We start from the raw sequence: 72,089 nt of genomic DNA, 5'->3' as shown, positions 1-72,089 counted from the left end.
CTAGTTACTAATCCTTTAGGACAATAGGTTAGGGTAAATAAATAGTGTGAAGATTGTCCTTTGGTGATCCAAGGACATACATTCCTATCAGACTTAATTGAAATGCCCTTTTGATATTATGATATTATCTTGGGCATGGATTGGTTAGCCAGGCATCACGCCATTATTGACTATAGATTGAAAACAATCACTTTTGGTTTTCCCGAATATACAGACGTAGTGATACACAGGGAGAGGCAGTTATTGCCATCCAACATCATTTCAGCTGCACTTGCTAAAAAGATGATTATAAAGGGATGTGAAGCTTATCTAGCTCATGTGATAGACACCTAGATGGGGAGTCCAGATCTTAAAGATATTCCTATGGTATGGGATTTTATAGATGTCTTTTCGGAAGAATTGTCGGGATTGCCTGGTATGGCGCCAATCTCCATCACTCTTTATAGGATGGCACCTGCTGAGTTGAAAGAGTTGAAGGTGCAATTGCAGGATTTGTTAGATAAGGGTTTCATTCGCCCTAGTGTGTCACCTTGGAGAGCACCAGTATTATTTGTGAAGAAGAAGGATGGTACTCTCCACCTATGCATAGACTACAGATAGTTGAATAAGGTGACTATAAAGAATAGATATCCTCTGCCATGGATCGATGATTTGTTTGATCAATTGAAGGATGCAACTATATTCTCCAAGATTGACTTGAGATTGGGCTACTACCAGTTGATGGTGCAGGAGCAAAGTATTCCTAAAACTGCCTTTAGGACTCAGTATGGCCACTATAAGTTCTTAGTAATGCCATTCGGGTTGACTAATGCTCCAGCTGCTTTTATGGGCCTGATGAACACTATCTTCAGGCCATATTTGGACCAGTTTGTTGTGGTGTTCACTGATGATATTTTGGTGTACTCAAAGAATGCAGAGAAATATGACAAGCACTTGAGGATAGTATTGCAGATTTTGAGGGAGAAGCAATTGTATGCCAAACTGTCGAAATGTGAGTTTTGGCTAAAGGAGATTACATTTTTGGGGCATATTGTATCTGCAGAGGGTATCAAGGTGGATCCTAGCAAAGTAAAAGCCATTCTTAATTGGAAGCCATCTAGAAATGTCACAGAAGTTTGGAGTTTCCTTGGTTTAGCTTGGTATTATCAAAGGTTTGTGAAGGGATTCTCCATTCTAGCATCTCCACTAACCAAGCTACTTAGGAAGGATGTAAATTTCAATGGACTGATTGATGCCAGGAAAGTTTTGATGAGTTAAAGAGGCGCCTTTTGGTGGAATGGCCTGGAGAGTTGGAAGAACTCTAGGGTTAAGCGTGCTCGCTTGAGAGAAATTCTAGGATGGGTGACCTCCTAGGAAGTTCTCCATTCCACCTATGGGACAAAACTGTGAGGCTTATGGCCAAAGCGGATAATTCCTCTAGTGGTTGGAGCCCGATCGTTACAATAGTTATGGCCATGCAAATTTTACTGTTCATATGGTCAAATTCTGCAAGTTCCAGATTTTTGTCTCCAAGTTTAAGGCTCATTTCGGAAAGCTTAAGGTCATTTTCGGGGCAGGGTATCTTCACAAAAATTCTAGCCCTATGTCTTAAGTTTCCTTTCCAATTGGTTTCACACCAATTGGAGTTATGTAGCTCAAGTTATAGGCTTCCAAACACATTGAATTTAGTGTGCAAAATTCTGCCCTAAGTTAAAATTTTCATTTCTTCAATTACTTCCACTAACCAACCTCAATTCACATTTAATTCACCCAAAATAACTATAATTTATCATTGACACATCAATGGCACATCAAAGGAGTTAAAGGTGCAGTTGCAAGAGTTACTAGAAAAGGGCTTCATCCACCCTAGTGTGTCACCTTGGGGAGCGCCAGTGTTGTTTGTTAAGAAGAAAGATGGCACCCTCTGTTTGTGTATTGACTACCGGCAGTTGAATAAGGTGACAATAAAGAATAGATACCCACTCCCGCATAGATGACTTGTTTGACCAATTGAAGTGTGCAGCTGCGTTCTCTAAAATTGTCTTATGATTGGGGTATTATCAACTGTAGGTGCAAGAGCAGAGTATTTCAAAAACTACTTTTAAAACTCGATATGGCCATTATGAGTTTCTGGTGATGCCATCCGGGTTAATAAATGCTCCAGCTGCTTTTATGGATTTGATGAACACTATCTTCAACCATACCTCGACTAATTTACGGTTGTGTTTATTGATAATATTTTGACATATTTGAGGAATGCAAAGGAGCATGATAGATACTTAAAGATTGTACTGAAAACTTTAAGAGAGAAACAGCTATGCGCTAAATTGTCGAAATATGAATTTTTGCTAAAGGAAATCTCTTTTTCTGGACATATTGTGTCAGCTAATGGGATTAAGGTAGATCTTAGCAAGGTAAAAGCTATCCTTAATTGGAAACCACTAAGAAATGTCACAGAAATTTGCAGTTTTCTGGGTTTAGATGGATACTACAGCCGATTTGTGAAAGGGTTCTCTATGTTGGCTTCTCCACTGACCAAGCTACTTCGGAAAGATGTGAAATTTCAGTGGATGGATAAATGCTAGTAGAGTTTTGATGAATTGAAAAGATGTTTGATTGAAGCTCCAGTCCTGACTTAACCTACCCTGAGTAAAGAATACACAGTTTATAGTGATACTTCTCCCAATGGGTTAGGCTGTGTACTGATGCAAGATCAAAATGCCATTACATATGCATCACGTCAACAGAAACCACATGAGAAGAACTACCCGACACATGACTTAGAGCTTGCAGCTATTGTATTTGCTCTTAAGATATGGAGATATTATTTGTACGGGGAGAAGTATTATATTTACATAGATCATAAGAGTTTAAAGTATCTGGGCACTCAAAAAGAGTTGAATTTGAGATAAAGGATGGTTAGAACTGATAAAAGACTATGATTATCTGATAGACTATCAGCCAGGAAAAGCAAATGTTGTGGCTGATGCTTTAAGTCGAAAGACTATGGCAAGTCTAAGAATTTCTCCTTTATTCATCATGTGACACCCCTTACCCGTCTACAGTATAGCCGAGTAAGAAATGTCACACAGTGTACCAGAACACCATATTTTATCTCAATTATTTTTCTCCTTCCTTAATTCATTTCTTCATAATTATGAAGTGCAATTTGTGAAATTTAACTCATTTAAGTCATTTATAAAAATTATAAATTCATTTGAGGTTCCGAAAATTTTATAAGAAATCCGACAGAGTACCGGCTAAAAATGGAGAAAACAGTTCTTCGGAACCTGTGAAAAACACTTTCAATAATTATTTTCAATCATTCCCAAACTCCAATAACCATCAACATGGTCTCATCAATTCTCAACATTAATAATCATCTCAAATTCTCAACTTGAATCCATAATTTCATTCAAATTCAAAATCAACTAAAATTTCATGAAGATATTCCCAAATTATATTAATTAACAAAATTTTACAAAATATGTACATCAACATATGATTACATAAATTTACTATTTATATGAGTCCATAATTTACAAATCACAAACTACTACCTATTACAAAATGCAAAAACATAATTTCAAAAGGGACCTCAAGGTCCTACCACTGATGCACTGTAGATGAGAGGTGACTCTGACTTTAGGCAGATCTGTGACCTCACCCAGTCTGTGCTCTGCTTGGCTCTCTATCTGTCTCTCCAGAACCTACGCGTGGCAAAAAGTGATGCGCTAAGAAATAATGCTTAGTGGTGTCAATAATAAAATAAAAAGAACTAAAAGGAAATATATATGCAGTGAGTGTATTAATGTCTAATGTAAATAAATTTTTTGGTAATTATTTGTAGTCTTATTTATTTGATACTTGTCATATTCATTATTTCATTGAATTTATCAACTTTTATTTTTTTGGTTGCCCAAGTAATCTATACTAGATGACTGGACTAGATAAACGGGTAAAATGGCACTGGGTATCATGTGCCTCGGGCCATCACACCATCGGTCACATATGTATCTCCCAGTATGCAATAGAACAGCTGATAAGCTGTAATAAACATTAACCACAAGGCCAAGTATCATCACAAGATTAGAATGGCTAAAAGCCATAAAATCATAAAATGGCATAATGCCATGTGCAGTACTGCTAACTGAACTCTATTGGCACTCCAACCTATCCAAACCAATCACATTAGGCCTACTAGGGTATGTTACACTTTTAAATTTTACAATTCTTTGAAATTGAAGTTTAATTGTTACTATTTGTTTCATTAGTCAACTAAAATATTGACTCTTTCATAGAAAATAGGCATATTGGTTCTAATATCCCCAACATACCACATTTTGCATTCTAAAGTTGTTGGTATTAGTTGCCAATACCATTTCAAAGCTTAGTGTTGGTTATTTACAATTTTCAGATTTCGAGCACTAAGTTTATTGTTCCATTGGTCATTTGTACAGTAGGAATTTAATAAAATTGTCTCCATGAAAGTTGTTTCTTTATGTGTCTTCTTTAATTCCCTTTTTGAATCACTCCATTTGGAGTTTTCTAACTCAAGATATGCCCTAAACACCATAACTGGCCGGATTGAAAATTTTCCAGAATTTCTAGGCATAACCAATTTTGTAGTTTTTGTACACTGATTGCAGGTCAGTTTTTGGACATGTTATGGCCAAAATTTGGGTTTTATTTTCTACATGAAAGTTGTAGGGCTATGTCTCAGTTTTATACTGGTAAAATTTCATATCAAATGAACTTTTCTGCATTGAATTATGACCATTTGAACAAACACTATTTATTTGGTCATTTTCTAGGGACAGCATGTTGGTCACTCGGATTAGGGTAATTTTTAGGTCAACTTGGTTTGGTTTTCTAGGCAGGGTTTCTTCACCAAAGTTGTGTCATTATGTGTCTAGTTTCATGTCCAATTAGCCTTGGATAAATTATACCTATACAACTCTAGTTATAGCTGCCCAAACCTGCTGGACTCACACCCAGTTTTAGAGGTCACCAAGGGCAGCATGCCTAAGCTCAACTCCATTATCCTTACTCACTTCAATTCCTCCTCACACACATTCAAATGGTCACTAATTGACCATTACAATGTTAATATACCATTACATGAGCAAACTCTATTGTTGTTCAAGTGTCCAAGTTTTCAAGTTCCATTCATGCATTACACTTGCATTTCACTTACACTTACATGTTCAATCACTCATCTCATGCCAAGGGCAGCTCCTAAACCACTTTGCTTCAAGTAAATTCATCAACCCTAACCATCCCTAAGCTGCTGAAATTATAGGGATGAACACATATAAATTTTATTTTGCTTTTCTTACAATTTCCACTTATCTCATGGCATTAAGCATGAATCAAGTAAAAGAGGTAGGAGATTGGACACTAACCTCAATTGATAACTCTTCCAAGTTTCCAAAACATTCTTTTTCCTTCTTCTCTTTGCTGGCTAGAGGTTGTTTAAGATGCAAGATCAATTTTTATTGAAGCAAGTTAGCGGTTTTAGGGTGTTTTAGTGGGTTATCACAAGCTTGCTCAAGCTTCCATGGAGGTTGGGTTAGGGAGAGGGTTTCGGCTGGTTTGAGGGAGGAAGAAGCAGATTGCATTTTGATTTTTTTTTTCTCAATTATCCTATTTTATTAGTTAATTAAGTGGCTATTAAATGTGATTGGTGGAACTTTTTTAAATGACATCACAATGATATCATAATTAGCATTTTATTTCAATTTCTTTTCTTTTCTTCTCTACTCATTATCAATTTAATTTTTAGCAATATTTATTCACATTTTGTATCATAATAATTATTTACTTAACTGGACAAGTCGGCCAAAAATCATATCTGAAGAAGAAATGACCAAAATGCCCTCTGTTTGGCTTAACAAACTAAATTTGTCTATACCGATTGAAAAATTTTTCTAAGCATTTTCTTTGCATTCTAATGCCATAGAAACCTTAATGACTCTTCTCTAGAGTTCCAAAAATTATTTTATGAATTTTCTCCTGGGTTTAGGGCTCCTAGTTGCGAGGGCCGCAACTTCCCACTGGGCTACCCATCGCTAGGGCACCGGTTCATTTAACTTGGTTGTATTTTATTTGTAAAATTTTTCCTAAATTTTACTTACTAATATTTGAGTTAATTATGGCTCCTCACTTTAGTTTAAATGTTTTTCTAAATGTTCTAGCTGTCCGGACCAACACCGGTCACCGGAACAGTAGAATGTACGAATTTGCTACAGTGAGGATGTTACATATCGTACATGAGTTGAAAGTACTACATGCTAGTTTGGAGATTAATGATGAGGGACAGACAGTAGTTGCATGGCATCTATAACCAGTGTTGATTGATCAGATTAAAATGGCTGCACAAAATGACGAAAATATCAGAAATTGATGAAGGAAGCTCAGGATGGTAAGAAACCTGAATTCTCTGTGAGAGATGATGGCTTACTGCTACATCAAGGCAGAATGTGTGTTCCTAATGATGTTAACTCGAGACAAATCATTATGAAGGAAGCACATGAGTCTACTTTTGCTATGCACCCTGGTGGCACTAAGACGTATAGAGGATTAAAAGAGCATTACTGGTGGATGGGTATGAAAAGGGATGTAGTTGATTTTGTCTCCAAATGCCTAACTTGTTAACAAGTGAAGGTAGAACATCAAGTCCCAGCTGGTTTACTAAATCCATTGCTAGTGCTTGAATGGAAATGGGAAAGGATAACTATGGATTTTGTAATGAGACTTCCGAGAACACAGAAGAGTCATGATGCAGTATGGATCATAGTGGACAGATTGACTAAGTCTGCTCATTTTCTGCCAGTTCGGATGGACTATAGCTTAGAGAGATTGGCCAAATTGTACATAGATGAGATTGTGAGACTACATGGAGTGCCAGTATCGATTGTATCTGACAGAGATCCTAAGTTATCTTCTAGATTTTGGGGTAGTCTTCAGAGAGCCCTAGGAACTAGATTGAACTTCAACATGGCATTCCACCCACAAACAGATGGCCAGTCTGAGAGGGTAATTCAATTATTGAAGGATATGTTACGGCCTTGTGTAATTGAGTTTGAGGGTAGTTGAGATACGCACTTGCCTTTGATTGAGCTTGCTTATAACAACAGCTACAAATCAAGCATTGGGATGCCTCCATATGAAGCTTTGTATGGCAGAAAGTGTATAACTCCCCTATGTTGGGATAGAGTGGGCGAAAGAAAGATGATTGGGCCAAAAATTGTTCAGCAAATAGAGGAGAAAATCAAACTGATCAGAGATCGCCTCAAGGCTACGTCAGACCGTCAAAAGTCCTACATTGATTTGAAAAGGCGAGATATTGAGTACACAGTGGGTGATAAGGTATTCCTCAAGATTTCCCCTTGGAAGAAAATTGTGAGAGGCTATATGAGGTTCTGGAAAGAGTGGGTCCTTTGGCATACCGATTGGCACTATCTCCAGAGTTGCAGAAGATACATAGTGTTTTCCATGTGTCCATGTTAAGGAGGTATAAATCCGACCCATCTCATGTTCTATTTGTTAAAGAGATTGAGGTAAATCTAGACCTCTCATATCAGGAAGAACCCGTAGAGATTCTGGCATATGAGGTGAAACAGCTGAGAAACAAGCAGATACCACTGGTGAAAGTGCTGTGGAACCATCATTCAGGCTAAGAAGCTACTTGGAAACGAGAGGAGGATATGAGGAAGCAGCACGCACAGCTGTTCAGAGATTGATGCCAGGTAAAATTTTGAGTCAAAATTTTTTTTAGGGGGAAGGGGGGGGGGGGGGAATTATAACACCACTACATTAAGTAGTGTATTCTACTGTTCCAGTGATCGATGTCTGTCCGGACAGTTAGGATGTCGAGAATTATACTTAAACGTTAGTGAAGAGACATAAAATGATGAAATACATGATAAGAAAATACAAGAAAAATAGAGAAAAAATAATAGCAATGTAATGTAATTAGGTTACACGAGCCAGAAATCATAGCGATGGGTAACCACACCAGGAAGTTACAGAGAAGACCGTTGACTAGTCCTCGACAGCGAGAACCTTGAGAAATATTTTGGGACCTAATTAAACATATATTGAGGTATAAATGACATTAGAAATGTCAAAGAAAAATTAATAAATTAGTACAAAGAAAAATGAAAAATTAAGAAACTGATAAAAATCGGTGTTACTGAAAAAACAGGAATACAACCCGAGGAGGGTCATTTTGGTCAATTGACACCTACAATTGACTTTTGACTTAAATTTCCATGAAAAATTAGTAGTGTTAAATTTTAATAATGCCATAAAAATTTGAAGTCATATGTGTGGAGTAATTAAGAGGAATTAAGGGTAAAATGTGGAATAATTAAAAAATTAGATTATTTAAATGTTAATTATATTAGTGGAGCACTATGGGCATATAAAATCATTAAGTGGACATGTGTAAAACCCACTTTCATCTTCTTCCTTATCAAATCTTCATCTTGGCCAAATTCTAAGTTTCTCCCAAACCACCATTGACATCCCATGTTTAAGCTTCATCCATCTCTTACCAAGCTAATTTCTTCTGAAGTTCCTTCACAAATTCTTGTCTACACCTTAGGCAGCATATTGGGATCAAAAAGAAGGAAGTTTGGTGAAGATTTAACAAGTTCCAAAAAGAGGTAAGTGTCCAAACTTCTTCCTTTCTTAATTAAAGTTGGTATTAAGCTTGAGATGAGTATTTTGATGCAGAAATTTTAAAGTTTTGATGAGTTATTGAAGTGCACCATTTTAGGCAGCCATGGAAGTGAAAGGTAAGAGGATTGTTCTTGTATGAATTTAATGGTAATTAAGATTGATTAGAGTAATTTGATGTAATTAGTTTATGTGTTTGAACAATTGAATTTGGGGGTTTGAAAGGAATTGTGAAGACTTTTACAATTGAGAAATTCAGTAGCCTTTTTGGTTCTATGAAGAGTGTTTAATTTCATGGATTTGTTGGATGAATCATAGTAATAAGGATTGATGAATGTGTATGTAAATTAATGTTGAAAATTATATATAATAATTAGGAGTGTTTATGTGTATATATTATTGGATTTGGATTTTGTGAATTAGGATTACATTTGGTGTATTGAGGATATTTGTATTCTACCCAAATTGACTATATTGTGAAGTGATGAATGAATTTGGTATGGTAACAAATCAGAATTAGGTATGAGAAGTTTAAATTTAGCAAGTTGAATGTGTATGTGATTGGTGTTTGAGGAAAGTGTAAAGGGCAGCATGCATTTAAGCCTATAACCCAATTGGTATGAGGCCAATTGGAGGTGAAACTAGGCATCAAATGTGCCAACTTTCATGTTGGAAGCTAACCAAAATTCTGTTTGGAAAGTGACATTAATGTTGACCTAATCCGGAATTGCAAGTTTATAAACCTAAAATCTGACCATATGAACAGTAATTACGTAATTGGCCATAACTCCCTATACAGATGTCCAAATGACCTGAAATTTATATCGTTGGAAAGCTAAGACATAGTGCTACAACTTTGGTTAAGACCACCATGCACAGAAATGTCATTAAGCAAGTCAATTTGCTTGCACAAGTTCCGTTACAAAGCCTGCCAGAATTGGAAATGACCTAAAAATGCAATATAAGTGCAATCTGTCCAGCATTAGTAAAATGACCATAACTTGGTCTAGTAAACCCCAAATGACATGAAATTAGTGCCAAAATTTGTATAAGACATAAACCTATAATACTGCTCTTTTGAACATGACCCAGAAATAAAGGAAAATAGGTCAATTAGCTAGGTCAAGACAGCATAGCAAATCTGAAAAATGACAATAAAATGCAAAGTCTAAAAAAAGCTATTTGAAGCCTATGTAAGGATACAATTAAATAAATATTCAATAAATTGTTGGAATTATTATGAGATGTGTTACTGAAATACTGTAAACTGTGTGTTTCAGTTGAAAAGGACATTGAGAAGCATAAGCAACATTGACTCAATGCCTAGAGGCGACTTAAATCGGGTCTGTGCATAGTAACTCTAAATTATTATTTTTACCTAGAAAACTTGATTTATTCCGTATTGTAAATGTATTGTGTTAATTATGAATTCCAAGAACTATTGTGTTGCCACATTGTGCCTGTAAATTGGACTTTGGAAATTGATTGGATTTTTTATGCAATATTTGAAAAAATTGTTTTAAACACTTAGCATGACAGTACCACATTATTCCTCCTCCATGTATAGCGTTGAGATCGATTATTTTCCCCCCTCTCTGGCTTACAAGTTGAGGTCGAGATCGAATGAGTACTCATTAGATAGCTAGCCACCTCCCTCATTGATTTCGATTAGTGAGGTTGTAGATCACTTTGTCATGGTGTACAATACAACATTGATTGAAAATTTTGTGTCATGACCTAAGATGTGTATGGATTGGTAACACTGTGTTTATTACATTATTTGACAAAATTGTATTATAAATGTGATTTGAAAATTGTGAAATATGAGTGTGAAATGTTTAAATTATGATTTATTAATGAATATTTTATATTTAGCATTTTAAATTTTATTGTACACTATTGAGTAAATTATACTCAGCGATAGCTTATTTTGCTGTCGCAGATAAATAAAAGGAAAAAGCAGCAAAGTGAGCTGTTATTGAGTTAGATGACTCTGCTAAATTTTGTATGGATATTATTCTATACCCAATGTATTTATTTTGATGTAAATATTGTAGTGTCATATGTATTAAAGTAAAATTGAGCAGTTATACAATAAATTTGTAATAGTATTATTTAATTATTTGTCTTAAAAAAAATGTTGTGATGAGAATTTTGAATTGAAATTGTGATTGATTGGGTTGATTTGAGTTGTATTGGAGGTTGGGAGTTGTGAAAATCATTTGGAAATGCTTTTTACAGGGTTTTGAAGAATTGTTTTCTCAAAATATAGACGGCACTTTGCCGAAATTTTTACAAAATTTATGGAAAAATAAAAGTTGTCAAAAATTCTATCTAATATTTAAACTTCAAATAAAAGTTTTTGATTCCTACTAAAAGTGCTTACCACCTTTAAAAAGAAATAAAATTGTTTTAAAATCCCTTGTGGTGTATTTAATGGATTATCGGTAGGTGAAGTTTGGTAATTCATTAGGTATACTATGAGATCATTTTATGCCTTGCAGAGCGGTAAGGTGTGACATTTAGGGAAATTAACCATAGGATAAATATGATAATAAGAGACAAAATTTCATTAATCAAAGTCTCCTTCTTCCTTTTGTCTTCCACCCTTGGTCGAACCACCATGGCTATCCACTTCCACCATTTTTTCTTCCTTTTAAGCTTAATTTCCTCCCCATTCACACACCAAAATCCCTAAGTCCCTCCATTAAAATTTAATCCCACACCTTAAGGAAGATATTGGCAGCTAAGAAATTTATGATTGGTGGAGTTTTATCAAGTTGAAGAAGTGTCCATTAAGGTTAGTGCACTATAAGCTTTCCTTTCACTTCTAGGTGTAGTAAGCATGCCAAATTAGGTTGGAAATTCATGAAATTGAAAGAAATTAATAAGGAATTGAACACCCCTAAATTTGGCAGCCACGATGAAGAGTAATCTTTGATGTTTTTAATTCATATAAATTAGTGTAGTGATGATGCTTGATAAGATTATATGCATTAGAAGTTGAATGAAATGAGTTTGCACAAATTGGGTAATTGAAATTAGGGTTTTGACCATAAATTAGGGATTTTATGCTATGGCTAGAATTTGACCTTGTTGAGATGAATTATTGATCTTTAGAAGTGCCATGTATGTCTAATGAAGTTTGGGAGATTGGAGGAAATAAAATTGAGAGTGTACATTTTTATGCAGGTTGTGAGACTCTTGAGTCCAGTATTGTTTTTGAGCCATAACTTGAATTGTGTTGCTCCAATTGTTATGAGGCCAATTGGAGATGAAACTAGGGTCAAATTGCCCCATTTTTCATGAAGAAACCATGCCCGAAAACTGTCTCCAAATTAACCTAATTACTGCTTTAATTCGAATGACCATAACCTAAATCCAGAAAAATGGCCAACCTGTTCATTTGGCCATAACTTCCTCTAGAAAGGTCAGAATGACCTGATTTTTATACCATTGGAAATTTTAGACATAGCATCACATTTTTCATGAAGATCACAGAACCCAGATATGCCTCTAACCAAATCAAATTGTTAGCACAATTTGGGTCAACAAAACTTTCCAGAACCAAATTGCCCAGAAATTCTGGACTTATGCATATTCGACCAATTTTGGCAAAAAGGCCATAACTTGGTCTACAAAAATCCAAATGCAGTGAATCCAATGGTAAAATTTTCATAAGACATAAATCTACAATATTGGTGTTTGAACCAAAACCCAGAACCTAAGGGAACTAGGTCAAATGGCTTGAACAATTTAGCACAGCAAAACCTGGAATTTGACCAAACTACACTTGACCCCAGAATAGTCTTTTTATCATATCTCCCATTGGGAAACTCCAATTGGGATGACGCAAACTGTTCTGAAAACTTAAGAGATAGGGCTCCAACTTTATTTGGGAACCTTCCTTATATTTTGAGTGTAAGAACACTAAAATGGGAGATAAATCCATTGACTTAAACCTGGAATCTTGAACACACAGGGTACCTAAGTCTAGTCTAGTTAATTTGCTATAATTAATTCTAAAAAACCTAAAAATTTGTAATTTAAAATTCTGAGTGATCATAAGACATAGAGTAACAACTCCTATGAAGAACATTAGGCCTAAATGTGGCTGTAACATGTCTAAATAATTAGGTAAATTTTGACTCTAGAATCTACCTAGTTCTAGAACTAAAATGAGTTAATAAACTAGTTTTGGTTATTTGACCATAACATGAGTTCTAAAACTCCAAATGACATTATTCAAAAAGGAAAACAAAGATAAGACGTAGAGGAATAATTTTCATGGAGGAAGTGTAGCCGAACAATGGCCACATCTTGGCCAATTTACTAGGAGAAGATAAGACACCAAATCTGGACCTAAAGAAAGGTTCAAGATATTATTTGATATATGACATGTAAATTACCTATATGAATTGCTAAATGCATAAGTTACATGAAAATGAAGGGGGAACCTATTTTCGTACTATAAATTGGCATGAAACTACTATAAAGCACTAATAGTGCATGACATTAAATGATAAGATCATAAGTAATTAATAACATTTAATTTGCCCAAAGTATACCTAGACTTATGTATATAGCTTGGATCAATTGGTATACCAATTAGGGATTACAGATAGCAGTATTGCCCACAGGAATAATCATTGATAAACAATATATGTCTGATATGGTTTTTCTATTAGCTTTATGCTTGCCCGTTGGCCATTGTGCCTATTATTATTTCTGGCTTTACGCTAGCCCACTAGCCTTGTGCCTGACTTGGCAGATGTATACATGTTAGACATATGGATGTTTAACTAGTATTCTCCCGTGTATCCAATATTTATAGTTTGTTATAGGTTACTTGGGCACAAATAAGAGTAACAAGTCTTAAATTTAAATAAGTGCACGAAGAGATCACTAGTATGAGTAAGAAGACTGAACATGGAATAAATGAACAGAAAAGATCCTGATTAACTTAATTGCTTCCAAAGTTCTATAAACATGTAAAAGATTTTAAATTTATAAAATTCTATATTTCTTATAAGGTTATACTTGGAATAATTATTTCAATTATTTAGTTATTTTTATTTCAATTTATGCACCACTAAGCAAAAATGCTTAGCGCGATGGATTGTTTCCTTGCGTAGGTACAAGAGACCACCACCAGCAGCAACAATAGCAATAGAGCATCGATAGAGGATTGATCAGATTTGCTACAGTGTCGGTGTCACCTCATCAGTTATTTTGGTAGGGCTCATGTATATATTAGATGTTGCATTTTGATCATTGTACATAAGTAATTGTTATAAACCATTTTGAGATATGTAATAAAATTTTTGGATTGTATATAAATTGTACATTATTGTATGTAAATTTTATATGAAGAAATGAAATGTACTTTCTTGAAAATTTTATGAATAATGAGATGATATGACATGGCATATAGAAAGAATGAGATGGATAGTATAATATATGATATGAAATTATTTTTAACAGGTGAATGGTAAAACCCACCATGAAATAACAAATCAACTTTCATGAAGAACAAACTGTCCAGTTTTGATTGCAAGGCTTTCAAATTCCTAGAACAAATTTGTATTACTGAAATTGGAATTCCTGTAATTCTAGCAAAGTGCCCTGTGACCTCCAATACAAAGTAGGGCCTAACTTTCATTGTATAAAACCAATTGAGATGAATCAAAATGATATGAAAACCTATGAAATAGGGCTACAACTTTAGTTTAGACACCTTGCCCAAATTATAGGTGTAAGACCCTGAAATGTGATGTGCAAAATTTACCTGAAAACCTTAAAAGTGCAGGGTCCATGAGTCCAAATTGGTTAATTTTGGATAACTCACCCTATACAACTTGAAATTGAGTGATTCCAAAGCCAACTTAAACCTAAGACATAAACCTACAACTTTCATGAAGAAAGTATGGCCAAACCATCACTGTAACTTGGCTAAATCTAAGAGGAAAGTCAAAGTGCAAATTTTGGAACCTATGAAAGGTTCATAAAAAGACTTGGAATGTGATATGTACTTAACATAAATGGTTTAATGAATACATAAATCATATGAATATGTAATTGGGAATTATGTTCCCATCATGAATGGAATGAAAATGCTATGAGCATGAATAATACATGTAATGAAATAATGATTAACTAACGATGTTAATATTAGTTGTATGTGCCCTAGAGCATACACTGATCTTGTACCTTGTAAATAACATTGTAAATATTTTAATGGAAATTAACATTTCATTTAAATATTGTATGTTTTATAGCATATTTTTTTGAAATTGTCCATTAGCAAAATGTTATATATATTCTATTCTTATGAGATAAGAATATGAGTGACAGAATATATGGGACATTTGCTATAAATCAGAGTTCGCAGCTAAAGGATATTTTGGTGGGCACATTATATCTAAAGAGCTGTCACCTCTGTTTATCTCCATTGATCAGTATGAGATACTAATGTATGTAGAATGGTAAGTCTCATGCCATCTGATATGAGATATTGGGATAAACACTGTGGGCACTCATGAGATAAGTAGGTCAAACTTGTGACATACAGATGACATGAACATGGCATTTACTAGAGTCAATAAAATGATATTTGTGTCATACTAGTGCATATAATCCCCAGACCTGAGATCACACGGTTGTCTCTTGTAACGTCCTCACTTTAGATAGTCTGTACATTTTACTATTTTTATGACTAACGTTTATTCGGACAGCCAGGATGTATGGAACTACACATAAACTAGAGTGAGGAGTCATAAGATGGTTAAATAAAGATCAAGAAAAATTAAAGAATTGAAGTGCAACTCGGTTAAATGAGCAGAGATCCCGGCGATGGGTGACCCTAATGGAAAGTGACTGTGAATACAGTTGCCAACCCTAGACTCGTGGGAAACCCTGTGACATAATTATTTATGACTAAATTGAAGAATAAATGAAAATTAATGATAATCAATAAGTTATGAAAATGCAAAGAAATAGGTTTAAATAAGCAAATGAAAAGGTAACGAAAATTTTAAAAGAAGAACTTATCGGGTAAGAGTAAAATTCGGTCAATAAAATTTGAAAGTCCCACATTGACCAAGAATGAAATTTATTAAGTCATAAAGCTAAATTAGTTTAATTAATTGAGATTATAAAAATTAAATGTAATTATTAACAAGGTCCAAATAAATGATTATAAAGATTAAAAGAATTACAAGTTTGTCATTCTAATATATTTACAACTTTGCCATTAATCACTAAATAATTATAAATATCAAAAAAGTAAATAAAGGAGCAAAAAATTGGTCTTCATCTAGCTGACTCTCTCTCTTTCATCTCTCTTAAACCTTTCTTCCACCATTGAAGGAAAAAAATAAAGCTTCATACACCTTAACTTTCTTAACAAATCGTAGTAAAAATTGCTAGAAAATTTACCTAGAACCTTTAATTGAGGAAGACAAGCAAGAAAGGAAAGAAAATTCGAAGGTTTCGGGGCAGCCAAGATTCAGCCAAGGAAGTTAGAGTAAGGGGAAACAAGCTTTATTGATTGGAAAGTGTGGAATGAGCTTGGTCGAAGCTTAAAACAAGGTTAGTCCTAATTAATTGTAAGAAATTTAAAATTCTAGCACTTGGGGTTTAGAGTTTCTAAAATTAGGGGTTGGAATTCATATGCTTGAAATGATATATTTATGTCTAAATTAAGTTATTTGGCATGGAATTAGTCATATGAGTGAATAAGATTGCCAAACTATTGATGGAACGGGGGAATACATAATGAAACAAATTCTGGACAATTAGTGTCCAGTAGGTTCAAATGGCTATAACTTGAGTTTCACAACTCCAATTATTGTGAATTCAGTACCAAATTAAAGATGAAATCCATACCTACAACTTTGATGATTTGACCCAAACCAAATTTCCAGGGCAAGTTGAAATTTCTACATCTGGGTTTGCCTGAGATTCCAGTAGAATGCACTGTGATACCTGTGTACTAAAATTAGCATAACTTACAATATATAAGTCCACTTGAGATGATCCAAATTTTTTTGAAAACCTAAAACCTAAGACATAGGGTTACAACTTTGATTTAGAGACTTTACACAAACTCTGAGTGTAAGATACTCAAATGTGGAATGCAAAAATTGACCTAAATGCTAGAAATCTGGAAATCACAGGGTACTGTGCTTGTGAACCAGGATTGGTAATATAACTATAACTTATTGTGTATAACTCCAAATGAAGTGAAATTTACTTCGTTGAAAAGCTGAGACATAGGGGAACAAATGTCAAGAAGAAACCTTCACCTGAAAATGATGGGAGAATAGCCAAAAACTGACTGGAATCTAGAATGGTAATTCAGGAATCCTGAAAATAACCAAATGAATAGCACACATTACAATGAGCATAACCTACTCTAAAAAACTCCAAATTTAGTAATTCTTGAACTTGTGTAACCATGAGACATAGGGGAACAACTTAGATGAGGAACACTAAGCCAAATTATGGCTGCAACTAGGCCAAATAGCTTGATAAAATTGAGTTCCAAAATTTGCCTTATTTTGGAAAAGTATTAGTCACTGGACTAGTATATGATAAATTGTCCATAACTAGAGCTAGAAAACTCCAAATTAGATGATTCAAAATTAAATTTAAACTTAAGACAACAAGGAACAACTGTTATGAAGAAAGTGTGGTCAAATTACTATTGTAACTTGACCAAAAATGAGAGTGAAATCAAGACTGAAATTCTGAAAATTATGAAACATTACATAAATGACATGGAATATAGTTGTTATTCAATACCATTAGCTCCATGAGCTTGAATATAAGATGAATATGTATTTGGGACCCATGTTCCCAACATAAGTGAAACTAAAAATGCTATAAAGTATGAATATGAAATGTGATGATAATATATAACCTGTGGACACTTATTAATATAAATTACCCATGTATGCCTACATGTGTTTTTATGGGTTGGATAGATTGGCATGCCAATAGGGTTCTAATTTGCAGTACTACTTATGGCTTTATGCTGTTCTGTTATCATGGCTCTCATGCCATTCTGTTATCATGGCTTCCAACCATTTCGTTACATGATGATATCATGGCTTTATGCCTGATTGCTACTATAGCCTTCTAGCCATTCTATTGCATACCTAGTTGATATTATGTGTCCCATGGTATAACGGCCTGTGGCACAAGTGTGTTTAATGCTAGTTTACCCGCTTATCCAGTCCAGTTAATAGGTTATAGGTTACTTAGGCAGTGAAAAGTATTAATGAGATTAAATGTAAGTTGAAATCAAGTAAGCAAATTTAATATTAAAATAAAGAACAAGAAAGATTCCAATAATTAAATGCTCCCAAAGATCAATAAAATGAAAACAAAAATATGTGATGTTCAAAATCATTATGGGATCGATCAATAAGATGCTAGAAAGAGTCGATATCATAAATTTTAATTAGCCTTCAATTAATCCATAATTTATTAATTATTTATGTTTTTCTTATAAGCACTACAACCATGAAATTATTACTTTTATTTGTATATTATATTTCCATTGTGTTATTGCACCACTAAGCAGAAATGCTCAGTGCGTTGGATTTGTCCATGCATAGGTGCTAAAGATATAACCCAGTGGACCTCAGACTGGGATTTTTGGGAGTTCGGATCTACAGATAGTGTCCAGTGTCACCTCCTCGTTGTAGTGCATTTTGGTAGGGGCTGCATGTATCATAATAGTGTAGTTTATTTTTGTTCATTGTAATTAATTATGAAGTTGTATGTGAATTATAAGTTTGTATAATTAATTTGTATATATTGTAAATTAATAAATTTGTAAATTTCATGTGTAATATGAGTTGAAATTTTATATGGAAATGGAAATGGATGAGAATGAATGATATTATTTGATATTATGAAATGAAGAAAAGTGATATTGAGATTATTTTAAATAGGTGAATAGTATAATACGCTAAATAATCATAAAAATAGGGGAAGCTCTGCTAGTTTCTCCATATGAAAATAAATTGAACAATTAATTAAAATGACAAATAAATTAATATGGAATAAATTAAGATACGATAAGATGCTCCGACACAGAATGTAGCATTCCTTATCTGGCTACACTATAGCTCGGGTAAAAGGTGTTGCATCTCTTATATGGCTAGTTTGAGTTTGATACCATTTACGTATTTATACTGCATATGGATATTTCGGTGTGTGTTGGCTCAGATTGGTCATATGTTGGGACAAGTGTTCAGTCAAGAAGGGATCTGTAGCCTTGAGTAAACAGGGTTAAAAGTCCTATGCGGATTTGAGCTGTTATTGACAAAATTAATTTCCTAGCCAGAACGGATGACTTTATCAAGAAAGGTGTTTCCTGATGGTAAAGTCTTATATGTCAAGAATTGGATTTCAAATGACTGCTTAAGATTCCATGACAAGGGGTTTGACTCTACCATGATCCTTAATAGGATTGGGACATAATACAGAAGGATTTTAGTGCATGATGACATATGATTAAAGGTTTATATTTTAGATATTCCTTATTACTAATTGGGTGGCCATGGCATGCTATCCTAGGTGTCAATCATGGTCTATGAGATGTCAAAAATGATTTGGGGAAATCATTTATGGTTATGGAAGAGTTCCAATGATATTAAGAGTTAATATCATTTCCCATTGCTAATTAGTAATGAGCCTAGTAAGTCACACACTTGCACAAGTTTATCAGCAAGCAAATGATGATTTAATTGATTAATTAAGAGTTTAATTAATTAATTAAATAGATTTGATTTGCAATAAGATTGCAAAGTCCCTAGTATGACTTGAAACTAAATCTTAGATATTGGATGCATTAAATAAATTAGATTTATATTTAAAGAGTTTAAATATAAATTTAATTATGTGATTAATTAATGGAGATTAATTAATAAATTATTTTATATGTGATATAAATTAATTTGAGGGAGAGAGTTACAATTTTGAGTTGGGAACTCAAAATACAAATAAGGGTATTATGGTAATTTTACATGGTGACACATGGCACCGTGAGATGGTGACACGTGGCACCTATAGATGTGTGCTACTTGTATTCCATTGATGGAAGATCAATTGTTGATAATTTAATCTAGGCTTGACAAGTGTCATAATGAGATTAAGACACATAAAAAGCTAGATTAAATGAGAGCTAGACATGTGGCAACCATTTAATGTCCCTTGTCTTATGTAACACTTAAAAGGGGAGAAGAAGACAAAATAATTAATTTTTGATTTGATCATCTTCTTCCCTTATCCCTTGTTGGATGGCACCTGTCTCTCTCTCCCTCTTCTTGATATTCCTCCATTGATACTTGAAAGAAAGCTTGTTTCTTTCTTGAATCAAAATACTAGAAAGTTTTTCTAGTCTCTTAAATACATCCAATTGAACCCCACCAAAGCAAAACATCTACTAGAGTGGTTTGCACATCACAAAAGAGAGGCTAAGGGCTTCCAAAGGTGGAGTTTGGTGAAGCTTGTGGTGGACATGTCACACCCTACTCCTCCTAAGATGTAACATGTTCCCATAGTGCACCTAATGAATTACCGTACTTCGCCTACCGGTAACCCATTAAATATACTACAAGGGATTTTAAAATAATTTTCGTTGATTTTTAAATTGGTGAGTAATTTTTTTTTTCTTGCAGATATTGAAAACCTTTATTTAAAGTCCAAACATAAATCAAATTTTTTGATATTTAAAATCTCCGAAATTTTTATAAAAATTTCGGCAGAGTACCATTTGTATTTTGAGAAAATAGTTCTTCAAAACCTGAAAAGAAAGACACTACCAATATATTTCTCAACCACAACTCTATTATTCAATTTCATTTTACAAATCAGCGTAAGCAACTCAATACACAATTTAAATTAAATCAAACATTGAAACATCTCAATAAGGTAACAAAATTAACATTTGCATTCATGGGAGCATTAAAAATTTAGTAGTACAAAACTTTATAAGTACATAAAATCTCAAGATAATATTACAATAATTTATATATGATTACAGTCCAAAAATATATTACAAAAGAGTTGATACAACTGCTCAAATGAAATTACATATATATAATTACAGAATTACATCAAAATCTAATGTACAAGGGTACACCTATGATACACCCGAAGATAATTTCACAGTGTCTTTCAGTAATCTCGCTCAGCTGCTTTATATTTTCTTTCACCTACGATAGCATACAAAGCTATCGCTGAGTGGTAAACTCAGTGGTGCACAACTAATAATTTAAAACTTAATACAGTTTACGCTTTGACAACTCATAACAAATAAAAACTTAAAATTTCTAAATTCTTCAAAATTCATGACATACAGAAATCATTATTTTTATTCATGCAAATTATTCATTTGAATAACATTTTGATCAAATAATAACCATTTATCTACATTTGTTTTAAATCATGAAACAATACAAAAATTTTGAATCACTGACAAATTATTTATTTCAACTACAATTTATCAAACTATGCATAATTTAAAAGGCGTTGCCAATAATTAACACAGTTGGACTCATGACACAAAATTCATAATAGATGCCGTGTTGTACACCACGACATTTCAAACTCTCCCAATAACCGAGGCTAAAAGGGAGGAACAAACACTAGCTAGTATATATGAGTACTCATCCAAACTCTTCCCACACTGGCAAGCCGGAGAGGAAGGAACTCACCCCATCTAGTGGAGAAGATATCTCACTAGACAAGCTAATGAGAATTCAAAACATATTGCCATGTCAACTGTGGTTTCAATTCATATTCAAAATAATTTCTATTTACAAAAGTGTTCACAAACCATTAACATATTTAATCATTATAAATTCATGCTCAAGGTTGGCAACACATCAAACTTAAAATTTACAATTCTCCAAACTATGCAATAAATCCTTAAATGCATAAGAAAATTTATATTTAAATTATACAATATCATTTAATAAGTTAAAATTCTCAACACAACAAAATCATAAATCATAAAATAAACTTGTTCAAATCAATTTGGAAGTGAAAAATAACAAGTGTTAGTTGTGCACAAACCTCTTATATAGGCTTGTCTTGGTTCAATTTTTCTTCCTTCCTTAGAGGGCTCCTTTCCCACTAAAACACAAAAATAAAGTGTCTCAATATCTGTTCAATTTATTTCTAATTAATAAATTTAATAATTAAATTTTATACACTTAATCTATCCCATAAAATTGAGTCTTTTGTACTTAGTATAATTGTGGCTACAATTCATTTGACCATTTGGTCAAAATGTTGACTTTTTCATAGTAATTTGATATGATAATTCTAATTACACCCACATACCACATTTTGAGTCATATTTTTGTTGGCATTAATTGCCAAATTCAATTCAAAGCCTATTAGGGTGGAATCTCAAAATTTCAGTTTTGGGTTACTTATTTGTACTGCTCCATTGGTCTGTCTACAGTAGAACTTTGGCTAAGTGTCCTCCACCAAAGTTGTTCCTTATTGTCTTATCTTTAATTCCCTTTTTCAATCACTCCATTTGGAGTTTTGTAGCACAAGATATGGCTATTTGAACATGGCTAGCCCAATTGGTTTAACCCAAATTTTCTGGGCACCAAAGTGGTTCTGGCAGTTTTGGACTATTAATTTTGGGTGGAAAAATGAATTAATTATAGACAGAATTTGGATTGGTGTTCCTCATGAAAGTTGTAGTACTATGTCATAGCTTTCTAATGGTTCAAAAATCAGGTCCTTTGGACTTCCTAGACCAAGTTATGGCCAAATCAACAAATACTGTTCATTTGGTCATTTTTGTACAGTGGTAGTGTGCCAATTCTGGGTTTAACCTAATTATTCACTAACTTAGAGTCACTTTCTGGGCATGGTTTCCACATGAAAAATGTATTATTATGTGTCTATTTTCATCTCCAATTGGCCTCACACCAATTGGAGCGGCAGAATTACGATTTTGGTCCCTGAAAGGGACCTAGGTCAGGCTGTCCAGAATTGGACCCCTACCTATCCGAATTTGGTTTTACTTCTAACCATTCAAACACATCCTAATTTGTCTCAATTGACCATTTTGAGTCTCATTTAGGTCAAAATACATCAATTTACCAATTTTTCAAATTTCCTCCCTAAAACCCTAAGGGTTAAGAACCCTAATTCTTCAGTAGCTTTAAATCATGAAATCACAGTGTATAAACATTATCTACACACTCCATCAAACTTGCCTACATATTTAATTGCATCAAAACCCATCAAATCCTATTCATCTCTAACATGGATGAATTTCATGGGTTGCTATGCATGCATGATTTTTTTTTTCATTTGTTTCTACAATAATTCATCCACATGAACTCAACTTTTAGCATTTGTACTAAAGAAAGAGATTTGATTAACTTACCTCAAATTTTGAATTTTCTACTTTTTCAAATCTCTTTCTTTTCCTCTTCTTTCATTTCAACTATCAATCCAAGATGAAATTTCAATATTTAGTGTTAAGGATTATGAAGATCATGAAGGAAAGTAAGGTTTTGTGAGCTTTTAAGGTATGTTAATGGAGGAAAAAATGAGAGAGTTAGAGAGAGAAGATGGGGCGGCTTGGAGTGGCAAAGAAGAAGACCAAATTTCTTTTGTTTTATTTTCATTTATTTTATATTTAGCCTAAATTTGACTTAGTCAAATAAAGTCATTAATTTAAAATGAATTATGAAGTCATGCATGATGTCACACACATGATGTCATAATTCTTTATTTTCTTTTCTTTTCTTTTCCTCACTTTTTCAATTTAATTATATATTTTGCAATTTTAATTTCTCAAATTTTATTGGACAATTAGGTAAGGAGTCAGCTCTAGGGGTGAATTGACCAAATTGCCCTTCGCTGGTTTAATCTGGTTTGCAAATTATTCGATATTTCATCCGGATCACTGAGCTAATTATTTGACCTGCTTAACAATTCTTTTCTATGATTTTCTCTTTTCCACCGTGTTCGCAATAGTCCTAAGGACCGCAGCGTCACATTTTACGGTTCGAAATTTGAGTTTAGACTAACCTCGCAGTCATTCCCGAGGAGGTCACCTATTGTTGTGACTCTCGGCTCATTTAACTTTTTGTGTTCTGTTTTTCTTATTTATACTTAACTACATGGCAATTACTAATTATTTGTGTTCAGGGCTTATCTAAGTGTCTTAGACGTAGTTCTAATCCCCTTAATTGTCCGAACCGACACCGATCACCGGAACAGTATAATGCATAGACTGGTTTAATATAGGGGTGTTAAAATTCTCCCCCCTTAAAAGAAATTTCGTCTCAACATTTTACTCACTGTTTGTTCTTAAATAATCATGCGTTTTGTTTTCTCATGTCTCCCTCACATTTCTATGTGACTTCATAGTCTGAATGATGGTCCATAACATTTTAACCAATGATATTTATTTATTTTTCAACTGCTTCACCTCATGTGCCAAGTTCCTTCTGAGCTTTTCATCATAAGTTAAATTTGAATTTATTTCAATTCTAGAGATAAACAAATCTGTGTGCTAACAGTTCCACTCCTTCTAGGACTCCGTATGGTGATATGAAGTGAGAACTTAGTCTTTCTTCTTCCTATATGATCTTATAATCTTCTTTTCTTTAAGTCTATATAAGGTTTCTAACAATTGAATGCAACGTTTAATTTGCTTATATAATTATAATATTCTCTTAGTTTTGTTCTATTTAATATTTCAATTCATGTTTCCTCATAAGGAAATTTCATCGATCATATGAGAAATACTTATCTCATAATTGGCCATAGGTCTATAACCGTTATTTTTCATCTTTATTTAAGACCTAGGCTTATGTGTCATTTTGCACCATCTTATTCATTTTTATTTAACTTACTATTTAGTAATTCACTCCCTTGCCTAGTAGGACAATTCTGAATATCATTACACATCTTAAAATTTTTGTTTACTTTGTCTTCCCAATCTTATCCGGATATGGACTTTTCAATTTGTTCTTTAATTAACTCCCTTATCTCCTCTCACAATTCAATGTCATTCTCTTTCTTGACTCAACTGTCGGGTCAAGAACTAGTACTCCTTATTATTTCTAATAAATCCTCTACACTTCAATGTTACTCTGAATTGGTCCTCTGACCATTTTGGCTAATACTTTCAATATTCATAACATTTCTCTATCATGTTTAACCAATTATTCAAATGTTCACTTCTATATTTTCTTTTATCTACCATTATCCTATAGCTTATTTTCCATTGTTTTGCGATCATTACCCTTTTTTTTTTATTGAACCATAAACAATTCTTTAACCTTAGGAAGGGAGTCTATCAGACTCTCCTTTTTCCCATGCTATTTAAATGTTTTGCATTAATCCTAATCAAATCCTTATGATCCGCACAATAAAATTCTACTCTTCCTAACGAATACTTGGCCAACTAGTTCCTATCGATTACTGTTATCAGTAGAACATCATTTCTTAACTGTTTTATAAGTTATAATTATCATCCATAGCATCCTGTCTCTTTCAGGGGAACAAAATTATATTTTGTGTCTTACTACTACACAAATAGAATATTATTCCTTACTAAACTTTGAGCAAAAGATCCATTGCAATACCAGAACAACTATAAACCCCATATCGGAGACTGGATGACTTAGCCTTATAGGTGTTATTTTTAAATTTTGACCATACTAAAATCTCTAGTCCCATAACAATTCCTGATGTACTGTAATACGTGCTAGGGTAATGGAGTCGTTAACTCTCACTACCTTGCAAGCTTGATCTTTTGATATTCTAATTGTAGAGTTTTAAATCCCGAATTAGGATTTTCAAACTTAGTTTTAGTAATAAAACTCTATTCTGCTATATTTGTACCAGAGTGAAAGCCATTTGTAACTATTCTTATCCTTGTGTACTATTGGGTAGTACGTAGCTTTACATAATAAATCCCAAGTTAGTACTGGAATCTACAGCTTACAGCAAAAATATCAAGAATATTGTATATTTATTACTATACATCCCAATAGATCAACCTTCCCTATATCTTATTTTTCTCAAATCCACTAATATCTTAAACTTATTTTGATTATGGTACCCACTGACATCTATCTGTAATAATACCTTTACCTGCATCTAAGACAGCTATATTACTATAACTTACTTTTAGGTCCTTTGGCCTTACCTAATTAGGCTTACTAATTAATTTTATAATTTATCGTAGTCTAGGAGATGTCTCTCACTAGAAACTTTTCCAAAATTAATTCCAATCATGCTTATTATCACAATTCGTATCCTAAAAGACTAATCACTAACACATTAAAATTTATTTCCATATAAGGGAATAGCAGTAGAACATATAATTCTAGCATTAGCATATAAATAAGTAGAGCGGGAATCAAATAGTACATAATTATTCCTTTCAAAAGTTAAGAATGTACCGGCAACTACATCTAAAGTCTCTACTTTTTTCACTCGATGCATGGCGTTCCCTCTTTCTAGTGTATTCCTCTGTTCGAGTTGGTCTGTTGTGCTAGGATTACCCGAAGTGCTATCTCTACTTCTGCCTCTGCCCCTACTGACTATTAATGAGCCTCTAAAATCAGAACCCTGGACTGATTCCTCTGGTGTAGTATGTGGCATAAATCGATGTGCGCTAGTACAATCTCAGGCGTAATGTCTGATTCCACCACAGTTGTAGCAGGCTCCAGTGACCCTATAGCAAATACCCCCATGTAATTTTCTATAAATGTCATAGAGATGGATAAGGTAGGAACTTCTGGTTCTTTAACGAATGGTTCTTGATTGCTTCTGCCCTGAAGATCTGCTTCTGTCATACTTAAGAGCTTGGGGTCCCTCAATATCTTTTCTCTTTCCCAAATTACTACTCGAACTTTGACCGATAGGTTTCCCACTTTTCTCTTTTTCATGCTGTTCTTGAGGGGGTTGGGTTTGTACTTGAGCGTAGGCTGACAGATTATCATTCATTTGCTGAAAAAACATGGCCATCTGCTGGGCCATTTGTGTAGTAATTTGTATAGGAGGGAGTGGTGTAGCTGGACCTCCAATGCTCTGTGGAACTAGGGCCTCTCCTTATTTGTCAACTGTATCAGACTGCTCTACCGTTTTATCCCCCTTGTCCATATATATTAACAAGATTTTTTTTTTCTACTTCCTGTACAACCAACACAAGGAGATTCCTCCCCGTTAGTTCATATTTATGATGTAAATATACTATATGTATCAAACATTCGAGCAGTTGTACGTATAAAAAAAAAAATTTCAAATTCACAGTTCAAATTTTATTTTAAAAACTAGCTCTGATGCCACTAAACAGGTCACACCCTACTACTAGTAAGATGTAACATGCTCCCGTAGTACACCTAATGAATTACCATACTTCACCTACCGATAACCCATTAAATATACTACAAGGAATTTTAAAACAATTTTCATTCATTTTTAAATTGGTGAGTAAATTTTTTTTTTTCAGATATCGAAAACCTTTATTTAAAGTCCAAATATAAATCAAATTTTTGGATATTTAAAATCTCCGCAATTTTTACAAAAATTTCGGCAGAGTGCCGTCTGTATTTTAAGAAAATAGTTCTTCAAAAACTGAAAAGAAAGACACTCCCAATATACTTCTCAACCACAACTCTATTATTCAATTTCATTTCACAAATCAGCACAAGCAACTCAATACACTGTAAATTAAATCAAACATTGAAACATCTCATTAAGGTAACAAAATTAATATTTACATTCATGGGAGCATTAAAAATTTAGTAGTACAAAACTTTATAAGTACATAAAATCTCAAGATAATATTACAATAATTTGTATTTGATTGCAGTCCAAAAATATATTACAAAAGAGTTGATGTAACTACTCAAATGAAATTATATACATATAATTACAGAATTACATCAAAATCTAATGTATAAGGGTATACCTATGATATACCCGAAGATAGTTTCACAGTGTCTTTCAGTAATCACGCTCAACTGCTTTATATTTTCTTTCACCTGCGACAGCATACAAAGCTATCGCTGAGTGGTGAACTCAGTGGTGCACAACTAATAATTTAAAACTTAATACAATTTATGCTTTGACAACTCATAACAAATAAAAATTTAAAATTTTTAAATTCTTCAAAATTCATGACGTCCAAAAATCATTATTTTCATTCATGCAAATTATTCATTTCAATAATATTTTGATCAAATAATCACTATTTATCTACATTTCTTTTAAATCATGAAACAATACAAAAAATTTGAATCACTGACAAATTATTTATTTCAACTACAATTTATCAAACTATGCATAATTTAAAAGGCGTTGCTAATAATTCACACAGTTGGACCCATGACACAAAATTCATAATAGATGCCGTGTTGTACACCATGACATTTCAAACTCTCCCAATAACCGAGGCTAAAAGGGAGGAACAAAGACTAGCTAGTATATATGAGTACTCATCCAAACTCTTCCCCAACTGGCAAGCCAGAGAGGAAGGAACTCACCCCATCTAGTGGAGGAGATATCTCACTAGACAAGCTAATGAGAATTCAAAACATATTGCCATGTCAACTGTAGTTTCAAATCATATTCAAAATAATTTTTATTTACAAAATTGTTTACAAACCATTAACATATTTAATCATTATAAATTCATGCTCAATGTTGGCAACACATCAAACTTAAAATTTACAATTCTCCAAACCATGTAATAAATCCTTAAATGCATAAGAAAATTTATATTTAAATTATACAATTTCATTCAATAAGTTAAAATTCTCAACAGAACAAAATCATAAATCATAAAATAAACTTGTTCAAATCAATTTGGAAGTGAAAAAAAATAAAAGAGTTAGTTGTGCACAAACCTCTTATTTAGGCTTATCTTGGTTCAATTCTTCCTCTTTTCTTAAAGGGCTCCTTTCCCACTAAAACAAATAACTAAAGTGTTTCAATATCTATTCAATTTATTTCCAATTAATAAATTTAATAATTAAATTTTAGACACTTAATTTATCCCATAAATTGAGTCCTTTGTACTTAGTATAATTGTGGCTACAATTCATTTGACCATTTGGTCAAAATATTAACTTTTTCATACTAATTAGATATGATAATTCTAATTACACCCACATACCACATTTTAAGTGTAACACCCTCCTTGTAGCAACTCCGTACATTCTACTGTTCCGGTGACTAATGTCGATCCGGACAGCTAGAACGTCCGGAAAAATATTAAAACTAAAGTCAGGAACCATAATTAACTCAAATATTAATAAGAAAAATTTAGAAAAAAATTTAGAAATAAAATACAACCAAGTTAAATGAGCCGGTGCCCTAGCGATGGGTAACCTAGTGAGAAGTTACAGTTCTCGCAACTAGGAGCCCTAGACCCGGGGAAAAAATTATAAAATAATTTTTGGGACTCCAAATAAGGGTCATTGAGCTTCTTATGGCATTAGAATGCCAAGAAAATGCTTAGAAAATTTTTTCAATCGGTACAGACAATTTTGGCTCGTTAAGCCAAATGAAGGCTATTTTGGTCATTTCGTCTTCAGAGATGATTTTTGGCCAACTTGTCCAGTTAAATAAATAATTTATATAACATAAAATATGAATAAATGTTGTTAAAAATTGAATTACAATTAAATAGACAAGAAAAGATGAGAAAATGAAAGAAAATGGACTTATGACATCATAATGATGTCATTAAGATTCTCCCAACCAACCCAATGTGGACACATGGCATAACTTTATTTAAAAGAGATAAAGTGGGCTGAAAAATGAAAGAAAAATCATAATTCTCTTCTCTTCTTCTTCCTTGTCGTGACATACCCACCATAGCCATCATTTTCAAGCTTTTTCAAGCTTGATTTCATTAGCTTCTACACCATAAAAACTATACTCCCAACACAAAAAAGTGTTCTTGTATCTTGGTGATTCTTTTGGGGGCAAAAAGAAAAGGAAAAGAGTAACTCTAGCAAGTGGGAAATCTCACTCCATAGAGGTTAGTGACCTAACCTTGGTTTTTACTTTGAATTCATGTTTAAGGACCTTAAGTGAGTCTAAATTACAAAGAAAATTTGATGAAATACCATTGGTATGCTAACCCTAAATTTTGACAGCCTTGGTAGGGTATAATTGTGATGAGTTTTATGGAGTTAACATGCTTGTATGGCTGCCCACAATATGTATCTACTAAGTGGACTGATGAAATCAAATGAAAATGCTTGGGTTGTAATGTTTGAGTTAGGGTTTGGGGTGGAAAAATGGGACTTTGACTATGTGATAATGAAAATAGGTTTTAATGGTCAATTAGTGACCATTTGGTTCTATTTAAATAAAAAATGAAGTGTGTTGAGTAGTGGAATTTGGGTTTAGTGTGGCTGCCCTTGGTGACCTGTAGAATTAGACATGAGTCCAACAGGTTTGGGCAGTCATAATTTGAATTATAGAGGTCCAATTGGTGCAAGGCCAATTGGACATGAAACTAAACACATAATTGCACAACTTTAGTGAAGAAACCATGCCTAGAAAACCAAACCAAGTGGCCTAGAAGATTGCCCTAATACGGGTGACCTGCAGTCTGCCTGGGCAAAATGACTAAATGAATAGTGTTTGGTCATTTGGCCATAACTCAGTGTAGAAAGGTCCAATTGACCTGACATTTTACCAGCAACAAACTGAGATATAGACCAACAACTTTCATGAAGAAACCTAACCCAAATTATGACCAAAACATATTCAAAAAGTGAGTTGCAGTCACTGTTCCTAACATTGTAGATTTGGTCAGTCCATAAATTCTGGAAAAACTTTTAATTCTGCCAGTTGTGGTTTTTAGGCCATAACTTGAGCTACAAAACTCCAAATGGAGTGATTCAAAAAAAAAATCAACTAGACAAAATAAGAAACAACTTTCACGTTGATCATTTTACCAAATTCTCACCACAAAAATGACTAATGAAACAGTAAAGATAAAGCATGAAAACTGAAAATTCTGCCTAATTAACATTAAGCTTAGAAATGGTATTGGTAACCAATACCAACAAATTTAGAAAGCAAAATGTGGTATGTTGAGAGTATTAGAACCAATGTACCTATTGTCTATGTAAAAGTAAACATTTTAGTTGACTAATGAAATGAATAGTAACATTAAAACTTGAATTTCAAGAATTATGAAACTTAAAAGTGTAATATGCCCTAGTATACCTAACAAGATTGGTTTGGATAGCTTGGCATGCCAATAGGGTTTTGTTAGCAGTACTGCATATGGCTTTATATCATTCTGTGTTTCATGGCTTCGCATGCCATTCTGTGACATAATAGCCTTTGGCTATGTTATTTGAGTTGATATACTTGGGTTTAACGCTGACAATTATTACAGCTTATTAGCTATTCTGTTGCACACCGGGAGACACAATGTGACCGATGGTGTGATGGTCCGAGGTACTTAGTACCCATTGCCAGTTTACCCATTTATCCAGTCCAATCGACTAATATAGGTTACTCGGGCAATGATAATAAACCTTACCAAATTTTATTTGAATAACACTGCAAATAATATCAGAAATTAAGTATACTAAAAAAATGTAAACATACATTCTGCATACTTTTTTTTATTATATTTTATATTTTTTAATATTGTAACCACTAAGCAGAATTGCTTAGTGCGTCGCTTTTGCCACGCGCAGGTACTGGAGACCTAGCTGGGGGGCCTAGCAGACATCAGACAGGGTGAGTCTTCAGAGCTGCATCCAAGGTCTAGAGTCACCTCACATCTGCACTGCATATGGTAGGACATTAGGATTTTGGGTAGCATTTTGTATTTTGCATTTTGTATTATGTATTAGTTTTGGAATTGTAACTATCAACTCTTGTAATTATGTAATAATGTAATTATATGAAATTTCATGTTATTGAAATTTTCTATATGATGTATATTGATAAATGAAATGTTGAGAAATATTTATGAATATGCTTCAAGTGATGAAGTGAATAGAAAAGTTTTGAAAATAGTATTGTGATTTGAGATTGAGATTTTGAGATTGACTTGAAATGTCTATAATGGAGTTTGGATTTGGAAATCATAATGAAAGTGTTTTTAAACAGGTTCAGAAGAACTTTTTTTCCAATTTACAGCTGGCACTCTGCCGGATTTTCTATAAAATTTGCGAAAAAATTCAGATTTATCAAAATTGAAAATAAATAAATTAAAAGGGATAAATTGTAATAGAAACATAAATTGGTGCTCCGGCACACTGAGTGGCATAACTTGCTCGGCTACACTGTAGACGGGTAAGGGGTGTCACATTGAGTCATATTTTTATTGGCATTGCTTGCCAAATTCAATTCAAAGCATATTAGGGTTGAATATCAAAATTTCAGTTTTGGGTTACTTATTTATACTATTCCATTGGTTTGTCTACATTAGAAATTTGGCTGAGTGTGCTCCATTAAAGTTGTTCCTTATTGTCTTATCTTTATTTTTCTTTTTTGAATCACTCTATTTGGAATTTTGTAGCCCAAGATATAGCTATTGGAACATGGCTGGCTAGATTGGTTTGACCCAGATTTTTTGGGCACCTAAGTGGTTCTGGCAGTTTTGGACCATTAAATTTGGGTGGCAAAATGACTTAGTTATGGACAGAATTTGATTGGTGTTTCACATGAAAGTTGTAGTACTATGTCATAGCTTTCTAATGGTTTAAAAATCAGGTCATTTGGACCTTCCTAGACCAAGTTATGGCCAAATCAACAAATACTGTTTATTTGGTCATTTTTGTACAGTGGCAGTGTGCCAATTCCGGGTTTAACCTAATTGTTCAATAACTTAGAGTCACTTTCTGGGCATGGTTTCTACATGAAAATGTGTCATTATATGTTTATTTTCATTTCCAATTGGCCTCACACCAATTGGAGTGGCAAAATTACTGTTTTGGTCCCTGAAAGGGACCTAGGTCTGGCTGTCCAGAATTAGACCCCTACCTATCTGAATTTGGTTTTACTTCTAACCATTCAAACACATCATAATTTGTCTCAATTGACCATTTTGAGTCTCATTTAGGTAAAAAATACTTCAATTTACTAATTTCTCAAGGGTTAAGAACCCTAATTCTTAAATAGCTTCAAATTATGAAATCAAAGTGTATAAACATTATCGACACACTCAATCAAACTTGCCTACATATTTAATTGCATCCAAACCCATCAAATCCTATTCATCTCTAACATGGACGAATTTCATGGGTTGCTATACATGCATGATTTTTTTTTTCATTTGTTTCTACAATAATTCATCCACATGAACTCAACTTCAAGCATTTATACTAAAGAAAGAGATTTGATTAACTTACCACAAATTATGAATTTTCTACTTCTTCAAATCTCTTTTCTTTCCTCTTCTTTCACTTTCAACTATCAACCCAAGATGAAATTTCAATATTTAGTGTCAAGGATTATGAAGATCATGAAGGAAAGTAAGGTTTTGTGAGCTTTTAAGGTATGTTAATGGAGGAAAAAATGAGAGAGTAAGAGAGAGAAGATGGGGTGGCTTGGAGTGGCAAAGAAGAAGAACAAATTTCATTTGTTTTATTTTCATTTATTGGATATTTAGCCAAAATTTGACATAGTCAAATTATGTCATTAATTTAAAATGAATTATGAAATCATGCATGATGTCACACACATGATGTCATAATTCTTTATTTTCTTTCTTTCCTTTTCTTTTCTTTTCTTTTCCTCACTTTTTCAATATAATTATATATTTTACAATTTTAATTTCTCACATTTTATTGGACAGTTAGGTTAGGAGTCAGCTCTAGGGGTGAATTGACCAAATTGTCCCTTGCTGGTTCAATCCGGTTTACAAATAATTTGATATTTCTTCCAGATCCCTGACCTAATTATTTGACCTGCTTAATAATTCTTTTATGTAATTTTCTCTTTTCCACTGTGTTTGCAATAGTTCTAAGGACTTCGGCGTCATATTTTACAGTTCGAAATTTGAGTTTAGACTAACCTCGCAGTCATTCCCGAGGAGGTCACCATCGCTGTGACTCTCGACGCATTTAACTTTTTGTGTTCCATTTTTCTTATTTATACTTAACTATTTGGCAATTATTAATTATTTGCGTTCAGGGATTATCTACGTGTCTTAGAAGTAATTCTAATCCCCATAATTGTTCGGATCAATACCGGTCACCAAAACAGTATAATGCATAGACTGCTTTAATATAGTGATGTTACAGGACAAGCTAGAGGAGCTACAATTGGAGCTCTTGAGACTTTAAAAGGGTCAAGAAGTGTGATTCTGTGCTCCTTGAATTTAGATGTCTCTAAACCCTCTATTAGTTAGGGTTTAAATTGTTTAATGGTTAAATAACAATCCTTGATGGCAAATGAAAGAATAATGCATGTTAAAAGTGTGTTTTAATATGTCTCAGGTGCTTAAGGTTGCAACACCCTATTTGCATAGCCTGGTATATTTTACTGTTCTGGTGAACGGTATCGGTTCGGACAATTAAGGGGATTAAAATAACATCTAAGAAAACTAGATAAGCCCTGAATGCAAATTATTATTAATTGTCAAATAGTTAAGTATAAAAAAGAAAAACAAAGTATAAAAAGTTAAATGAGCCGGGAGTCACAGTGATGGGTGACCTTCCTGGGAAATGACTACGAGGTTAATCGTAACCCGAATTCTGAACATGAAAATGTGACGGTGCGGTCCTTAGGACTATTACGAACACAGTAGAAAAGAGAAAATCACAGAAAAGAATTTTTAAGTAAGTCAAATAATTAGGTTAGGGATCCAGAAGAAATATTGAATAAATTGCAAACTGGATCAGACCGGCGAGGGGCAAATTGGTCAATTCACCCCTAGAAGTGACTCTTGGCCTAACTGTCTAATAAAATGTAAGAAATTACAATTTTGAAGTATAGATTTAAATTGAAGAAGTTATGGAAAAACAAAGGAAAAGAAAAAAAAAAGAAAAGAAAATTTAAATAACTCATTATGATATCATGCATGACATAATGCATGACATGATAAAATTATAATTTTAAAATTTGAAAATTATTGATAATTACTTACAAAAGTGATCAATTAAAATAAAAAGAAATTTTTTTCTTCTTCTTCCCTTCATTGTTGCCGTCCCTCTCTCTTAGCTCTCTCTCTCAACAATCCTCTATAACCAAGGTTGCTTAAGCTTTCGAACTCCTAACCTCACCCTAAAATTTCATAAATTATCCACTAAACACCGTTAACTAGACCTTGGTGTGAAGCTTGGAATAAGAAAAGAAGGGAGAAAGTGAAAGAAATAGAAGATTGGAAATTTAAGAAAAGGTTAGTGATAGTTCTTCAAAATTTTCTTTATATTCATGCTTAGGTAATTGAATTGAGTAAGAAATTGTTGAAAAGTAAAACAAATGATAAGTTAAGGGACTATATAGAATTTAGCCAACATGTGATGAATTAGGGTTTGATGGTGTTTATTTGAATTGAACATGAATTGTAAGGTGTGGTGATGTAGTAAGCATGAATTGTGAAGTGAGATAGCTTGAAATTGTATGAATTATAAAGTAAAGATTAGGGTTTGGGTTAAGTCAGGGTTTTCATGATAGGTTACTCAATTGATATGGTGATGGTAAATTAAGGTCACATGAAGTGCAATTGATAAGAATTGATGCCAAACGATGAAAGAAATTTATGGAATTGTAGTAAGTCATTGTGTTGAATTCTGGACTAATGAGTCCAGCTAGGTTAATAGGTCATAAAGTGAATTCTATTGATATAATTGATATAAGGCCAATTAAAGGTGAAATTAGACACATAATGCAACATTTTTCGTGAAAAAACCTTGACCTAAAACTGAACACAAAGTGGTGTAAAATTAGGTTAAACTCGGATTAGGCACGTTGCCACTGTACAAAAATGACCATATGAACAGTACTTGTTCTAATGGTCATAACTTGGCCTAGAAAGGTCTAAAGGACCTAAATTTTATACCGATGGAAAGCTGAGACATAGCACTACAACTTTTGTGAAGAACACAAACCCAAATTCTTACCATAACCTATCCAAAAATCACCTGCAGTCAGCACACCAAAACTGCCAGTATCCAGAAAATGCCCAGAATTCTAGATAACACCAAATCTGGCCAGCCTTAGACAAATAGGTATAACTTGGGCTACAAAACTCCAAATGGAGTGATTCAAAAATGGAATTAAAGCTAAGACAATAAGGAATAACTTTGATGAGGGACACTTAGCCAAATTCTCACAGTAAGCAGACCAATAGAATAGTAGAAAATAGGAGACCAAAACTAAAAAATTGTTATTTCTCTTAGGAGACTTAGAAATTGAATTGGCAATCAATGCCAACAAAATTGACACCCAAAATGTGGTATATGGGTACAATTAGAACTAATAAACCTATTAAGTATAGAAAAGTCAACATTTTGACATGAATAGTGTCACCATACACAAAAATATGAAAGACCTGAAATTTAAAAACCGTAATAGGTAGGATAAGTCTGCAAAGAAATTGTTAGAATTTAAGTAATAGAAATGAATACTGAAGCACTTTAAATTTATGTGTTTCAGTTGAAAAGAGATTTTCAAAGGAGAAATGAAAGTTTGAGTAAATTGAGTCGACAAAAGAGGTTTGTGCACAACTAGTGTTTTTATTGGTTATGTTTCATCATATGTCTTTTGACTAAATGATTTCATTTCTTACTGTATTATGTTTATCAAATATTGAATTTATCTCAATAATTATTGAATTGTGTTATGGTATGAATGAGTTTAGTTTTAGAAAATGAAATTAGTTATGATTTTATTTTGTCATGAATTGAATAAAGTTAGTTTTGGAAAAATTTTGATTGAAACATACTTGACATGGGAATGGATAAAATTTATTTTGAATTGTGATGAGCATAAAAATTTTTGGATATTGGAATTGACATTGAATTGAATTGTGTTGTGATTTATGCTCATAAAAAAGGATAAAGAGATTCATGATATTGTTTTATATCTCACTATAGATGCTTGACTAGGTTATTACTCGTCTCTCTCATTTGTTGAGGAGACAATGGAGTTAACTTTGTTTTATTTTGAATACCATGGTTTGTGCACAGGCTTAGATTCTCTTCTTATTAGAGGTTAGATCTAAGTTTTTCATTGGCCCTTTTGAAATTTTCATTATTGTGTTGTGTACTGTACACGATGATTCGACCTCCCCGAACATAGAGAGCTAGAATCCCGATTCGACTTCCCTGACCATAGGGAGTTAGAATCACCTCGAAGATGGCCCTTTCGGATTAGTATTGTAGAGTTAGTGAGATAAAGAACGATTTTTTTTTTTAATAGTAAAGAATTGTGATTTCAATTAGGATTTATGTATATTTGATTTTATTGAAATTAAAATTTGTTTTCATAAATTACTGGAATTACTTTAAATGTTCAGTTATGATTTGATAATTTGAAATTCTTGAGCAGAGTCATTTTAACAAATGATTTATTTTATTGGCAATGAATATTTTGATTTTTTGGAATTTTGATTGAATTTCAAGACTTCAAAATTCTTTGCTAAAATTTTAGTCAGATATTGTATATTATGTTTCAAATCATGGTTGTGCTCCACTGAGTTCACGACTCAGCGATTGCTTGGTATTGTGACACCCCTTACCCGTGTACAATATACCCGAGTAAGTAATGCCACACGGTGTACCGGCACACTCTAATATTCCTCAATTAATTTATATCATGCTTTTGAAGTTAATTTATGAAATACAATTTATTTAAGCTATTTATCAAAAGTATTATTCATTTAAGGTTCCGAAAATTTTAAAGAAAATCCGGCGGAGTACCGGCTAAAAATGGAGAAAACCGTTCTTCGGAACCTGTTAAAAACACTTCCAATATTTTTATTCCATCATCTCAAACTCCAATATCCAAAATCTCAACAATATTTCTCAATAGCAAATTTTCAATAATCTTTTCATTTCACAAACATCCATTTCTCATATACAAGCGATAAATACATGCTCAAATTTTGCATTCATAGTCATAACTTTCATTATTTACATGGACATCAAAATATATTACATGAGGTCAAATACATATGAAAAAGTAAAAATCTGCTACAAAATATCAAAATGACAAAATGACACCTAGTGCCCTACCAATGCACTGCAGGTAGTGAGGTGACACGGACACTGCGCAGAACTGCAAGATGGACTCACCCAGTCTGTGGTCTACTGGGCTCACGATCAGGATCTCCAGTACCTACGCGTGGCAAAAGCAACGCGCTAAGCAATAATGCTTAGTGGTGCAATAATATAATAAAAGAAAATAGCAAGAAAATAAATGTGTATAGAATGTGTATGCTTTCTTTGTTTGGTGTTGGTATATTCATTATTTCATTAACTTTGTTCACTTTTAATCATTTGGTTGCCCCAAGTAACCTACACTAGACGACTGGACTGGATAACGGGTAAACTGGCACTGGGTACCTAGTACCTCGGGCCGTCACACCATCGGTCACATATGCATCTCCCGGTGTGCAACAGAACAGCTAACAAGCTGTAAATAATATCAGGCACAAGGCCAAGTCTCAATACAACGTCAGAATGGCTAAAAGCCATGAAATCACGGAATGGCATATTGCCATGTGCAGTACTGCTAACTGAACCCTATTGGCATGCCAAACTATCCAAACCAATCTTTTTAGGTATACTAGGGCATTTGAAACTTTTAAATTCTTCAATTTGTGAATTTCAAATTTTTGGTGTCACTATTCATCATTGGTCAACAAAAATATTGACTTTTAGAATAAAAATGTGTACATTGACTTTGGCACTCCCAACATACCACATTTGGTGTTTAAAACTTGTTGGCATTAAGTGTTAATACCATTTCTAAGCATTAAACCAAAGGAGCAGATTTTTCAGATTTTGTACCATAACTTCACTATTCCATTGGACACTGTTACAGTGGGAATTTGAAGAAATGTAAAACATGAAAGTTGTTCCTTATTTTGTCTAGTTGAATTTCCTTTTTTGAATCACTCCATTTGGAGTTTTGTAGCTCTAGATATGGTCCAAAATCCCAAGCTGGCCGGATGTGCATTCTGCAGAAAATTACCATATCTACAGTGCATGAACAGTGACTGCCACTGCCATTTAGGTTAAGTTCTGGCCATAATTTGGGGTTGGTTCCTTCATGAAAGTTGTTTTTCTATGTCTTAACTTGTTGTTGTAAAAATTTCAAGTCAATTGACCAAATCTACAGTGAGTTATGGCCAAATGAACAGTTACTGTTCATTTTGTCAATTCTACAGAATCAGTTTCAGGGTTCCGGATTGGGGCCAAGTTTTGGTCCTCTTGCTTTGGCCTTTTGGGCATGGTTTCTTCAGCAAAAATGTGCCATTATAAGCCTAATTTCATGTCCAATTGGCCAAACACCAATTAGACTAACACAGCCGAAGTTATGGCAGTGCAAAGGGACTGAATTTTCAGTCCTATCTTTCTCCTAGGGCAGTTTATACCTTGACTTTTCCATACCATTTTTCAGTTCTAATTATGGTCAACATACCTAAAATGGTCACTAATTGACCATTAAAATGTGCTCTAACAATTTCCTAAGCCAAATCAATTTTTCACTCCCCAAAACCCTAATTCAAATTCATAGTCAGCTATGTCTTTCTTCATACCAGGCCACCAATACTGAAGCTTCAGATCATGATACATCTTTGTACTTCCTGGGTGCATAGCATATACACTAGTGTGTGCCTCTTTTAGAATATTGGCTTTCAATTCCCCATCATCTGGTACACACAGTCTTTCTTTGTAGTATAGACACCCATCAGCTTTCACCCCATAGTCAGTTGCTTTTCCCTCTGAGATCTTGCTCATAATAGCCATTAACTTTTCATCTGCCTTTTGCCCATCTAGTATCTGCTGTAGCAGGTTTGGCCTCACTTGCAACTCAGCCAAAATAGCTCCATCTCGAATCAAGGTTAGACGGGCATTCAATGATCTCAAAGCTGTGATGGACTTTCTGCTCAAAGCATCAGCAACTACATTTGCCTTCCCAGGATGGTAGTCAATTACACAGTCATAATCCTTCAGGAACTCAATCCATCGCCTCTGTCTAAGGTTGAGCTCCTTCTGGGTTGGCAAATATTTCAGGCTTTTGTGGTCTGTGTAAATGTAGCACTTTTCACCATACAAGTAATGCCTCCATATCTTCAGTGCGAAGATAATTGCTGCAAGTTCTAGATCATGGGTAGGGTAGTTCTGTTCATGTGGTCTTAGCTGTCTGGAAGCATAAGCGACCACCTTCCCCTCTTGCATCAGTACACACCCTAACCCATTATGAGAGGCATCACTGTAGACCACGAAGTCCTTTCCTGACACTGGCTGTGTTAACACTGGTGCCTCTGTCAACATAGCCTTCAACTTCTCAAAACTGGTCTGACACTTGTCATTCCAGTCAAATCTGACATTCTTGTGTAACAACTTGGTCATTGGAGCAGCTATTAGGGAAAATCCCTTCACAAATCTTCTGTAATACCCAGCTAGCCCCAAGAAGCTTCTGACCTCAGTTGTATTCCTGGGAGGCTTCCATTCCATCACTGCTTCTATTTTCTTGGGATCCACCCTAATCCCATCAGCTGACACTATGTGTCCAAGGAATGCAATCTCATTCAGCCAAAAGTCACACTTGGACAACTTAGCATACAGCTTCTTTTCCCGCAGGGTTTGCAGAACAATCCTCAAATGTTCATCATGTTCTTCCCTGGTCTTGGAGTACACCAGAATGTCATCAATAAAAACCACTACGAACCGATCTAGGTATGGATGGAAGATACGGTTCATAAGGTCCATGAACGCCGCTGGTGCATTTGTTAGGCCAAAGGGCATCACCAGAAACTCATAATGCCCATACCGGGTCCTGAATGCAGTCTTGGGCACATCTACATCTTTCACCCTCAGCTGATGATACCCTGATCTGAGATCAATCTTAGAAAATACTCCTGCTCCCTTCAACTGATCAAACAGATCATCAATTCTAGGCAACGGATATTTGTTCTTCACAGTCACTTTATTCAACTGCCGGTAATCAATACAAAGCCTCAAAGTCCCATCCTTCTTTTTCACAAACAGCACTGGAGCTCCCCATGGTGACACACTGGGGCGTATGAACCCCTTATCCAGCAACTCTTGCAACTGAGTTTTCAACTCCCTCAATTCAGTAGGTGCCATCCTATAAGGAGCAATGGAAATGGGTGCTGTACCCGACAGTGTCTCAATAGCAAATTCGACTTCCCTTTCTGATTGTAAACCAGGCAACTCTTCAGGAAATACCTCTGGGAAGTCTCTTACTGTGGGTATATCATTCAAGTTTGGCTTAGCCTGCCTAGTATCCACCACATGTGCTAGGTAGGCTTCACAGCCTTTTCTCATCATTCTTCTTGCAACGGTGGCTGAGATGACATTGGACAAGAAATCTGTCCTTTCCCCCACAACTGTGATCTCATTACCCTCTGAAGTTTTTAGAGAAATTCTCTTCAATTTGCAATCAACTATTGCCTGATGACGTGACAACCAGTCCATTCCCAAAATCACGTCAAACTCGTGGAAGGGTAGCTCAATCAGGTCGGCCAAGAATTCATACCCCTGAATCCTTAACGGACAACCTTTGTATACCTTGTTCACCACTACACTATGGCCCAATGGATTAGTGACCAGAATGTCTTGGTCACTCTCCCCTACTAGTATCCCCCTTTCTACGGGTAGGTTGATGCAAATATAGGAATGAGTGGATCCTGGATCCACCAATGCATGCACAAGAGTATTGTAGAGGGAGAACGTACCCTTGATGACGTCCGGGGCATCTTGCTCCTCCTGAGCTCTCAAGGCATAATTTCTGGCAGGTGGTGCATTATCGGCCTCTCTGCGGCTCGAATCTGAGCCTCTCGAGATGGTCCCACGCCAGATTTACGGACCTTCTACCCCTTGGTGGTGCAGGAGCAGGTCTGTCTGCTTGTGTTGGAGCAGCTGTAGTAGTTCAGCGTGGACAGTTTTTCAACTGATGCTCTGTTGACCCACACCTCAAGCAAGCACCAGTTACTCTCCAACACTCCCCCTTGTGCCATTTCTGACAGTGTGGACATGCAGAAGATGTTGGGGCTGGTCCCCTGAACCCCATCCCTGGAGAGCGCCACCGATGGTGTGGGTGACCTCTCCTAGGGGTGAGCGTGGCTGGGCCCCCGATCGACCACGACCATGTGGTTGACCCGAACTCTGTGCAGGAGGACCCTTGAACTTCTTTCCAAATGCAGGAGCTGAGCTAGACTGACCGGGTCCCCTCTTCTGCTGTCTCTCCCTTCTGGTCTGCTCACTGATTCTTACTTTTTCTACCCTTATTGCTGCTTCCACTAGCTTGCTAAATTCTATGATTCCCAAGGCAGTGAGCTGTATCTTGATATTGTCATTCAGTCCCTCTTCAAATCTCTTGCACCTTTCAGCTTCATTGGGGACTATCTCCCTTCCGTAGCGGTTTAATCGGACAAATTCCTTCTCGTATTCGGCCACTGACCACTGCCTCTGCCTCAGATTAATGAACTCTCTCCTTCTCTCTTCCAGGTATACAGTACCCACATACTTCTTCTTAAATTACGAAGAAAGAAATCCCAAGTTCTGACTTCCGCTGCACTTCATCGAACACAGTGTCCCACCACTCATATGCATCATCTTGCAGCAAAGAGATGGCAGCTTCCAGGTTTTGCTCTGGAGTGCAGTGGAGTTGTTTTAGGACTCTGCCTGTTCTGTTCAACCAATTCTTGGCTGCAACAGAGTCATCTTCTCTCTTGCCATAGAAGTCCACAGCTCCAAACTTCCTTAGTCTTTCCAGGTGTGATTTCTGCTGTGGAGCTGGTGGTGGTGGTGGTGGTGCTGGCATTACCCCGGCCATTTGTCTAAAGAAGTCGGCCATTTGTTGGAACATGGCCTGTGGAGGCTGAGCAGGCTCTACTTGAGCTGGCAGAGCATATTCTCTCATGCCCCCAGTCTCAGCTGCTGCAGGTGGAGCATGACTCTCCACTTCCTCCTCAACGGCTCTCTGAGATGAAGGATCCATATCCTATTCAAAATAAGAAAGATAAACAGATCTGCGTTAGTGTCACCTCGACTCTTACAAAATGCAATGCATGGTATGGACTCAATCTAGACCCAGAAACGCCTAAACCGTGCTCTGATACCACTAAATGTGACACCCCTTACCCGTGTACAATATACCCGAGTAAGTAATGCCACACGGTGTACCGGCACACTCTAATATTCCTCAATTAATTTATATCATGCTTTTGAGGTTAATTTATGAAATACAATTTATTTAAGCCATTTATCAAAAGTATTATTCATTTAAGGTTCCGAAAATTTTAAAGAAAATCCGGCGGAGTACCGGCTAAAAATGGAGAAAACCGTTCTTCGGAACCTGTTAAAAACACTTCCAATATTTTTATTCCATCATCTCAAACTCCAATATCCAAAATCTCAACAATATTTCTCAATAACAAATTTTCAATAATCTTTTCATTTCACAAACATCCATTTCTCATATACAAGCGATAAATACATGCTCAAATTTTGCATTCATAGTCATAACTTTCATTATTTACATGGACATCAAAATATATTACATGAGTTCAAATACATATGAAAAAGTAAAAAATCTGCTACAAAATATCAAAATGACAAAATGACACCTAGTGCCCTACCAATGCACTGCAGGTAGTGAGGTGACACGGACACTGCGTAGAACTACAGGATGGACTCACCCAGTCTGTGGTCTACTGGGCTCACGATCAGGATCTCCAGTACCTACGCGTGGCAAAAGCAACGCGCTAAGCAATAATGCTTAGTGGTGCAATAATATAATAAAAGAAAATAGCAAGAAAATAAATGTGTATAGAATGTGTATGCTTTCTTTGTTTGGTGTTGGTATATTCATTATTTCATTAACTTTGTTCACTTTTAATCATTTGGTTGCCCCAAGTAACCTACACTAGGCATCGGATCGGATAACGGGTAACCGCACTTTGGGTACCTAATACCTCGGGCCGTCACACCATCGGTCACATATGCATCTCCCGGTGTGCAACAGAACAGCTAACAAGCTGTAAATAATATCAGGCACAAGGCCAAGTCTCAATACAACGTCAGAATGGCTAAAAGCCATGAAATCACGGAATGGCATATTGCCATGTGCAGTACTGCTAACTGAACCCTATTGGCATGCCAAACTATCCAAACCAATCTTGTTAGGTATACTAGGGCATTTGAAACTCTTAAATTCTTCAATTTGTGAATTTCAAATTTTTGGTGTCACTATTCATCATTGGTCAACAAAAATGTTGACTTTTAGAATAAAAATGTGTACATTGACTTTGGCACTCCCAACATACCACATTTGGTGTTTAAAATTTGTTGGCATTAAGTGTTAATACCATTTCTAAGCATTAAACCAAAGGAGCAGATTTTTCAGATTTTGTACCATAACTTCACTGTTCCATTGGACACTGTTACTGTGGGAATTTGAAGAAATGTAAAACATGAAAGTTGTTACTTATTTTGTCTAGTTGAATTTCCTTTTTTGAATCACTCCATTTGGAGTTTTGTAGCTCTAGATATGGTCTAAAATCCCAAGCTGGCCGGATGTGCATTCTGCAGAAAATTACCATATCTACAGTGCATGAACAGTGACTGCCACTGCCATTTAGGTTAAGTTCTGGCCATAATTTGGGGTAGGTTCCTTCATGAAAGTTGTTTGTCTATGTCTTAACTTGTTGCTGTAAATATTTCAGGTTAATTTACCAAATCTACAGTGAGTTATGGCCAAATGAACAGTTACTGTTCATTTGGTCAATTCTGCATAATCAGTTTCAGTGTTCCGGATTGGGGCCAAGTTTTGGTCCTCTTCCTTTGGTCTTTTGGGCATGGTTTCTTCAGCAAAAATGTGCCATTATAAGCCTAGTTTCATGTCCAATTGGCCAAACACCAATTGGACTAACACAGCCCAAGTTATGGCAGTGCAAAGGGACTGAATTTTCAGTCCCTATGCTGCTGTCCTAGGGCAGTTTATACCTTGACTTTTCCATACCATTTTTCAGTTCTAATTATGGTCAACATACCTAAAATGGTCACTAATTGACCATTAAAATGTGCTCTAACAATTTCCTAAGCCAAATCAATTTTTCACTCCCCAAAACCGTAATTCAAATTCATAATTTATGCCATTTACCTTAGCTAGCTACTAAGGCATTACTCATATGTTTATAACTTCAAATATGGTTTCTAACTCACTTCAAGCTCATCAAAAACATTCCTACATATTCTTTTACTAGGGCAACCGAAATTCAAGTGTTCATACTCATAGGTTTTTGTTCATTTAAACTACAAATCTTACTAAGTTCAAGTCCAAAATCATGGAAATAAAGAGTTTAATGGGTATAAGTGCACTAACCTTGAATGGGCAGAATTTTCCAAGCCCCTAAACCTCACTTTACTTCTTCTTCTTGGCTGCCAAGAGCTTCTCCAAGTGATATGGTCAAGGTTTAATGAAAGGGGTTAGGGTTTAGTGGTGTAAGAAAGGGAGAGATTGAGCTTGATTGAAAAAAAAAAATCCATGGAGGTGTCTAGGGCAGTTTCGATTGGCCTTTGGGGAGGGAGGTAGCTGCTGCAATTTGTGTTATTTTGGTCTTCTTTAATCTCTTTTAATAGTTAGTCAAACAATGGCTTAAGTGTGATTGGTCAAAATTTTCTTAATGACATCACCATGATGTCATAAATGCCCCTTTTCCTCATTTTCTTTTCTTTCCTCCACTACTCAAGTTCAATTTAATTTCTAGTAATGTTTCTTCATATTTTATGTCATATTAATTATTTACTCAACTGGACAAGTCGGCCAAAAATCACCTCTGACGGCGAAATGACCAAAATGCCCTCCGTTTGGCTTAAAGGGTCAAAATTGTCTGTACCGATTGAAAATTTTTTCTAAGTATTTTCTTGGCATTCTAATGCCATGGGAACCTCAGTAACCCTTCTCTGGAGTCCCAAAAATTATTTTATAATTTTTCCCCCGGGTATAGGGCTCCTCGTTGCGAGAACCGCAACTTACCTCTGGTTACCTATCGCTTGGGCACCGGCTCGTTTGACTTGGTTGTATTTTATTTCTAAAATTTTTACTAAATTTTTCTTATTAATATTTGAGTTAATTATGGTTCCTGACTTTAGTTTAAATATTTTTCCGGACATTCTAGCTGTCTGAACCAACACCGGTCACCGGAACAGTAGGATGTACGAAGTGGTTATCTGGAGGGTATTACAGGTATGCTGTCGCAGGTGAAAGTAAAGATAGAGCGACCAAGTGAGATTGCTGGTAGTTGTGCCTTGAAGACTCATTAGGATTAACTTTGGGTATATTAGAGGTATATCTTTGTACATTAGATTTTGATGTATGCATGCAATTATATGTATGTAAATTGTTGAGCAGTTGTATAAAAACTATTGTAATATTATTTTGATATGTAATGAAATGCAAATTATTGTAATGTTCAAACTTATTTTTGAGTTTTGTAATGAATGTAAATTAATTTTTCTTTAGTGGAATATGAATGAAGTTATTTAATATTATGTTTGAAGACAATTGAATTGAGAATTGTTTTGAATTATGGAGTTGGGAGAAATGATGTTGATTTGTGTTGTGGTAGTGGTTGATTTTGATGAAATGAATTATTAAAAGTGTTTGTATAGGTGTTTGAAGAACTATTTTCCCAAATATAGATGGCACTCTGCCGAAAATTTTTCAAAATTTGAGTAAAAAAAAATGGACAAAAATTTTAACTAGTATTTAAACTTTAAATAAATGTTTTTAATACCTGCTATAAAAGCTCACCATTTTCAAAAAGTAAGAAAATTATTTTAAAATCTCTTGTAGTGTATTTAATGGGTTATCGGTAGACGGAGTCGGTAATTCATTAGGTATATTATGGGATATTGTTATGCCTTACAGAGGGGTAAGGTGTGACAAATTTTGGTTATGATCATAAAACATATTGTTTGTTTGCATGAAACCCTAGAAAAATTTTGAAACCCAACCTTTAAACTGCTTCCATTGTGCCTTCAATTAGTGTCAGAGCCACTATATTTGCCATTAGGATTGTTTATGGAACACAATTGTATGATAGAAAGGGGTTTGGGTCAATTTGGATGGGATTTAAATTGGAGAAAACCCTAAAAACTCAATCCACCGAAAAAAAACATGGCCTAGGCATGTCCTAGGCCACGGGCCGTGTTCTGGGAGTCGGTGATTACAGGCTAGGACATGCAGTAGTACACGACTCATGCTTTCGTGTGCCCAAGGGGGTGTTACGGTACACGACCCGTTTAAACACATGCCTCGAGTCGTGTAATTAGGCCTGGGGGCGTGTTTCCTTCGCAAAATGACCCATGTAAATGCGTGCCTCAGGCTGTTTAATTAGGCTTAAGGACGTGTTTTCTTCTAGCAGTGGCGTGTCTAGTTGCACGGCCCGTGTGACTTCATGCCAGGGGCATGTTTTCTTCTGCCCAGGGCATGTTTTGGCTGATTTTAAGGGTTTTTATGCAATTGTTGTGTAATTTGTGACCCTAAATCAAGCCTAAACCTAATTGAATGGTTCAATTAGGATTTTCAATCATACAAATAAAATTTGAAAATTATTTTCATGAAAATTAAATTTGAGAAATGTTCCTAAATTTAAAAATAATTTGAATGAGATTCAAATTGAGTTATAAATTGAGTATGTGATATTCTATTTAATTTAAAATGTATATTTATGTTTAAGTGTTAAATATTAATATGCACGATGGATAATCATGGACAATAAAAGACCTCTATGATTGGATTTATTTCTTTTATTTTTATTTGGGATATAATAATTAATTTTATTTATAGTAGCATGAAATATAAGTATTATATTACATAGGATGTAATTTCATTTATTTAAGGACTCTGAAGTCCAATTTCTTATAAATTCACCTTGGTATGCCAATGGTTACTTTATAATTGGATTGCAAGAAGGATAAGGAGATCAAAAGCATTGGTGGGACTAGTGGGAGGAAGTCAAGATCAAGGGTTGATTCATCTACTCCCTCAGCAACTCTTGCAATAGAATAGATGAAATAAACCTAGGAAATGCCCTAGTTCAATTCTTTGTGGCTCAGAATTAAATCCCTTAGAAAGTCCATGATCATACCATTTTATTTAATTATCCATGTATACATGAGATGCGTATAAATGGATTCTTGTATGTGATATATGCATGCCAAAAGGATAATGTGCAAAGTGAGACCTTAATAGTAATTAATGTAGCACCCCTATGTTCGGTAGTGCATTCTACTATTCCGGTGACCAGTGTCTGTCCGGACAGCTTGGATGCCTAGAACTACATTTAAATGTTAGTTAGGAGACATAAAATAATCAAATGCAATAGAGGAAAATACAAGAAAAACAAAGGAAAAATAATAGCAATGAAATGTAACCAAGTTAAACGAACCGGAAACCGTAGCGATGGGTGACCGCACCGAAAAGTTGCGGCGTGGACCGTTGACTTGACCTGGACCACGGGGAACCCTAAAAAATATTTTTAAGACTTAAATAAACATCTATTGAAGTATAAATGACATTATAAATATTAAAGAAAAATTAATTAATTAGTACAAAGAAAAACGAGAAATCGAGAAAACGACAAAACTCGGTGTTATTGAAAAATCGAGAACACAACCCGAATAGGGGTATTATGGTCAATTGACACCGAGAGTTGACTTTTGACCTCAATGTCCATTAAAAATAAGTAGCACTTTGAAAATATCTTGAAAAATAAAAATATAGTACATAATGTAAATAGTGAAAGTAATGAGGCAAACTTGCAAAATTTGAAAACTTTGAATAAACAACTATTATAATTTTCATTAGTGCTCCACTAACTTATGATATTTGACACATATGCAAGCTTTGGATAGCCACCTCCACTAAACAACCTTCTTCTTCATTCTTTCTTCTCCATTACCGAACCAAGCTTTCTCCAAAGTCTCCCATGGCCATCCACCATGCAATGGCCAATCCACCATCATCAAGCCATCAATTCTTCTAAGTTTCTTCACTAAAGTTGTTCTATACAACTTGGGTAGCAATTAGGGAGCAAGAAAGATAGGTTTTGGTGAGTTTTTAAGAAGCTTCAAAAGAGGTAAGTGGTTGTTTTCATTTGATGTTTCATTAAAATTGTAACTAAGGTTGTGGGGAGTTGATTTATGGAGGAAAAGTTGAAGTTTTGATGAGTTAGGTTGAGCTCCATTTTGGTAGCCATGGAAGTTCAATATGTTAACTTGTTTTTTTCATGCATTGGATGATTTAGGGTATTGATTTAAGTGTTTAAATGTATTGAAGTTGATTTCCATTTATAAAGTTTGAATGGTAAGCTTGAAAAGTGAAAATGGAAGTTTGATATGTATGTGTATTTTTTTGGTAGCCTTATGATGAAGATTGAACTGTTTAAATTCATGAAAAGGTTGTTAAATTATGGTACTAAAAGTGATAGCTTATGTGTATGGCTGAGTAGAGAATAAATGTGTAATAATTAGGAGTGTTTATGTGTATATATTGTAGGGTTTGGACCTTGTGAATTATGGTTGCATTTGGTGCATTGTGAAATTGTTATATTCTATCCAAGTTGACCTATAATGTAAAGTAACGAATGGTTATGGTTAGTGCCAAATGCAGAATGGTTTGGGGAAGTGAAGATGTAGTTGGTAAAAATGTGTTTGATTTGGTGTTTTAGAGGCATGTAGAGGGCAGTGTGCAAATGAGCCTATAACCATAAGTTTGTGACTCCAATTGGCATGAGACCAACTGGAGGTGAAACTAGGTACAAAATGTGCCAACTTTCATGAAGAAACCCTACCTAAATTCTGTCCAAAAAGTGACATGAGAATTGACCAAATCCGGATTAGTGACTTGAAAACCTGAAAATTGACCATTTCGACAGCAGTTAATGTTTTGGCCATAACACACTCAAAACAGGTCCAAATGACCTGAAATTTTTACCATGGATAGATTAGATATATAGCGACAACTCTTATGAAGACACCAAAACCAAGAAATGACCATAAGCAAGTCAAAATGCTTGCACAAGTTCGGGTATAAAAACTGCCAGAACCGAAAATGACCTAAAAATGACCTAAGTTTGCCATTTTAGTGCAATCTGACTAGCAATAGTAAAATGACCATAACTTAGTCTAAATGACCTAAAATTTCTGGCAAAAGTTCAATAAGACATAGACCTACAAGTTTGTAAGTCAGACCAGAAATCGAAAACTGAGGAAACTAGGTCATCCGGCTAGGTCAAAATAGCATACCGAAATCCGATAAATTGCAATAAAATGCAATATACTTGAAAATGAATTTGGTAACATGTATCAACACTAAAGGACTATAAAATATGAAATATTGGTACCATTAAAATTTATTCCCCTAGAGTGCATTAAAGGTCAACATTATAGGTTGACTAAAGAAAGCAATAGTATTGTCAACATTATAGGTTGACTAAGGAAAGCAATAGTATTAAATAAATTAATTATTGAACCTTATTGTTAGAGACAGTTTAAATAAGTACTGAAACACTTTAAATTGTGTGTTTCAGTTAGCAAAGACTCAGGGAAGGGGAAGGAAACACAGAGTCAGGGCCAAGAGGTTACTCTTCAGAGGTTTGTGCACAACGGTATTTCTTTTGAATTTTCAAATGAAATAAATTATGACAATTTGTATGTTATTGTTTTAAATTTTGGAAAATTTGTTTGAATGATATTTGATAGATACTTATTGCTTGAAAAATATTGTAAATGGTTTGAAACCACAGTTATCATGTATATTTGATTGAATTTCTCGCTAGCTTGTCTAGTGGGACGAATTGGCTTTGAATTCCCTCTCTGGCTGAAGTGTTGAGGTGTGTGCCTGTTAAGGACGAATAGGATGAGTACTCATATTATTGCTAGCTAGCTATATTATTCCTCACTAGCCATCGGCTTTTGGGATGAATTGGACTATGGAATCACGATTAAGCTGTGTGTGTGTGATTTATTGATATTTATTGTGATATTGTGAAATGGAGTTTAATTCTTTATGACATTCACTGTCTTTTGAATTCAACTATGATTTTAAGTATCCACAGTTCATATGATTTATTGTTTATGGTTTTAAATTGTATTTTCTTAATGTTGTGCACCACTGAGACATTGGCTTAGCAAAAGCTTTTTCATTGCTGTCACAGATAGACAGACAGACAGAGCAGCAGAGTAGGCTGCTTGTGCTACATTTTGAGATTTCGCCGGGTATATTGAGTATACCATCTTTTTGTAGTTTTTGTTTTAATGTATGTGCTCTATATGTATATATTATAATTGGTCTTGAGCAATTGTAAACTAAAATTGTAAATTATTTTGGCCTGTAAAAATATTATGACATATTTCTCTATCTCAGCTTTTGGAAATACTGGAAAATTAAAGTTAAATTGAGTTGATAAATGTTGAGAAGTTTATTGTGTTAAACTATTATTGGAGTTTGGGATTGAAGAGATATATTGGAAGTGCTTTTTACAGGTTTTTGAAGAACTGTTTTAATCAAAATATAGATGGCACTTTGCCAAAATTTTTACAGAAATCATTGATACTCAAATTTGTTATTTGGTTTCACTTCATTTAAAAAACAAATTTAATATCTGTCAAAAGTGCTCACCACTGTAAAAAAAAAAAATAAGAAAAGGTTTAAAATCCCTTGTAGTGTATTTAATGGGTTATCAGTAGATGAAGTTTGATAATTCATTAGGTATACTATGGGATCATGTTATGCCTTACGGAGGGGTAGGGTGTGACAATTAAGCCGACCACAAAATTTTTCAATTAAATGATTAAGTTGGTAATGGTATAATTATGATAATTATATCATGGCTTTCTACTAGGGTAATTAAATTTGAAAATTTTAGACACTTAAACTGTCAGCTATGGTTACATAGGAATGGTTTTTGTGGTCTAAGAGATTTTCTAAATTTAATTATTAAAGCATATGATGTTGTGAGTATGTGGATACTTTGGTGATCAAGAATAGAAGTACCTGAGGTCATCAAGGTTCAAACTTCCATACTCACTGGCCTAGTGGGCTCAACTTAACTAATGCAAGATAGGCCAAGAATGGATGTACCTGAGGCTTTGAACATTAGGGGCTAAATCTATTGATTGAGTTTCACATGAGATGTGATGAACAAGTTCACTTATGTATTGTTAACAGTATCTAAGAAAATGTGATTTGAGGATATTTCACAATATATTAGAATTCAATTACCCATTAGAAATCCATCCAACTAGGATTTCCATTTCCTACTGTGGAAGTGTAGGATTGGCCAAGTTAGTGGGAGAACCAATTTGATTAAAAGACCATAATCATATTGGTGGTTAATTTACTTGATACAATGTAACATCCTCATTTTCGTAGTCCGTACATTCTACTGTTTCGACGACTAATGTCTGCCCCGGAAAGTCAGAATGTCTAGAACTACACTTCGGTGATAACGAATAGACATATAATGATGAAACAAATAAGAAGAAAATGCAAGAAAAATCAAAGACAAATGGAAGAGAGAAAATGAAGCTAAGTTAAACGAGCCGACACCGCAGCGATGGGTGACCGCACTGGGAAGGCCGTTGCCGACCCCAGGACCGCGGGGAACCCTCAGAATTTAATTCCGGGACGTAAGTAAAGGTCTATTGAAATATAATTGACACTAGAATTATTAAAGAAAATTAATAAATTAGTACAAAGAAAAACGAAAAATCGAGAAATAGACAAAAATCGGTGTTACCGAAAAATCGGGAATACAACCCAAAGTGGGTCATTTTGGTCATTTGACACCTAGAGTTGCCTTTTGACCTCAATTTCCATTCAAAATAAATGATATTACACTTAGAGAATGCCATGAAAAATTAAATTGTGATACATTATAAGAATAGTGAAAGAAATGGGGGATAAAATCCAATTTATGAAACTTTGAATAATTAACATTAAAATCCAAGTTAGTGCTCCACTAACTCTTAATTTGGGACACTTAAATATTCCTTTGGGACAGCAGAACCGTCATCTTCCACCTTGAGAAATAACCAGCCAAGAGAAATGAAGTTCACCATGGAAATCACCATGGATGCCCCACATGTAACCTCCATGGGTGCATGATCAAGCCACCATTTCTATTTAGTTCCTTCATTAAAGCTTGCACACACACCTTGGGCAGTATGTTGGAAGCAAAAAGAAGAGGATTTGATGAAGTTTTGGTGAAGCTCAAAAAAAGGTTAGTGCTAGTTTTTCATCCCTTGCTTCATTAAAGTTTGTATTAAGGTTGAGATGAGTTGGATGGTGAAGACATTTGAAGGATTCGATGAGTTATTGATATATTTAATTTTGGACAGCCATGAGAGTTTATTGTAGTTGAGTTTTTCTTACTTCTAATGGATGGAAATTAAGGTTGATTAACTTAAATGGAAGTGGTAGAAAGTTAATATCCAATGATGTGCATGTTAGTGCTTGAATTAAGGGTTTGAATATGGGTCTTGATGCTTTGGCAAACTGCCATGTTTGGCAGCCTATTAAATCATGAATTTGTGTGTGAATATGTAGTTTATTAATGAAATATGCTAGTATTAAATTATGGGCAATATGTGTAAGTGATATTGAATTATGATTATGTTGAAGTGTATGTGTAATATTGACATTGAGATATGTTCAATTTTGGTGGAAGTGAATGTTGAACTTAATGGTGAATTGTGTGCATTGAGCACTTGAATATTCTGCCCAAAATTGTTGCCAGAATTGTGTGCCATATATATATGGAAGTGTCATTGATTGAATATTTAAGTAATGAGGAGGAGAAGGAATATCAAATTGGAACTGTATGTGTTTTGTGCAGGTTGTGTATTAATGGCAGTACCTAAATTAGGTCATAAGTGCCAAACTATAAACCCAATTGGTATGAGGCCAATGGGAGGTGAAACTAGACACCAAATAGGCCAACTTTCATGCAGAAATATTACCAAAATTCTGCCTAGAAACTGACCTTAAAAATGACCAAATCCGGAATAGCAACCTTGCAACCCAGATTTTTGACCATATGAATAGTAGTCATTGGGATGACCATAACTCACTCAAAACAAGTCCAATTGACCTAAAATTTTTACCATGGTTAGTTTAGAAATAGATCTACAATTCTTGTGAAGACACAAAGCCCAGAAATAGCCAGAACCAAGTCAAATGGCTTGCACAAGTTCGGGTACAAAAACTGGGAACCAAAAGTGACCTAAAATTGATCAAATTTTGCACTAAAGGTGCAATCTGTCCAGCATTGGTAAATTGACCATATCTTGGTCTACACAACTCAGAATGACCTGAAATTTTGCCCTGCCTACAATAAGGAATAGACCTACAAGTTTGTAGTTTGGACCAAAAGCGAAAAACTGAGGGAACTAGGTCGTCCGGCTAGGTTAAAATAGTACACCGAAATCCGGTAAATTGCAATAAAATGCAATACACTTGGAAATGAAATTGGTAACATATACCAACACTAAAGGGCTATAAAATGTGACATATTGGTAACATTAGAATTGACTTACGTAGAGTGCATCAATGGTAAACATTATAGGTTGACTAATGAAATGAATTGAAGGGAATAGTACCAAGAGAAATAGGACTTTAAGCTAGACAAATCTAGCACACAAAAATTGAGAAATTGACTAAATTTTGCACCAAAGGTGCAATCTGTCCAGCTTTAGTAAATTGACCATATCTTGGCCTATACAACTCATAATGACCTGAAATTTTGCCCGGAGTGCAATAAGACATAGAGCTACAATTTTGCTTCTTTGACTAGAAGCTAAAAACCAAGGGAAATAGGACTTTAAGCTAGACCAATCTAGCACACTAAAATTGCAAATTGGTAATTACATAAAAAGATGCTTGAAGTGATTTGGCAATGAATGCCAACTTGTGAAAAGAGTAATTGCATTATATTGACAACATATTCAATTGTAAATTGTGACATGTTGATGCTAGAATCAACCTATCCATGATGAATAAAAAGGTCAATAATTTTATTGACCAGTGAAAGGCATAAAGATGTACAAACCCTATGAATAAAGAATTAAATATGTAACATTGTAATATGCCCTAATTTGCCTAGTTGACTAGTTTGGATAGGTTGGCATGCCAATAGGATTCTGACAGCTGTTCTGTAAATGACTTTACGTCATATTGTGTTTTATGGCTTATTATGCCATACTATGATTTTAATAGTCTATGGCTATGCAGATTCTGTTATTATACTCGGCTTAATGCCTGATTGATTATATGGCTTTTTAGCCACACTGTTTGCACACCGGGAGATACTTTGTGATTGATGGTGTGATGGCCCGAGGTACTAGGTACCCAGTGCTAGTATATCCGTTTATCCAGTCTGGTCAGTGTATAGGCTACATGGGTAGTCAATTAAAACATTATTCAATTCAGGCGGTTAAGTTAAGTTAATTATACGAAAATTTCAGTACAATTAAATTAAGCATTGAACGAAATGAGTAAAAGAGATTAGCAACAGAAACATAACAAAGATACAATTTGCAGAACCTTAGAGATTTAAAATACAATACAGTTAGAATAATTGATTCCTGGATATCCGAATTATGAGTTATTTCTTTCCTTATTTGTATATATTATTTCTTGTTATACTATTACACCACTAAGCAGAAATGCTTAGCGCGATGGAATTGCTTCCTTGCGCAGGTACTGAAGGTAAAACCAGTAGACTATCGACTGATATTTTTGGAGTCCAGATCTGCAAAAGTGTCAGAAGAGTTCAAGATTGTCACCTCCTTAGCAATGCATGTAGATAGGGCTCATAATTATACATGTTATGTATTTTGTTCATTGTAAGTATATTGTAATTTCATTTGTATATCCTGTAATTTACAAATTTATGTACTTAATTGGAAAATTATGTAAGTTAATGAAATGTAAGAATTCTGATGTCTGAATTGATTGTCTAATCATAATGATTCTGAATGAGATTGAGTTTAAGAAATTTTGAGAAATTGATGAGATATTATTGAGATAAATTGAGCTATGAATTTGAATATGTTGTGAATTGTCTTTGGTAGGTTCAGAAGCACTGTTAGTCCAAATTACAGTCGACACTTTGTCGGATTATCGTTAAAATTTTGAAATTTCAAAATTAGTTAGATTTTGATAAAAGTAAAGAAAAAGGCCTAAACCTTAAATAAACTTTTTGAATAAATAAATCAAGAACTGTAATGAAATCAGATAAGATCAGGTGCTCCAGCACTCCATATAACACACTTTGCTTGGCTACACTGTAGACGGGTGAGGGGTGTTACATACAAGATAACTATTTTGAATTTTGCTTTTTCTACAGTAATAACATATGATAATTATGGCACAAAAGTCCAAACCATTATCTCGCATGTTAGATGAGAATAGGCTCACCAGACCTAACTTTTCTGATTGGCTAAGGAATTTGAGAATTGTTCTCAATCTTGAGCATATAGGATACGTTATTGATTCTAAAATTCCTGGTCCACTACCACCTGAGGCCACAGAAAAGAACATGACACTTTAAAAAAGTGGCATGAGGATGACATGCAAGCCAAGTGCTATATGCTTGCTTCAATGACTAATAAGTTACAGAAGCAGCATGAGAATGCAAACTTCTTTTGAAATACTGAGTCACCTTTAAGAGTTGTTTGGTTGAAAAAGTAGGTTGGCTAAATATGAGATATCTAAACAACTATTCAGAACGAAGATGCATGCAGGCCACGATGTGGGAGAACATGTCCATACCATGATCAACTTAAAGAGCAGCTGGAGGCATTGGATTTTTTCATAGACTTTTCTCTCTATATGGATTTGATCCTTCAATCCTTGCCTGATTCTTTTGGAAACTTTATCACAAACTTCCATATGACTAAATAAGAATGCACTTTGGCTGGTCTTCTGAACATTTTTGTGATTGCCCAAGGCAATATGACTAGCAGGAAGGGAAAGGAAGTGGCACTTATTGCTTCTTCTTCTTCTGGTAAGACCAAGAAAAAGAAGAAAAGCAATAAGAAGAAGCCATCTTCTGCCCCTAGCCCTTCTGGTAGAATGGGCAAAAAGAGCCAAACAGTGAAGAAAAAGGCAGATGCAGCTTCTGCTGATAAGGGAAAGTGTTTCAACTGTCAAAAGGAGGGGCACTGGAAGAGAAACTGCCCAGAATACCTAGAGTTGGTAAAGAATAAGAAGGCAAGGCCTTCTAAAGGTATGACTATTTCTTGTTTCTTAGATTCTGGTATTGCTTATCATACTAGTTCTACTTGGGTCATAGATACTGGGTCTAATTCACACATAGTTTCTAATGTATAGGAACTAGTAAATCTTAAAAGCTTGGATCATGGAGGAGTGAGGCTGAAGATTAGTGATGGATCAAGTATTGATGCCAAAGCCATCAGATCTACTTCTCTTATTGTACATAGTCATTTTGATGATAATATTTTGCATTTAAAGGATGTTTTGTATGTGCACAACATGTATAAAAACATCATTTCTGTATCTAGTTTGACTAAAGGTGATTATGAATTTAGATTCATAAATGATGTATGTACAGTTTATTATGGTAATAAAATTGTATGTTTGGGTTACTAGTAAAATGGTCTTTATTATGTTGAAAATGAATGCAAAACAGCTCTAAGCATCGAATATGAAATTAATGTAACAGAAAATATTAACCTTAATCCAAAACAACTTTGGCACTTAAGATTGAGTCATGTAGCAGAAGATGGGATCACTAAGTTGGAAAGGATAGGGAATTTATCCATTTTGGGAAATGAACCATCACCAACTTGTGAGTCCTACCTTAAGGGCAAAATGACCAGATCTCCCTTTGTGGGACAAGGGCAAAGAACTGAAGATATTTTAGAACTCATACATAGTGATGTATGCGAGCCATTTAAAGAAATGGCTAGAGGTGGATATCACTACTTCATTACCTTCATTGATGATAAATCTCGGTTTGGGTATTTGTATTTCATGAAATATAAGTCTGAATCCTTTAAAAAGTTTAAAGAGTTTAAGGCTGAAGTATTTCAATCTGATTGAGGCGGTGAGTACTTAAGTACTGAATTTGATGAATTCCTTTGAGAACAGGGCATAATTTCACAATTGACCCCTCTTAGTACACCACAATTGAATAGTGTGCCAGAAAGGAGAAACCGTACTTTATTAAACATGGTACAGAGCATGATGAGCTTAACTAATTTGCCTATTTTCTTATGGGGATATGTATTAGAAACTGCACTATACATTCTTAACAAAGTTCCAACTAAATCAGTTTCTTCCACACCATATGAGATATGGCATGGAAGACAACCATCCCTTAAACATGTTAAGGTATGTGGTTGTCCAGCTTTTATCAAAAAGCTAAAAACTACTAAATTAGAGACGAGGTCCGAAAAAGATAGGTTTGTTGGCTATCCAAAAGATAGTTTTGGATATTATTTCTATCTTCCACAATCACAAAGAGTTATGATAAGTAGAGGTGCAATTTTATTGGAGAAAGAGTTTCTTTAAGAAGGTGGCAAAGGAAAGAAGATAGAATTGGAATTAGAGAATTCTACAAATGACCAATAACCTGCACCCATGGATATTAATCTAGTAGGAGAGCCTATGCCTATAAATAATGCATCCACAACACCGGTTTTTCACAAATCTAATAGAATATCTGATCCACTAGAGAGATATGGATTTCTTCATGAGAATGAATAAGAGTTGTTTACTTATGAACAAGTTGATCATGGAGATGATCCTACTAGTTACGAAGAAGCTATATTAGATATAGATTCTTCAAAATGGCTAGAAGCCATGAAATCTAAAATGGATTCCATGCATAAGAACCAAGCTCGGATCTTGTAGACCCACTTAAAGGTATTGTACCCATAGGATATAAATGGATTTTCAAGAGAAAGATTGGTCCTGATGGGAAGGTAGAGACCTTCAAAACTAGGCTTGAAGCGAAAGGGTGTAACACCCCTAATTGCATAGCCTGGTATATTTCACTGTTCCGATGACCGGTGTCGGTCTGGACAATTAAGGGGATTAGAACTACACTCAAGACAACTAGAGAAGCTATAAACACAAATAATTAGTAATGTCCAATTAGTTAAGTATAAACAAGAAAAATAGAACACAAGAAGTTAAACGAGTCGAGAGTCACAGCGATGGGTGACCTTCTCGGGAAGGACTACGAAGTCATTTTAAACTCAAATTTCGAACCGTAAAATGTGACGTCGCGGTCCTTAGGACCATCACGAACATAGTGGAAAAGAGAAAATCACGAAAAAGAATTGTTAAGTCAGTCAAATAATTAGGTCAGGGAGCCGGGAGAAATATTAAATTATTTGCAAACCGGGATGAACCGGCGGGGGGTAATTTGGTCAATTGACCCCGAGAGCTGACTCCTGACCTAACTGTCCAATAAAATCGGAGAAAATAAAAATTTTTGAATCAAGATTAGATTAAAGAACTAATGAAAATTTTAAGAAAATTCAAAAAGAAAAGAAAAAGGTTTATTGCATCATGTGGATGACATCATAGTGATGTCAAAAATCAATTTTAATTTCCCAACTTTTTTGACCAAGTCAAATACATAAAATTTCACTTAAAATACCAAAAAAATTAGAAGGAAAAGTCATTTCTTCTTCCCTAAAAAAATTCAGCCAGCTCCCATTCTTTTCTCTTTCTTTTTCTTTTCAATTTCCTCCATTAATGGTCATTTAAGCTTCTTAAACCCTATTATTTCTTCACAAATTTCATACTCACCAAATTAAGGTCTTGCTCTTTGGCTTTGATAGAGAGATTTGAAATAAGAAGTATCAAAAAGAAGTGAAGATTTGGAATTACAAATTCTGCTCTACATGTAAGTCCCTCTTTCTAACTTAATTTGAGTAAAATGCATAGAAATGAGCTTGAATAAGTAGCAAATTACATAGAAACTCAAGAAATCACTCATGTATGAAGCTTTATGAAAGTTGGTCAGCATGAAATTAATTAGGGTTTGATAGAAATTGTTAGAATTAAAGAGGTACTCATGCTTGATTGAGTAAGTAAGTGAGATTTGTACACTTAGAATTCATGAATTGAGGAAATTGAGGAATTTGGGTTCTTGACCCTTAGGGTTTTGGGAGAAAATTTAAGAAATTGGTAAATGATGTCTTTGACTTAGTTTAAGGAAAGAAATGACCATTTGTGACCTAATTAAGTGTGTTAGAAGTGTTTGAATCAAAGTCAAATTCGGATTGGGTATCCACCATGACCAAAAGTCAACTTTGAGGGACCAAAAATGAAGTTTTACAAGTCCAATTGATATGGGACCAATTGGGGATGAAAACAGGCACTAAATGACACAATTTTTATTTAGGAAGCCTACCCAAAAAGTGACCGAAGTCGGAAAATCGCAGGCTACCTCTGCACAAGCTGACCAAATGAACAGTGTTTGTTCATTTGGTCATAACTCGAGCTAGGCAGGTCAAAATGACTTGAAATTTTACCAATGGCTAGATGAGATATAGACCTAAAACTTTCATGAAGAACACCAATCCAAATTATGCCATTGACCCTATCAAATTACTGAGCAAAGTTGGTGACCTGAATTTGTAGACTACAGATTTGCCATTTGAACAGTAAAGTTTCAATGGCTATAACTCTCTCTAGAAAACTCCGATTTAGGTGATTCTTGAACCAATGGAAACATAAGGCATAGTAGAACATTTCATATGAAGAAAGTTAGACCAAATTATGGACATAACTTGATCAAATTACTGCATGAATTTGGATCAACAAATCTGCAGAACCAAATTCTGTAGCATGAACAGTAAACATAATTTGCTTATAACTTGAGCTACAAAACTCCAATTGGGGTGATTCAAAAAGGAGAATAAACTTGAGACAATAGGGAACATTTTCTATGAAGAAAGTTTTGCCAAATTCCAACAGTAAACTAACCAATGAAACAATACAATTAGGGACACCAAAACTAAAAATTTGGCAATTTTGCCTAAAAGACATAAGTTTTGAGAAAATGACTAAAACCAACAAGTTTAGTGACCAAAATGTGGTATGTGGGTGAAGTTGGAATTCCCATACCTATTAAGCCTTAAAAAGTCAACAAATTGACTTGAATAGTGTAGTAAATAATAACCCGAAGCATAAAATTTCAAGAACATCGAGTTTAGCACGTTAGAGCTAGATAAAAATGAGGCTAAATTTATTTTGGATTTATGTTAAGTTCTAGTACTGAAACATTGTAAAATTATGTGTTTCAGTTGAAAAGAATATCGGGAACGAACCCGAGGAACCGAGTCGAGGCTAAGGGGCGACTCGCTTGAGGTTTGTGCACAACGTATACTTTTTATAATCATCTTTTACATACTGTTTTGAATAATGTGAAATATTGGATTATGGCATTCTTATGATGTTTGATTTAAATTGTGAAAGTTACTGTGTATATTTGAAATGACAATGTTTAGCAAATTGTTAAGATAAGTTTTGAAACCACAGTGTCATGACCATATATTTGAACACCTCACTAGCACGACTAGTGGGGGTAATTAGTTTCGAATTTTGATTCCTTCTTTGGAGAAGTGTTGAGGCATGCTAGTAGAAGAGGATGTGAATGGATATCCATATATTTGAGCTAGCTAGCCTTGTGATGTGATTTCTCTTTAGCCTCTGGCTATTAAGATTCTATTTGTTTCGAATGGCATTGTAACACCCCCGTTGTATAGCCTGGTATATTTCACTGTTCCGGTGACCAGTGTCGGTCCGGACAAATAAAGAGATTAGAGTCACACCTAAGACAACTTGAGAAGCCATAAACATAAATAATTAGTAATGTTTAATTAGTTAACTACAAATAAGAAAAACAAAACATAAGAGGTTAAACGAGCCGAGAGTCACAGCGATGAGTGACCTCCTCGGGAACGATCATGAAGTCATTTTAAACTCAAATTTGAACCGTAAAAGTGACGCTGCGGTCCTTAGGACCCTCATGAACACAATGGAAAAGAGAAACCACGAAAAAGAACTGTTAAGCCAAATAATTAGGTCGTGAGCCGGAAGAAATATTGGATTATTTGCAAACCGGATGAACCGCGAGGGGCAATTTGGTCAATTGACCCGAGAGCGACTCTGACCTAATCACAAATAAAATCGGAGAAAAGAAAATTTCAGAAACGAGAATTAAATTAAAGAAATAATAGAAAAAATAAATAAATAGAAAAAAAAAAGGGAAAGAGATTAGAAAAGTCAAAAGTTATGACATCATGCATGATGTCATAACTAAATTAATAAATTGAATTAATTAATTTGGATTTAGTGGTCTTTCATAAGCAAAAACGTGTAAAAGGAAAGAAAAACAAAAATCACTTCTTCTTCTTCTTCATTTGCCGCCTCCCTTCCCTCTCCCAAATCTCTCTCACCATAAATCACCATTAAAGCTCATTTTGAGCTTGAAGAACCCTAAATCCCAACCTAGAAATTTTATTTACCAACCTTAAACCTTGTTGATTTCACTTGAAAGGAAGTTTGAGCAAGAAAGAAAGAAAGAAAGAAGAACAAAAGATAGGGTTTTGAAGCTTTAACAAAAGGTTAGTATGTTAAATTGTTACTTTTCCATTCAAATGCATGTTTAGGTAATTAAGTGAGCTAATAACTTGATTTAAATGAAACAAATATGGGGAAAGAATTAAATTGAAATTTTGGGCAGCTTGAGAGGAGTGTGGTTTGCATGAATATGATGCAATTGAGTGAGTTTAGAAGCTTTACTTAGTGAAATGATTAACATTAAAATTATTAGAAGTAGTTAAATGCAAGAGTTAGTGAGATTAAGGTTTCAATGCTAGGGTTTATAGACCAAAATTTGGAGAAATGCATAAATGGCATGTTTAACCTATTGTGACATGAAATAATGATCAATTAGGACCAAATAAATTGTATGGGAATGGTGGAAAATTTAGCTAAATTCGTAGGTCAATGGTCATGCTGCTGGCAGCATGACCAAACCCACTTTGAAGGACCAAAACTCAAATTTTACAAGTCCAATTGATGTGCCACCAATTGGAGATGAAAATAGACATAAAAGAGCACAATTTTCATTAAGGAACCATTGCCAAAAACTGACCAAAACTTGGTGAAACAATTGACCAAAGTGAGTTGATAGCAGGCTGCCACTGCACTAAACTGACCAAATGAACAGTAACTGTTCATTTGGTCATAACTCGAGCTAGGTAGGTCAAATTGACCTGAAATGTTACCAGCAATTAGATATGATATAGACCTAAAACTTTCAAGAAGAACACCAACCCAAATTAGGCCATTAACTCATTCAAATCATTGAGCAAAGTTAAAATTTCTGTACTGAAATTCTGCAGATTTTTAGTTGAGCAGCAAAGTTTGGATAGCTATAACTCTCTCTAGAAAACTCGGATTTAGGCGATTCTTGAACCTATGGAAACCTAAGACATAGTACAACATTTCATATGAAGAAAGTGAGACCAAATTATGAACTTAACTTGATCAAATAATTGACCAAAGTTTGACCAAAAACCTGCCAGCACCTAAATTGCAGTATGAGCGATTACGTGAACAGTAAACTTATTTTGGCCATAACTTGAGCTACAAAACTCCGATTGAGGTGATCCAAAAATGAGAATACACTTAAGACAATAAGGAACATTTTCTATGAAGGAAGTTTTGTCAAATTCCAACAGTAGATCGACCAATGGAATAGTGCAACTTCGGAGAACCAAAACCGAAAATTGGCAATTTTGCCAAAATGACCTAAGCTTTAAACAAATGACCAAAACTAACAAGTTTGGTGACCAAAATGTGGTATGTGGGTGAAGTTGGAGTTCCCATACCTATTAAGCCTTAGAAAGTCAATAATTTGACTTGAATAGTGCAGTGAATAGTAACCCGAAACACAAAATTTCGAGAACGTCGAATTTAACACGTTAGAGTTAGGTAAATGTGAAGCTAAGTTTATTTTCAATTTATTTTAAGTTCTAGTACTGAAACATTGTAAAATTGTGTGTTTCAGTTGCAAAGAATATCGGGAAGGAACCCGAGGAACCGAGTCGAGGCTAAAGGACGACTCGTTTGAGGTTTGTGCACAATATTACTATGCTTTAAAAAAATTCATTGATTAAATGAATGAAATATGCATTTTATTGTTGCTTTGAATTGTTGAAAGTATTGTGACCTTACTTATGATGTTTTGATTCAAATTGTGAAATTTATTGTGTATATTTGAAATGACAATGTTTAGCAAATTGTTAAGATAAGTTTTAAAACCACAGTATCATGACCATATGTTTGAACACCTCACTAGCACGACTTGTGGGGGTAATTAGTTTCGAATTTTGATTCCTTCTCTGGAGAAGTGTTGAGGTGTGCCAATAGAAGAGGATGTGAATGGATATCCATATATTTGAGCTAGCTAGCCTTGTGACATGATTTCTCTTTAGCCTCTGGCTATCGAGATTCATGTGATTTCTCTTAGCCTCTGGCTATTGAGATTCTATTTGTTTCGAATGGCATGACTTAACTGTGGGTTTTATGAAATGTGTTTTGATACTTTGAAATAAACTTGGTTTACATGTAAAATCTTACAATGCATGATTGTATTTAATTTTCATGTTTAGTCAAATTTTTGAATGAATGTGCTTTAAGTTTTGCATAAAGATTATTTTAGTATATTGTGCACCACTGAGTCTTAGTACTCAGCGATAGCTTTTATTGCTGTCGCAGATACAGAAATTAGAGGAGCAGCAGACTGAGCTGCTGAGGTGTGTGAAGTCATCAGCTTGAAGTCTTCGGGTATAATTTATACCCTAACTGTAAATATTTCTTTTGATGTATATATTGCACATAAATGTATGGACATGTACATGGGTCTTGAGCAGCTTGTACAAAGTTTGTATAAAAGTTATAATAAATTTTAGTTTGGACTTCCTGAATGTAAATTTTAGTATGATGAATATATAAATTGTTTATCTTGAATGGAATATGAATAAATGATATTGATGGACAGTATTTTGAAGAAATTATTGAACTTGTGAATTTGAGAAATTGTTTGAGATTGAGTTTGAAATTGAAGTAGTGGTTGAGAAAAACTTTTAGAAGTGCTTTTTACAGGTATTCGAAGAACGGTTTTCTCAAAATACAGAGGAAACTCTGTCAAAATTTTTATAAAATTTGCGGAAAACTAAAATGGCCAAAAATATTAATTAGTTTTAATTTCAACTAAATGTTTTAAATACTTATTTGAAATGCTCACCACTTATCAAAGATAAGAAAATTGTTTTAAAATCCCTTGCAGGGTACTTAATGAGTTATCGGTAGGTGAAGTTCGGTAGTTCATTAGGTATTCTACGGGATCATGTTATGCCTTACAGAGGGGTAAGGTGTGACATGTTTTAGTGGTATCAGAGCAAGTTTTTGAATTATGTTTTCAATTGTGAATTTGTGTCTTTTCTTTGTTAAGTACAACTGCTCAATGTCCATATTTGTTACATACAGTGCATTACATCATGAATATGAACTAACGGAGGGAAATCTCCTTGTGTTACTTGTTCAGGAGATACCCTAACTTTAGCCTGAAATGGAAGAAGGGGATCGGTCAGTTGAGCAGTCTGTTGAAGCTGAGGCACAAGGGGAAGCCCCAGCTTTACCGAATGTCAGTGGGTCAGCAGCACCAGCCCCACAAATGCCACAAATTCCTGCACAGTTCGCACTGCAGATAGCGGCAATGTTTCAACAAATGGCTGGGGGTATGTCTGCTCAAGCTCCACCCCAACCACCTGTGGCACAACCACTGCCTCCAGCCAGACAGTTTGATAAATTGCTAAAGTATGGGGCTGCATAATTTAAGGGTACAGTGGACCCTTTAGAGGCAGAGCAATGGCTTGAAAGAATGGACAGAGTGTTTAAGAAACTGTACTGTCAAGATGAGCTGAAGTTGGAATATTCCGTGTCGCTACTGCAAGGGGATGCTTATGATTGGTGGAAGACCATCCCCACGGCTTGGTGAACCACGATGCTAACACAGGATGACTTCATCGAGAGAGTTCGACAAATACATCCTGGATGCATATGTTGATCAAAAGCGCAAGAATTTTTAGTTCAAACAAGGGAACCGAACTGTAGCAGTATGAAAGAGATTTCTCAAGGCTAAGCCACTATGCTGGAAGCTTAGTCTCCACCCCCCGAGACAGATGCAAGAGGTTTGAGTCCGGGCTAAGACAGTGCGAGAATGCAAGTTGTGGGTTTGGACATCAGAATTTTTCGAATTGATCTCACAAGCCTTGGAATTAGAAAGGATAGAATCGGAAAGCGGTGAGGAAGGGTTAACAAGAGAAATCAGAAAAAGACAAGGGGGAAAAATCAGTTGAACAGAGTTCTGGTGCTACCTCTGGAAAGAGAAAGAAGTTTAGTGGACCCAGCAGGGGTCGGGGTGGAAGATTTAGTAGAGGCAGATTTTCGGACAGAGACCCCTAGGTCCGGCAGTGATCAGCGAGGGTTCACAGTCTACCCGCCCCTGTGAGACTTGTGGCAAGATTCATGGGGGGGAGTGTTATTGGGCCACTGGAGCCTGTTTTAACTGCGGAGGCAAGGGTCATTTAGCAAGAGACTGTACTAGTGCTCCGAGATATGGTCCAGCTCCTACTACTGCCGAGGGATCTATTCAGAGTCCTGCTCCCAGAGGTTCACAGTTAGTTGGCAGAGGAAGAGGCAGAGGTAGAGGCACTGCTTCAGGCAGTCAGGGCACAATTGGTCAGTCAGGACAAGGAAGTGCTTCAACCAGAATCTACGCAATGAAACAGCGAGAAGAGGCTGAGACTTCTGATGTGGTAGCTGGTACATTCTCTATCTCTGATCAAGAAGTATTTGTATTGTTTGATCCGGGTTCAACCCATTCATATGTTAGTGCTAGCATAGTTTGTTCACTTGCTATTCCATGTGTGCAAATGGGTTTTGAAGTGCTAGTAACTAGTCCGTTAGGACAAGAGGTCCGGGTCAACATAATCTATAGAGACTGTCCTTTGGTGATCCAAGGACATGTTTTCCTGTCAGACTTGATTGAAATGCCCTTCAGAGAGTATGATATTATCTTGGGCATGGATTGGTTAGCCAGGCATCATGCTATGATTGACTGTAGACTGAAGACAGTCACTTTTGGTCTCCCTTTGTACGGTGACGTGGTAATACACGGGGAGAGGCATTTACTGCCATCAAACATGATTTCGGCTGCACTAGCCAGAAGGATGATTAAAAAGGGGTGTGAAGCATACTTGGCACATGTGATAGACACCCAGGTGGGGAGTCCAGCGCTAAGGGACATCCCTACGGTATGTGACTTTTCGGATGTATTTCCTGATGAATTGCCAGGATTACCTCCAGAAAGAGAGGTGCAGTTTGAAATTGATGTTATGCCTGGTGTGGACCCAATCTCCATAACGCCATATAGAATGGCACCTGCAGAATTGAAAGAGTTGAAAGTGCAGTTGCAAGAGTTGCTTGACAAGGGCTTTATCCGCCCTAGTGTGTCACCTTGGGGAGCGCCAGTATTGTTTGTAAAGAAGAAGGATGGCACTCTTCGGTTATGCATTGATTATCGGCAGTTGAATAAGGTGACAATAAAGAATAGATATCCATTACCCCGCATTGATGACTTGTTTGATCAGTTGAGGGGTGCAGCTGTGTTCTCCAAAATTGACCTGAGATCAGGTTATTATCAGCTGAAAGTACAAGAGCAAAGTATTTCTAAAATCGCCTTGAGAACCGCTATGGCCATTATGAGTTCTTGGTCATGCCATTCGGGTTAACTAATGCTCCGGCTGCTTTTATGGATCTGATGAACACTATTTTCAGACCATACCTCGACCAGTTTGTTGTGGTATTCATAGATGATATATTGGTCTATTCGAGGAATGCAGAAGAGCATGATAGACATCTGCGGATTGTCTTGAGACTTTGAGAGAGAAAGCGACTATATGCCAAATTGTCGAAGTGTGAATTTTGGTGAAAGAAATATCTTTTTGGGGCATGTAGTATCAGAAGGGCATTAAGGTAGATCCAAGTAAGATTGAAGCTGTCCTTAATTGGAGGCCACCCAGAAATGTTACAGAGATTCGTAGTTTTCTGGGTTTAGCTGGATACTACCGTAGATTTGTGAAGGGATTTTCCATGTTGGCATCTCCATTGACCAAGCTGCTTAGAAAAGATGTAAAATTTCAGTGGTCGGATAAATGCCAGCAGAGTTTTGATGAATTGAAGAGATGTTTGATTGAAGCTCCAGTCCTAACTTTACCTACTCCGGGTAAAGAGTACACAGTTTATAGCGATGCTTCTCATAATGGGTTAGGTTGTGTGTTGATGCAAGATCGAAATGTTATTGCTTATGCATCACGCCAGCTAAAACCGCATGAGAGGAATTATCCGACACATGATTTGGAGCTTGCAGCCATTGTGTTTGCTCTTAAGATCTGGAGACATTATTTGTATGGGGAGAAGTGCTACATCTACACAGATCATAAGAGTTTAAAGTATTTGGGCACCCAGAAAGAGCTGAATTTGAGACAGAGGAGATGGTTAGAGTTGATAAAAGACTATGATTGTCTGATAGACTATCAGCCAGGGAAGGCTAATGTTGTGGCTGATGCCTTAAGTCGCAAGACTATGGCAAGTCTACGGGTTACTCCTTTGTCTTTGGTACATGAGTTAAGATCATTGCATGCCAGCTTAGAGATTAACGATGATGGGCAGACAGCGGTTGCATGGCATGTACAGCCAGTGTTGATTGATCATATTAGAATGGCTGCTCAGAATGATCAGAAGTATCAGAAGTTGATGGAGGAAGTCCGACAGGGCAAGAAACCAGAATTCTCACTCAGAGATGATGGTCTATTGCTACACCAGGGCAGAATGTGTGTTCCTAATGATGTTGAATTGAGGAGGATCATTTTAAAGGAAGCACATGAGTCTCCTTTTACCATGCACCCTGGTGGTACAAAAATGTATAGAGGGCTAAATGAACATTGCTGGTGGATGGGTATGAAGACAGATGTGGCGGAATTTGTATCCAAATGCCTAACTTGTCAGCAAGTGAAGGCAGAGCATCAAGTACCCGCTGGGTTGTTACATCCACTACCAGTACCAGAGTAGAAATGGGAGAGAATAATGATGGATTTTGTGATGGGACTTCCGAGGACACAGAAGAGTCATGATGCAGTATGGGTCATTGTTGACAGATTGACTAAATCTGCTCATTTTCTGCCAGTCCGGATGGACTACAGTTTAGAAAGATTGGCCAAGTTATACATCGATGAGATTGTGAGATTGCATGGAGTGCCAGTATCTATCGTATCAGACAGAGATCCTAGGTTCACTTCTAGATTCTGGGGTAGTCTTCAGAGAGCCCTAGGAACTAGATTGAACTTCAGTACTGCATTCCACCCACAGACAGATGGCCAGTCTGAGAGGGTAATTCAGATCTTGGAGGATATGCTACGGGCTTGTGTGATTGAGTTTGAGGGCAGTTGGGATACACACTTGCCTTTGATTGAGTTTGCTTACAACAACAGCTACCAATCAAGCATTGGGATGCCTCCATATGAAGCTTTGTATGGCAGAAAATGTAGAACCCCGTTGTGTTGGGATGACGTGGGTGAAAGAAAGATGATTGGACCCGAAATTGTTCAACAGACTGAAGAGAAAATCCGGGTGATCAGAGATCGACTTAAAGCTGCATCAGATCGTCAGAAGTCCTACATTGATTTGAAGAGAAGGGATATTGAGTATGCAGTGGGTGAGAAAGTTTTCCTCAAAGTTTCTCCTTGGAAGAGAATTATGAGATTCGGCAGAAAGGGGAAACTAAGTCCTCGTTTCATTGGGCCATATGAGGTTCTGGAGAGAGTGGGTCCTTTGGCATATCGGTTGGCACTACCTCCAGAGTTGGAGAAGATACATAATGTCTTCCATGTGTCTATGTTGAGGAGGTATCGATCAGACCCATCTCATGTACTACCAGTAGAGGAAATTGAAGTGAATCCAGACCTCACATATGAAGAAGAACCCATAAAGATTCTGGCTTATGAGGTGAAGCAGCTACGGAATAAGCAGATACCGTTGGTAAAAGTGCTGTGGAACCATCATTCGGGCCAAGAAGCTACTTGGGAACGAGAGGAGGACATGAGGAGACAACACCCACAGCTGTTCAGAGATTGATACCAGGTAAAATTTCGAGACGAAATTTATTTAAGGGGGGGAGAATTGTAACACCCCCGTTGTATAGCCTGGTATATTTCACTGTTCCGGTGACCGGTGTCGGTCCGGACAAATAAAGAGATTAGAGTCACACCTAAGACAACTTGAGAAGCCATAAACATAAATAATTAGTAATGTTTAATTAGTTAACTACAAATAAGAAAAACAGAACATAAGAGGTTAAACGAGCCGAGAGTCACAGCGATGAGTGACCTCCTCGGGAACGACTGCGAAGTCATTTTAAACTCAAATTTCGAACCGTAAAAAGTGACGCTGCGGTCCTTAGGACCCTCATGAACACAGTGGAAAAGAGAAAACCACGAAAAAGAACTGTTAAGCCAGTCAAATAATTAGGTCAGGGAGCCGGAAGAAATATTGGATTATTTGCAAACCGGGATGAACCGGCGAGGGGCAATTTGGTCAATTGACCCCGAGAGCTGACTCCTGACCTAACTGTCAAATAAAATCAGAGAAAAGAAAATTTCAAAATCGAGAATTAAATTAAAGAAATAATAGAAAAAAAAAATAAATAGAAAAAAAAAAAGGGAAAGAGATTGGAAAAGTCAAAAGTTATGACATCATGCATGATGTCATAACTAAATTAATAAATTGAATTAATTAATTTGGATTTAGTGGTCTTTCATAAGCAAAAACGTGTAAAAGGAAAGAAAAACAAAAATCACTTCTTCTTCTTCTTCATTTGCCGCCTCCCTTCCCTCTCCCAAATCTCTCTCACCTTAAATCACCATTAAAGCTCATTTTGAGCTTGAAGAACCCTAAATCCCAACCTAGAAATTTTATTTACCAACCTTAAACCTTGTTGATTTCACTTGAAAGGAAGTTTGAGCAAGAAAGAAAGAAAGAAAGAAGAACAAAAGATAGGGTTTTGAAGCTTTAACAAAAGGTTAGTATGTTAAATTGTTACTTTTCCATTCAAATGCATGTTTAGGTAATTAAGTGAGCTAATAACTTGATTTAAATGAAACAAATATGGGGAAAGAATTAAATTGAAATTTTGGGCAGCTTGAGAGGAGTGTGGTTTGCATGAATATGATGCAATTGAGTGAGTTTAGAAGCTTTACTTAGTGAAATGATTAACATTAAAATTATTAGAAGTAGTTAAATGCAAGAGTTAGTGAGATTAAGGTTTCAATGCTAGGGTTTATGGACCAAAATTTGGAGAAATGCATAAATGGCATGTTTAACCTATTGTGACATGAAATAATGATCAATTAGGACCAAATAAATTGTATGGGAATGGTGGAAAATTTAGCTAAATTCGTAGGTCAATGGTCATGCTGCTGGCAGCATGACCAAACCCACTTTGAAGGACCAAAACTCAAATTTTACAAGTCCAATTGATGTGCCACCAATTGGAGATGAAAATAGACATAAAAGAGCACAATTTTCATTGAGGAACCATTGCCAAAAACTGACCAAAACTTGGTGAAACAATTGACCAAAGTGAGTTGATAGCAGGCTGCCACTGCACTAAACTGACCAAATGAACAGTAACTGTTCATTTGGTCATAACTCGAGCTAGGTAGGTCAAATTGACCTGAAATTTTACCAGCAATTAGATATGATATAGACCTAAAATTTTCATGAAGAACACCAACCCAAATTAGGCCATTAACTCATTCAAATCATTGAGCAAAGTTAAAATTTCTGTACTGAAATTCTGCAGATTTTTAGTTGAGCAGCAAAGTTTGGATAGCTATAACTCTCTCTAAAAAACTCGGATTTAGGCGATTCTTGAACCGATGGAAACCTAAGACATAGTACAACATTTCATATGAAGAAAGTGAGACCAAATTATGAACTTAACTTGATCAAATAATTGACCAAAGTTGGACCAAAAACCTGCCAGCACC

Source organism: Hevea brasiliensis, chromosome 2, assembly GCF_030052815.1.
Source record: "Hevea brasiliensis isolate MT/VB/25A 57/8 chromosome 2, ASM3005281v1, whole genome shotgun sequence".
NCBI lineage: Eukaryota > Viridiplantae > Streptophyta > Magnoliopsida > Malpighiales > Euphorbiaceae > Hevea > Hevea brasiliensis.
The sequence above is the reverse complement of the archived record's forward strand: the minus strand, read 5'-3'. Positions refer to the sequence as shown.